Source organism: Mercenaria mercenaria, chromosome 12, assembly GCF_021730395.1.
Source record: "Mercenaria mercenaria strain notata chromosome 12, MADL_Memer_1, whole genome shotgun sequence".
NCBI lineage: Eukaryota > Metazoa > Mollusca > Bivalvia > Venerida > Veneridae > Mercenaria > Mercenaria mercenaria.
This window is the reverse complement of record NC_069372.1, coordinates 21,937,529-21,996,017: the sequence shown is the minus strand read 5'-3', so window position 1 is coordinate 21,996,017 and position 58,489 is coordinate 21,937,529. Positions and strand designations below refer to the sequence as shown.

At 34.0% G+C, this 58,489-nt stretch overlaps 5 protein-coding genes across 6 annotated transcripts; all 5 read left to right on the top strand.

Moving 5' to 3' along the window:
• Window positions 1–1,841: 1,841 nt before the first annotated feature.
• Window positions 1,842–3,630, top strand: LOC123535382 (uncharacterized). Its single transcript, XM_045318036.2, has 2 exons — window positions 1,842–1,943; window positions 2,239–3,630. Exons 1-2 carry the CDS (start codon window positions 1,890–1,892, stop codon window positions 2,788–2,790), a joined length of 606 nt encoding a protein of 201 aa, XP_045173971.2. The 5' UTR covers window positions 1,842–1,889; the 3' UTR covers window positions 2,791–3,630.
• A 23,040-nt stretch (window positions 3,631–26,670) lies between these two features.
• Window positions 26,671–27,935, top strand: LOC123533615 (uncharacterized). The gene is made up of 2 exons (XM_045315330.2): window positions 26,671–26,771; window positions 27,043–27,935. The coding sequence occupies exons 1-2, from the start codon at window positions 26,718–26,720 to the stop codon at window positions 27,592–27,594; spliced, it is 606 nt and encodes a 201-aa protein (XP_045171265.2). The 5' UTR covers window positions 26,671–26,717; the 3' UTR covers window positions 27,595–27,935.
• A 5,702-nt stretch (window positions 27,936–33,637) lies between these two features.
• On the top strand, window positions 33,638–34,177 carry LOC123535224 (interleukin-17F-like). The gene has a single exon (XM_045317794.2). It carries the CDS (start codon window positions 33,638–33,640, stop codon window positions 34,175–34,177), a length of 540 nt encoding a protein of 179 aa, XP_045173729.2.
• Window positions 34,178–39,521: 5,344 nt separating this feature from the next.
• On the top strand, window positions 39,522–41,035 carry LOC123533076 (uncharacterized). Of its 2 annotated transcripts, none has more exons than XM_045314694.2 (2): window positions 39,522–39,750; window positions 39,991–41,035. In XM_045314694.2, exons 1-2 carry the CDS (start codon window positions 39,709–39,711, stop codon window positions 40,516–40,518), a joined length of 570 nt encoding a protein of 189 aa, XP_045170629.2. In that variant the 5' UTR covers window positions 39,522–39,708; the 3' UTR covers window positions 40,519–41,035. The 2 variants fall into 2 exon arrangements, with proteins under 2 accessions (XP_045170629.2, XP_045170631.1); XM_045314696.2 differs by having other exon boundaries at window positions 39,536–39,638.
• Window positions 41,036–44,598: 3,563 nt separating this feature from the next.
• LOC123534589 (uncharacterized) lies at window positions 44,599–47,499 on the top strand. Its single transcript, XM_053520474.1, has 2 exons — window positions 44,599–44,944; window positions 46,328–47,499. The coding sequence occupies exons 1-2, from the start codon at window positions 44,599–44,601 to the stop codon at window positions 47,497–47,499; spliced, it is 1,518 nt and encodes a 505-aa protein (XP_053376449.1).
• Window positions 47,500–58,489: the final 10,990 nt, after the last annotated feature.

The window sequence follows — 58,489 nt, the reverse complement described above, 5'->3', positions numbered from 1 at the left end:
ACTCATAGCAATATTTCAAAATCTAAGAAAAATCAGTTTCAGTTACTACCACTATTACTATTGCTGCAACTTCTACTACTGATGCTGCTGTTGCTACTACTACAAATAATTATGATGATGATGATGATGATGATGATGATAATAATAATAACAATAATAAAAATAATAATAAAGAAAAAAATAATAATAATGAAATTCGTGGCAGTATTTACTATTTCAGGTAAATTTCAGCTGCTATTCTGTTGCTGCTGTTGCTCCTAATACTACTATAGATAATAATAATAATAATAATGACAAAATAACAAAAATAATACTATTAATAATAGCAATAATAATGATGATAATAATGATAATGAAATTCGTAGCAGTATTTCAAAATTTAGGATATGTCAGCTCTACTAATACTACTGCTACTTCAACTGCTACTGCTACTCTTACTGCTGCTGCTTTCGCCGCTGCTTCTTCTACTACTGCAAATAAAAATAATATTAATGAAAATAAAAATAATATTTATTATAATAATTAAATATCATTTGTTGTATATGAAAATAGTAAGGCCATGTCAGTGGTAAAACCCAACCTTGCAGATGGTACAGTCTGCTGCAAATATTGAGAGACATTGGTACAGCTCATACATATCACGTCGTCTCCATCACAGAACAAAATAACACATGCCCAACTAAGCCCCTGGTGATAGCAACGCTTAGAAGTACAGTTGTAAAAATATTGCATTGTTAATGAGAAACGTATTCTAAATTTGAGAAATCTTGAGGTAGAGGTTCTTTTTTAATATTTTGAATTTATCCCAATCCCTGGCTGTAGCTTTTCCTAGTTTTATTAGCGCTGCACTTTCATAGAAAAGCCTTTCAAATACATATTTAAAAAAAAAAGAACCCCCCCCCCCAAAAAAACAAAAAAAAAAACATTTCTTTTACATGTTTCACGTTGAATATTATAAGTTGATATTAAAGTTCTTGGTATGTGTACATAAATTTGATATTCTTATTCATATCATTATACCGACAGAAAAATATTACATTAAGTAGAATACCAATTGCTTCATCTTCCATAATATAAAAGTTTTTTTTTTAACTGTTGGTTATGCAATGCCTATTTCAGGAGATTATGATTTATTTTAATCTCAAAATGAACTCACCAACCCTAAAATAGTTCAAACGCTTGAAATATCCACATTTTTGTGATGAAACACAAAAATATGTGAAACTTGCCTCAAGTGTCCGGTATGAAAGTTGCAAAATATCAAGCGGGTTTGATTTCGTTTATGTACTACAACTTCCGGAATATAGTCCATCCTCTAAAACAAAGCAAAATTGTAATAAGGGAACTCCAAAAGTAGTTTCTCGTGCGCCGTATGCATTTTTGAAATTAACATTTTAATCTCAGTGTATAAATGTTAAATTATGACAATTTAAAAGGCGAAAAAATTGTTTCAGACAGATGAATATCCAGTATGAAAAAGAAGCCAAAACTATAATTAAATTAGATCAGCTTTCGTGTAACACTGCAAACTTACGTTGCTATTCTGATTTTTAATTCTTTGCCAAGGAAGAAAATATTTAATTTTATCAACGTAAAAAATACCCAAATGATTTAATCCTGATATTTTATATTAATTATCGTAAGAATTGATTAGCTAATTGTAATTAATTGAGACTTCCTACTTATATCTTGCGGAAACAAATATCAATAATTTTTAAATCAAAATACTCTGTTCCAATCAATTGTGTGATTTTGATCGGAGGTCAGTTCCATCCTTCTACCCCTCTATATAACTGTCTGTTTGCATCAAAGTCCATCAAATTTTAACAGCTCATCTTTTGATAAATGCTAATTATTACCTTTGCATCAAGTTAACTTCATATTGCAATATGACAGAAATGATGATAAGTTCTTATTCTGCAGAGATCATTTTCTTTTTAATGGTGAGTAAATATAATCAATGATTAAACTGATAAAGAATACATTTTTATGTTAATTATATTGTGTGTATCGACTCGTGGAGATAGTAAAATAAAATCTTTTCAAAGGATGTACTCGCTAATGATGAACATCATTATGATTTAATTGTAACAGATACACACTTTGGGTCGATGATCCTTTACTATGACTTTGTTGCAGGCTTTATTTATCTTTTCTCCGTATTTTTCAAATATTTTCATGACAAAATAAAACAGATAGACAAAATAAAACAGATAAAAATATTTTATTTTCTTTCAGTTCTTCTGTCTGGCTGCCACAAAGTCTCTTCAAAAATGCGTAGAACCAGATACATTTCCGGGCATGAGTTTTGAACAATATATCAACACCACAAAAGCGCAGTCATACAGTATCACTCCTGGATGGTACGAGAGAATGGAAATGGCAGACAAAGTTCCATCTGACTATATTAATATAACACATAGCCACTACTTAGGCAGCCGAAAGTGTAGGAATCCTAAGCGTAAAAATAGTCGAAATCAGGACAACACACTTAATAGTTTATCGCAATGTATGTGGAGGTATGTTGAAAATAAAGATCCCGAAAACAGAATACCTGGAACTATGCTAGAAGTGGAATGTGTTTGCCCTAGTCCCCTTTATTCTAAAAAGAAGAGTGGTTTAGTGTGCCAAAGTGTTATTGAATATATAAGTGTGCTCAGAAAGGTTGGCTGTTCCAATGGCGTTTTTGACTATAAACTTGTTTGGGAGCCACGTGCTGTAGCTTGTGTAGCAACATCGTTGCCAGAACCGAAAAGGTTGTACCCCATTGCCCACAAGACGCCAGAATAAAGAATCTGTATAGAGAAGTTGTCTAGTCAAAGTTTAAACGAAGCGAATTGAAGAAAAAACCTGATTAACAGTTCAATTTAAATCCCTTCACTAAAACATTTCGACCATAATTGTCATCTTCAGCGCCATCGGAACATTTTGAAAATATACTTTCGACTTCAGCGACATAGAAAAAAACATATATTACTTTATACTGTATTACAGATAACGTCAGCAGACTTTTTTTGCAAATCTTACCACTATAAAAAGCGTGTTTAAAGCATTAAAATAAAACGTTCAATGTAAACTATTGTTTTACCGTAGATAATTATGCTTGCATTGTTTTGCTATACATATAAATCTGTATGAAAAGTCAAAGTTTTCGAGAGTCTTAGTTTAGCCTTTTTGCAGTTTTCCTTTACATACTGGTTGAAAAAGCATAACTTTAGAAAAAATGTATTTAATGCTAGTCAGTCTCCTAATAAAGTTGTTTATTATTGCAAAAATGGAGGCCTTACACACATAGTTATCATATCAGACGAGAAATGGGGATGCAGAAGTATTAGATATGTCTCATTGCCTATTTACAGCACTCGTTAGCAATTAGAGGTACCAAATTGGTGATTTTTCAGATAGGATTAGTACATTATTCATATATCTAAGGGCAAAGAGTGCTGGAAAATGTCCCAGTCCCCTTTTATGATGAAATATTTTGGTTCATATTCATTGTTATAATAGCATGTATTTACATTCTATTTAAAAGCAATAAAATAAAACAAAGCAAACACATATTATATCTTTGTTGTCACAAGAGTGAGATGAACATTGACGCAGGTAAGTAATTTATTTGAACATTTAGTATTCTTTTGAAGTCCATTAGACCGAAATATTTAAATAAGTAGTCTAAGGTTAAAATAACAATAAAGATTATTTTTTCTACCTTTTCTTTTGGAAGGATTCTTTTAGATATTGTAACATTTCATGTTGAAGCATAACACATATATAGACCTAACTTTGTCATTCTTTATCGAACTCTACTTTTAACAAGTAACAGTTACGTTTGTAAATCTGTCGTGCAATATGTGAGGGTGTTCTACAAGTTGGGAAGTATTTATATTAGATACAGGGAGCCTGTTCCCGTTGCCTGTGTTACCATTGCTGTATCTAGTTTAGAAGCCACTTCAGCATCTACACGCATTTTAATTGGAGAATAAGGATTGCATGAACATATAAATTCAAAAATTTAAGTTTATATCTATGTTTTTATCGTTTTAGATTATGAAAATACGTTTTTAATTTTAAAGTTGTGTATGTATTTATACGTAGTCTAGCCTTGTGTTATGCATATATATATCGACGCCTCAGAATTAGAAGGGCGCAAGTGGAAAATCAAAGTTTTCGGCAAAACGGAAAAAACTGTATGACAGATACGCCCTTCTAATTCTACGGGCCCGCCCGCTTAGCTCAGTAGGTAAGAGCGTTGGTCTACGGATCTCGGGGTCGCGAGTTCGATCCTCGGGCGGGGCGTATGTTCTCCGTGACTATTTGATAAACGACATTGTGTCTGAAATCATTAGTCCTCCACCTCTGATTCATGTGGGGAAGTTGGCAGTTACTTGCGGAGAACAGGTTTGTACTGGTACAGAATCCAGGAATACTGGTTAGGTTAACTGCCCGCCGTTACATGACTGAAATACTGTTGAAAAACGGCGTTAAACCCAAGACAAACAAACAAACAAACAAATCTAATTCTACGGGCGTAAGTGGACGTTTATGGTACAACAATTAAGTGCAGATACGCCCTTCTATTACTGGGATTCTGAAAAACTTTCCACTTACGCCCTTTTAGTATTGGTAAATTTGGTCAACACTGCAGTTTGTGACAATTTTTTTTACAGAATTATGCCCCTTGGTGTGTAGTTTCAAAAAAATGTATGATTCATAAAAGGGCGTAACTAACACTTACACCCTTCTAATTCTGGGGCGTCGATATATATCATCATCTAAGGCCATGTGTATAATAGTGTGCGTTTTACACGAGCAAAATAAGGAATCGTTATATAATATCTACACAACAACAATTGTACCCAGTCACAGCTATAAGGGTATCTTATGAATTCAAATCGGCATTTTGAATGTACGTCGTAAAGGTTTGTTTTTATCTTTACAAATATTACATCTAATTAGTTGTTTAAGGAAGTAAAACAAGCATTTTTCCACAGGTCGTTCAGATGGCTGACATTGTCTTACGTATTTAATGAGCATATCATTACAAGTCATTGTTTAGGAGTAACAATACACCGCCGCTTTTTAAAAATAAATCTACTAGTTGAACAGATAATCGTATTTACTCTGGAACAGAAAAAAGATCAAATCGGCACATTTTAAATGAATTGTTTCATTGGTTAATCTTTAGGGGAAAACAGTCACCTTTACTCTAAACTGTTCAAGTTCCTTGAGTAGCTCTATATAAGTGGATGGTAGACATGGACTGGCATCTAGTATTCAGAGACCATTCTCTTATAAAGTAAGCACCTTAAGAACTATATGTATCAAGTTTTAATTTTGTTTATATTAGATTTCTTTTAATGAATAGTAACCGCTTGTTTCGATATACGATTTAATGTATTTTAATTATTTGTTTGAACCTAGTTTCTCAATGTTTTGAAATTATTCACTTGGGTTATTTTTTATCATGTTATGATAAAGGCTATTGTCTTAATGATTCTAAAATATTCACAAAATTAATACATTTCCTTAAACTTTTTAACTCTATTATTGATATCAGGTTATTCAATTATTTCAGATTTTGCCAATGGAAAGATATTTATATAAATCTAGGAACATGCGTAACGTGAAAATATTTGTTTACATTCAAAATGTGTTCATAGCTCTATTGCTACTCAGTGTATCATTTGCTAACCCAATTCTTCCTAGTCAAGACCAGTGCCAGGAACCAACTTCGTCCGAACTTCGAAGTCTTCTTTCAGAGGACACACATGAGACATTTGGTATGGCAAGATACCACACTATTCATTTTAGAAATAATAAAATAATACTTCCAAAACGTCACCAGAACTACAGTTCCTGGGGAGTCAACAGCTTGTAAAAGAAACCAAGATTCTTACCATATCAACACGGCATCTAACTGCCCGTGGCGATATGCTTTAAACCATGACCCTAACAGGAGACCAGAAACCATTATTGAAGCAAAGTGTAATTGTAGAAGAGGACCTTGCATTGACGAAGTGGAAAACAGTCGTTGTGAGCCTGTAAAATACAACATACGGGTTCTTAGGAAGTATGGTTGTGAGAATGGAAAATATCAATATAAACGTACTATGGAGAGAATAACTGTTGGTTGCTCATGTGTGATAGGATATTAGTATCAGGATCCTTTTTTCGAAAATATCGTCTGTGATACAAAGACTGGTATGTTTATACTAAGTCAAATTTTTAGAGATGTTTTTACTTGTTCTGTAGTCAATGCTGTTGTCATTTATTTACTATTATTTTTAAACATGTGTTCCATGCAGTTTGAATGCTACGTTTTGGCTTTAGACTGGTTCTATGAAATTTTATTCCTTTTCATATAGTGTTTCTGTAAATTAATTCTTTTCAATCGCTTCGGTTTTGAATGTATTAATTCTTATTCTCTTCAAAACATTCCATGCACATATGGAGATATATTATATTTTAAGTCGATTGTTTTTGTCCGTCCACTCCTGTTTCTTACTTGGTAAATGTGTTCCGACATATTTCAGTTATATTACTAATTATTGGGAAACTCTGATAATGTTGTTCAGCGTCTACTTCATTTTATACATGTGCTATTTATTTATACATGAACCTATTTTCACCCAAGTAAACATATATTCACTCACAGTATAATATGCTTACATGTAATGATGATTCTTTGTACGTTCCATTGATACTAAATCAAATTAAACGTAGTAGATACAAAGTGTGTTCACTATTTATTTGACATAATATGATTTACGCTGGTTTTAATTTTTATATTTTATGTATACATATATACTGAACTATTTAAAGCAGAACTATGTTTAACACTCAGTTTGATAGTTTATACGTGCAGTTAACCAGTAGGAAGCAATGTATTGTGCTATTTAATTGACCTGTCAAAACATGTTCCCGGCTTTCATGTTAATCTTATATAGGCTCGAACAGAATATAATAAAAGCCGGGTCCATTTTTTGACAGGTCAAATAAATTGGACAATATGCAAATGAAACTCTGTAACATCTCGTTTGAATGAGGCGTTAAAAATGTTTGTTTCCGGTATCCCGACCTACCCTAAATTTTTGGCCCGACCCTAAATATTTTTATGGCCTTGGAGAATATTTTTCAACTTTTTAAAAAGAAAGTTGTAAAACTTCACTTTTTATGTTTTAAACATGGTCAGTGATGTTAGAAATCAACTTACTGATACTCACTTAATAAAAACATTTTCAAAAAAAAAAAAAAAAAAAAAAAAATCCGACCTACCTTCTCTAATATTTTTTTTGAGCATGTTACCGGAAACAAAGATTTGATTTTAGGCCTGAGTGATAAATAGATTTCAATATTGTCTATATAAGAAATGGAAATATAAAAAGGTAAATGTGAGGATCAATTTAATTTCTTTATGATTGCATCAAATCCAGTTGCTTCGTATCTATTTAGATAAGAATTTCAAAGGCGTCATTTTTTCTTTAACATATTTAAGAAGTTTCAATATGTAAAATCATTCCCTTTTCACATTATCCGCTAGGATGTAGTTTACCAAGAGACTGGGAAATACATAAGAAATTCATAGTGTTTCACAACTCGTGTAATTCCAATTTAAAAAGTAAATGAATAAATTATGATAAACTTTAATAACATATAAATATAAAGGGATAAAAAACGTTCTCGATCATGATTGAAAATAAAAATAACAAATGACAATTCATAAACAAAACGTAACTAGTTTTTAAAATACAGGCTACGTGGATGGACTGCACATTCTTGTACAAGGGGTCGTCCGCACATATCACATCATATGTATTTCATTAAAAATGAAAATTAAATTGGCCCAAAATACATGTATCGTGTAAATACGGCTTAGTAACCGGGCAAAAAAAGATTATCAGGTATCTTTACTGATACCTAGTATTCAGTCAATCTTCATTACAGAATAATACTGAAATTTCTTGATTTTGTCCACTCAAACTACTTTTTCATTTTTTTAAAAAACTTTTCATTTATTTATATTCTGATACACATTGCAGACAGAAAATTATATAGTTGAGATATAATAACGGAACCCTAAATTTGTTATTGATAGATATTTAATGAATTTACCGAAAGACATTGTTTTTGAATAAAGACTCAGTAGTTTCATATCTCATAACATAACATGTTTTTCAACTGTTGTGCATGTAATGCATAGATTGTATACAATAACAATATCAATCTGAATGCACCAACCTTAAAATACTTCAAACGCTAGTTTATCCGCATTCCTGTGACGATCTGAATGACTTTTATGATGCTGATATAAAGTAATTTTGGTAAGTTATAAAGCGAGTTCTATTCCGTTATGTCACTACAACTTCTGGAATGAAGAAGCAAAGTCAATCTTACAGAATATATTTTTGTAATGACCTACTACAAATGCGGTTTGTATAAATGGTAAATCATGACTATAAAATACTAAATTTCAGATTGCGTGTAACCGCGTAAACGTTCATTGTTAATCCTTAAGACTTACATAGGAAGAACAGCCTGACATTTTATGAGCTTTGCTAACTGCAGAAATACCCTGCATATTTAAGAGTTAAATTATTATTTTTTTTGATGATGAAAACCTTTATTTTGTTTATTTACAGTAAAGCATTTATTTGATATTTTAGTTTTATCTAACAGTAGCCAAACATAACACCGAGCTGATAATAATATGTTTTCGCATGACAAACGTTGAATTACTTTTTTAGAACTCGTCCGTTTAGCTCAACAGGAATAGCAATATCTTTCGAGGGTGGAGCCGTAATATCCATCCCTAGGAGAGGCATAAGTTAACCTTGACGCTTTGATAGAGGCATACCCCAAAGTCAATAGGGTTGGTGTACTCAGTAAGTACTATCAGCACGTGAAGTTTGAAGGTCCTGGGTGAAGTGGTTCGTGAGTAAAGTGCCTTCATCCAAAAAGTTAACGTTGGCCCCTGTGACCTTGACCTTTAACTTTGTGACCCCAAAGTCAGTAGGGGTGGTGTACTCAATAAGTACTATCAGCATGTGAAGTTTGAAGGTCCTGGGTGCAATGGTTTGCGAGTAAAGTGCCTTCATGCAAAAAATTAACGTTGACCCCTGTGACCTTTACCTTTGACCTGGTGATCCCAAAGTCAGTAGGGTAGAGTACTCAATAAGTACTATCAGCATATGAAGTTTGAAGGTCCTGTGTGCAGTGTTTCGCGAGTAAAGTGTCTTCATGCAAAAAGTTAATGTTGGCACCTGTGACCTTGACCTTTGACCTGGTGATCCCAAAGTCAGTAGGGGTGATGTACTCAATAAGTACTATCAGCAAGTGAAGTTTGAAGGTTCTGGGTGCAGTGGTTCGCGAGTGAAGTGCCTTCATGCAAAAAGTTAACGTTGTGACTAACGAACGGACAGACAGTTGAAAAGTAATATGCCTCCCTTTGGGGGCATTAAAAAAGCTTTTGACACTTTAGCTTGTGTTTATCCACGAGGCCTAAAAGACTGCCCATCATGTCATGCGAAGCCACGCGAGAAAGCATGAAACTTTCTGACTGTCAGAAAAAATCATACTTCCCGACTCGTACTAGCGAGCGCTTTGTGCTTTCACTGTTCACTCCCATTTTTGTTGGCAGATGAAGTTGTAACAACGAATTTGTCCAAAACTTTGTGATATTTGTTTATGTTTCTGGTTTCTATTCGCCAAGTTATTGTGTGCAAAAATCACGCGAGATCGTGACAGGGAACCAATCAGAATGCATTGAAAGATGCTAAATTTAGACGTAGTATGGTTTTCTCAAATTGGGAGGCCGCTCGGCTGGTGAAACATCCGTTTCGTACATCAAATTCTTTTATAAACACCATAAACTTGAAGCACTGTTCAGCATTTCTAAATTATTCTTTCCTTTTTCATTTCAAACCAGAAAATTTGTGCTTTTCCACAGACAAACAGAATGTAAAAACTCACTTGTCCGCCGTTAAAAAGTCCCGAGTCGGAAAAGTCAGACATAGGAGTTCAACACCCCTGCTGCCAGTTCGAATCCTTGTGATTTATTTGGTGTTCCTCGGTTATTTACGTTCCGAAAGAAAATGTAACGAATGGCTGAACGTTATCTGTAAGCCATTTAGATACAAGTTTAAAGTGAAAGAAGAGGCTATTCTTACAGTCCCGTAGGAATAGCCTCGGAGGCTATTCTAACGGCTCTCCCATAAGAATAGTGAAAAGTCTACTATCGGATGGGCAAAAACCGTTAAACGTACATGTTTTTACTAAACAGTGATGTTTTTCTAATGTCCTTAACTTTCTTAAAACACAAATTACATCAATATTTTTTGATCAATGGAAAGGTTATTTATAAAACAAGCAATTCATTGTTTTTAATTATTATTTCGAAATAAGATGGATTAATTATGAACGCTTAACAAAACTGCCTTAATAACCACCTGCGGGCTTTTCAGTAATTGTACGGGAGAGCCGTATGTATAGACACCTGTGGACTTTTCACAGTTCTTACTGGAGAGCCATAGGAATAGCCTGTGAGGCTATTCGGGACCGCAAGAATAGCCACTCAGTGTTCCCACTACATTTTTAGCCAGGGGTGTTTTCACCTCCAGCCAAACAATTCTAGGGGTGAAACATGAAAAGTGGGGGTGACAAAATTAAAGTGATCAAATAAAAGAAATAAACAATTTTCTAAGAACATCTGTTCTTTGTGATATACTGCAGCCACTAAAATTCTGTTGCCCATTCTAATCTATATAGCAGTGGTTTTCTGGACACTTTACACCCTTAGGCAATGGGAACAGGCCGGAGGTTGTTGTCAGTTTCATGCTGTTTGGGCTGTGTTGACAAATGTTGCATATTCCCACCCGCAGTTACAAACATGTCTGAAATTGTTAGCTGTGTGGCCATTTTCATTGCAGACAAATCATGTGACGTCAAATTGTGTGATTGACTGTATACCACAAGTGAATAATTTCCGTACATTACAGATACAGCATTATCGAGTTTTAGTACCAGTCCACTACGTCACGCATCCGGGTTACCAAAATGAATTGAAAATGAAAGTAAACTGTCAATTTGCATCGGAATTGAATAAATATTTTAATTAGTGAAGGCACACGACGGCGATATTACGGAATATTGATTAAACACAATGATGTCTGTTTTATTTTTCTTTGCATGATTTCACCCTCGGGAGATTTTTTCTTTACGTGGAATGTGAAATCTGTGCGTGAAAAACGTACATATTTACGTGAATGGTAACACTGCCACTTCCTAAATGGATGAAGTCTTATTTGTTATTTCATTTTCAGCAAAATTTGAACTGTAAATGACCCTTAATCTCTAGAAACACGGTGGTCCGTACTCTTAGAAAACCCCTAACAAGCTTGTCTAGAATCTGATTCTAGAGGTACGGATTCGTACCCATAAACACTCCCCAAATGAATTTCAACTTTCAACATTTTTACAACAAGAGCAGCCATAATGTTATAAGAAAAATTATTAGAACATTTTCCTATACCTGTGAGGAAAATGACACGACATATTTTATAGAAACCGGTGGCATAATTTACCACAAGTTTGTAAACACAAATTTCCCGCGCAATTATGCGTTTCCGGTTTTCAAAATTACGCAAAAGAAGAACACAAACACCAAAAAGATGAACAGAAGGGTCCTGATATGATTTTCCTTGTTATCTCCAAGTACGTTAATATCTAGGATCTTGATATCATATGCGATACATCAGTTTTTTAATGTTATAATCAATTACTGATTTTTTTTGGACATAAAGCTTTTCAGTGCCTTTCGATAGATGAACATAGGTACGAACATAAGAAAACATTATGAACAAATGGGCTATCTGAATTAGATAGTAGTATTAAAGCAGCCACTGAAGAAAAACGGGATAATATGATCGTCAAGCACAGGAAAAAACTTGACTTTCCCCGAAATGTTAAAGACATCATCGTAATAGATGATGATAACAGTCGAAAATTTAGCCCCAAGGATCCGAAGAATGATATTTAATTCCTCCATACCTCAAAGTCAATGGCAAGAAGTTAGAAATAATTATTAAACACTCGAAGAAAACTACAAAAACCAGCGACACTTCGAAACATAAATCTACTACCAAACAAAACGGTAAGAAGCCTGTTTCACAAAACAAAAATAAAAATGTTACACCCGACGAACCTAAAAGTAACATTAAACAAAAAAAAAAAAGAACTTGAAAGCCCCGGACACCAAAATACGCGGTGTCCGTACGAAGCGAGTAAAATCAAAGCCAAACATTAACATCACTACAGAAGACGTCCTAAACATCCTGACGAAGGCCGTGAACAACTTAGTGTCGGAAGCGAGAAAAGAAACGGAACAGAAGATTCATCCGCGTCAAAGACTGGAGTACATGGAAGAAACAAAAACGATAAAAGCATTGTGACTAAACAAGCTGACAAGTCTTGTAAAATTGTGATAATGAACAGTGATGACTATAAAACGAAGTAGACAGGCACTTGGAAGATGAAAAAACTACGAAAAACTTAACTGTAATCCTGAAGAAAAAATAAAAAGTAACATTCGCAATTGTATTTATAGATGAAATTGAGGAACATTGCCGTAAAATAAGTGAAGAATTTGATTTATTCCCAAACGAGTTACTTGTTCCTCTGTTCTATATATTTCCCAAAACACATAAAACATACGATAAATCGTTGCCACCGGAATATCCTGGAAGACCAGTTGTATCTGGATACAACTCGTGCACAGACAATATTTCGAAATATGTAGACTTTTTGCTAAAACCAAAAAATGCAGAAGCTACAGTCATACGTAAAGGATACTACGGACTTTACCAACAAATTGAAGAATATACGTCTCCAGCCGAATTCTTACCTAAAGCCTGTTCCATTCCAAAGGTTTACCCCAACTTTGGAGTCATACGACAAAACTACGACACTTACTGGCAAAGTAAACATAGTTTGATAAACTAATAAAAACTCACCCTCGAGAAATTTAACGATTTTTTTCTGCTTTGCCAAATATCCAAACAAATGCCAAATTTATATTTTCAACGGCAGTCTCCCATTGTAATTTCTTGACACCATTGGAGTTTGCTCTCTAAATTTGAAGTATTACGGGAAAATTCACGTGAAATTTATCGGGAGCGACTCAAAACTCATTTCGTTTACAATTCCATACAAGTGAATGCATGAGTGAAATGAAATTTTGTGTTTAAAACATGTTATTTAGACCTAGAAGAAAAAGGTAAACTGACTCACTTTTAACTTATCAAAGTTGTAAACACTCCAAAATTCTTCCAAGTCTTCAGTAGTTATATCAAATCCTCAATGAATCAGTTGTAAACAAACAAGATCGATACTGATAATTCAGAAACGAGGCAAACGTAATAGGTGGAACAGACTTTAGTTAGTCTTGATGTTTCGTCTTTATATACAAACATACCCCATGACGATGGTATTCATGCATGTAAATATTTTTTATCGAAAGATAGCGATAATAATACGTTTATCTGTTGACGACATCACCAAACTGATCTAGGTGGTCCTGGAAAACAACCGTTTTCAATTGAATAATACAAACCACCTACAGAAGATGGGCGTAGCCATGGATAGTTCCATGGCACCGGCGTATTCCTCTTAGTTCATGGGAAAACTTGAAGAGGACTTCGTGCAGTCTGTACCAGTAAAACCAGAGATGTGGTTACGTTTTCTTGATGACATTTTCATGGTATGGAAAGACTCACTGGATATTTTAAAGGTTTTAATTGATAAAATTAACAGCTTCCATGCTTTCATTAAGTTTACGTACAGCATATCGCAAACTTCAGTTACCTTCCTGGATGTTAAAGTTTCAAAAGGTAATTCATCAGATATTGTCACAGACGTTTTCATGAAGGACACGAATGTTCATCAATACTTAGAATTTTCTTCGTCACATCCTAACTAATGTAAGCGTGGAATACCATTTAGCAAGGCTAAAAGATATAGACGTATTATTTCTAACGATACACAATTCGAAAATAGTTTGCCTGAATTACGGCAATATTTTATTGTCAGAAACTATCCTGCTGTTATTGTTGACAATGCTTTGAGTAAGTTTTCATCATTGTCACAGACTGATGTGCTAATCCAGAGTGAAAACATTAACAGTGTTTGTGTACCGTTTACTGTAAGTTACAATTCATCATTGCCTAATACAGGCGGTATTGTGCATAAGTACTGGGATCTGTTACGGTTATCGAATAGTAAAGTGTCAAACATTTGCATACTTATAAACCTACTGTTGCGTTCGAACGTCCACTGAACATAAAGGACATGTTAGTTAAATCTAAATTTTCAGAACACAGCATTGACAATTTTAGTTCCTTTAAATTTTATAGACGTAGATGTTCCCATTGTTGTAACATTGCCGAAAAATCATTGATTTCCAGTTCAGTTACCGTTATGGGAGGTAATTAGAGTCACGCATTGGAACTACAATGTATCATACTTCCAATTGTAAGTACAATATAAATGGTGGGCTCCAAAGCGGAGTGATAAAGGTCGCTGGCTTTGAATCACTTACACTTCAATGTTGAATTCTTTACGTGAGGAAGCCATCCTGCTGGCGTAAGGAAGGTTGACAGTCCCACCCAGGTGCCCATCCGCGATAAAATAATGCAACGAAGGGTACTCAGGGTCTTCCTAAGCCATAAAAAACTAGAAAGTTGCCACATGACCAACAAATGTTCCGGTGCGATGTTTACCTACCCCGATCCAACGCCATTATACAATACTGATACAGTCAACAAAGTAGATGAAAGGCCTAACTACCCAGCATATATATTGTCAGTATACAAGCTTGTAGTAGCATTGTTGGGGCCTTCGTGGCCGAGTGGTTAAGGTCGCTTACTTCAATTCACTTGCCCTTCATCAATGTGGGTTTGAGCCTCACTCGGGGTGTTGAATTCTTCATGTGAGAAAGCCATCCAGGTCGGTGGTGCCACGTTAAACCCAACAAAATAAATGTAGTAGCATTGTAGCAACCGCTATATCTTAACATCAGTGTTCTGTTGTTGAACATACGTACGACATCGCAAAAGGGAAAACAACGATATTATGACCTTGTTGTAAGTAACTTTGAAATCCATATATTTGTCATTTATCCAGTCTGTATAGAAATGTAATTCTGTATCATTTATGATGAAATGCTTTATTTTCTAGCTAAGTTCTGACTTCTGCGGGAGAAATTAAACATATGAATAATCATCACACAAAATTAGAGGACTTTTATATTGTTCTCTATACCTAGGTGACATTAACGTTCCAGTGAGGGATGAATTGACGTGTTGTAAATTGCAGTATATGCTTTTGCATCTCTGAACAAAGTTCACAAAGAGAACATAACTTTTGTAAGTATTGAACCAGAAAAGTAATGTATGGCATCATTCTAGCATCCTTCTGCTGTTTTCTAACTATGCTCATTCGGTTTTGCAGTATTCTATCCAAAGAAGTATATATTTTATAGCTCTTTGTTCTATCTTAAACCGCCAGCGTTTCGAATTCTTGTCGTATATTGAAGACATGTTGTCTAATCCAGTCCTTGAAAAGATACTAATATCGTGTCATCAGTTTCAGTAAGAGAACAAGTCGTACATGCAAAGAAATGACTACTACTATCTGTAAGTTCATTAACAAGACCAATTACTAGTATGATATTTCTTATATTTCTATTTGATTAGAAATAGTGTTTACGGACTTTTACTGCTTTGTTTGATATCTTGAATGGCAGGGTATGATATATCCTTTATAACACACTGATAAAAATAAAACATTTTTGTTTGTCTTCAGCATCAAATAAAACAAAAAGAAACGATATTGACTCAGTTGGGTACTAAGCGACATGTACTTACTTCGATTTACCTTTTTTACTGGAAATTGCATACGTGTAATTTAAAGTGGGATTATACGCATTTTCAAGTAAAAATCCAACTTAAGTAGATGTGTGTGTGTGTAAGAAGGGTTGAGGAAATTATAGCTTACAACCCAATATACCAAACTCTTCCTGTTACCAGTGCGAAATAATAAGTTTCTCTTATTTTGACTGGAGCAGTCTTTTTAAGAAAAGTCAAACTGCACGCAGGAGTTGCTTCCCTTCAACTTTCTTCAGAAATCTCTACCTATAGGTAAGGGAGATCACTGCGTAGAATATTGAAGAAAAGTACTATTATTCTATTAGTCCATTTTTTTTTCGAAATCATCAACTTACTTATGAAACATTATCATTAATTTAACACATTTAAATGCACAGCAACTGAAAATTGCTTTTATAAAATATTTATCAAAAACACACTTCGTGCAGTAAGATGCGCATAATGCGCATAATGCCACTTTAACTGCGCATATCAACTGGAGGACGAAACAACGATGAAATAATTTGTGGTGTCCTCATGTTGTCGCATTGCATCTCGCCTGGATAAAACAACAACTAAACCACAGATTGACCTTGTACTGGCGCGTACTGCTCTCGTAAGCGCGACAAAACGACTTTGCGACTTTGTTGTGTCATCGTATTGGTGCGTGTCACCCTTGTCAGCGCAATAGAACGATAAAATGCGCGCCCGCCAACACGAGGACCCGAAAAAATAAGAAACCAACGCGACAAAAAATTATGTCTTGTCTTCGTGATATCATGTACACGCCAATTCGACAAAAAGGGCACATCCTGTGAGAAAATAGGACCTGTTAATACAGCTGTAAAAGATCTGTATTTTGAAATAACAGCTATAAAGACCTGTAAGTGGAAATTATGACCAGAAAAACAGTGAAAATCTACAGGTGTAAAACATGCAGGTCTCAAGAATACAGCTGTAAAAATACAGTTGAACGTTACAGCTGTAAAATGATCATGTGTCAAAATTACAGCTGGGAGGGAAACATGAGTACTACCAGCCATCTTTAATGCATTTTGGCGGGATATAACTGAATATCACAGAGACCCCACATCATCTAAAATATTGGAATTTTAGCCGTTATGGAGAAAGTGCAATGTTTAATTACCTAATATAGTTGTAAAAGATGTTTAAGTACATATATTAATTATTTACACTATATTTGAAGCTGATAAGTTTAAAATAGAAAAAGTGGAAACTTCACAGGTCACTGAACACGAGAAATACCAAAATGTTGCAGACTCGGTTTGATAGAGCCTGTTCATGGACGGTAGTGGAAATGCATGCTACCGTTCACACCCTCTAGCCCCGGGTTGAGCAGAACTCAACATTTACACATGATAAAAGTACAAAAAGCAATTTAGAGACATCCGCAGATGTATTCAAACGGCAGTGAACATGGAACCTTCAATGATACACAGATTGTGGCGTGTAATTCTATGAAAAGAGGCGTTTGGCCCACAGATGAAGTAATCATACTGACATGATTGTCGTACGTTTTCATAAGAAAGAAAGTTTTATAAACAAGATCTGATGCATAGTTTCTACTTTGTGTCATACTCTTGAATTTGCAATTGATATATCTACTGTTAACATATTTCATATTGTTCTTTACTAGACCATTTATTTAATTACTATTTTGCCATTTTTTGTATTAATTGCTAGTCTTTCTACAGAATTACAATTCATCTTAAAATTTTTGTATCTCTTGCTTTCGTCCCTCAAAATGTTAATATGTGTGGGAATTTAGCCAGAGCAACCAGAACAGCCAGAGTAGCCAGAAACCAACCCTCACCCTAATTCTGGCTACTCTGGCTAAGTTCATGGGAATTAAAATAATGCCCTCTTTTTCAACACCCGTAATATTTCTACAGGTGTAACTTTTAGGCATATTTACAGCTGTAAGTTTTTACAGCTGTATCTCATTAGCATAATTCGAAATGAGTTTTCAGAATCTGATTCCCTAGAAAAAATGAGATTTGCTCTCAGATCGCTGCATTCACAGCTAACGTATTTTGGACTTTATCACGATGAAGTATAAAGGCACCGAAGTTTTTTATTCTTATATGCTGCCCGGAATTTTCCTTGTATAAAGTTTCTACGTCTTGCATGTTTGCAGAACAACAGCAAAGAAAATAGAAAACATATCATTCTACATATTCGGATATTAAATCAATTTACTTTTAGAAACGGTGAACAATAAAATTCAATCTGTTAAAACATTTATTTACTGCTAATCATGTATAATAAGCTGCTGATTATCAGCTGTATGAACATTTATTTGCAATATTATACCAAATGTTTAACCAAGCCAATTAAGGCATCAGTTTACCAGAACGCAATTGCTTACGTCAGAAAGAATTCTCTAACGAATATCGACGTCATCGACGTATTTTTGGCATTTTTTTAAATTTTCCTTTTTTGTGTTGATTAATTAGGGTTGCATGATTGATATGAAGAGCAATTAACACATTCAGTAACTTTCATTCAGTAATCTATGTTCCCTTACAATTAATACGTTAAGTTGTTTCAAACTAAAATGTATGAACTTACTGACAGTACGAAATATTTCCTGCTATTGACTTTAGAAAAAAAAAGCGACAAATATCCAGAAGGAAAAGCCATGTGGAAGTTACCGTTTTTAAAGCCAACAAACTGTTATTTTAAAAAAACAATTGCTCATAAATTTGATTCGATAAACGAAGGAACTGACAATAGTATCTGGTCATTTTCCCAATGACGAATAATGACAATGTCTTGTTAGCAATAGTTATTAGCTGTCATTTGCAACCTTGTAAACGTTTTTATTATTTTATAAAAGAAAATGAAACGTGACCTCTTAATTTTCAATCATGTGTTCACGGAACCGGCGGGAAGGAAAAACACCTTTCTACAGGTCATCTTTTTGAATGACATTATCTTAAAATTCATCATAATCGTGTAATTAAGAGCTATTGTTTAGGTCTGACAGTATTACACCCTTTAACAAAAGAACACATATCTGTCTAGGCTACTTTACAGCAAGATACAAAGTTCGTTATGTCATTCGCCACGGATGTGGTTTTAGTGGGGAAATGTCACTTTTCATGCACAATTTCCATGTTTCCTGTGAAGCCCTATATATATGCCGATAACAGACACTGGTTATAGCAAACCAGAATTTAATGTGTTCAGGCACAATCTGTTACAAAGAAAAGGTAAGCACTCTGAAATATTGTATGTATAAGCTAACAATTAGAACAAACTTTTCCTCGAGTGCAGTTGATATTTTTAAATTTTATAAGATAAAATGTCAGCTCCATGTCTTGATGAATGGTTATAAAATATTATGCTGATATAATTTCTGAATAAGTAATTTTACTCAGATCGACTCAAAAGCTCAAAATGACTTTACGATTCCAATTGCAATTGCTGTGCCAAAAATAAGATATACTGTTTGTGTATGTTAGGTTTACAACACCAGAACAATACGGCCTATGAGAAGATCTGTAATGCAGTAACCTTGGTAAACTGCTTAAAATCATATTTCAACCCATCTATATATTTCAGATTTCAGCGAAGAAAAGATATATATACAAAGGCAGAGAAATGTTTAAAGTGTTCAGGAAAATTCTATTCATAACTGTACTGCTCATAGGGGCAGTCATTTCTAATCCTACTCATGATGATTGCCGAGAACCCACGCCATCAGAACTAAGAAATCTTCTCGCAGACGACACACATACATCGTTTGATATGTCAAGATACGAGCATTTTCGAGTTCCAAATGATATAGATTATTTCAAAAACGCCAGGATCACCGCCATATCCGGTCCGAGAGAATGCAGACGAACACGTTATTCTCCGCACATCAACGCGGCATCAAGCTGTCCATGGCATTATGTTATGAACAATGACCCAAACAGAAAACCAGAACGCATCATCGAGGCGAAATGTAATTGCAGAAACCGCCCTTGCATCGACGGAATGGAAAGTAGTCGTTGTCATCCCGTGAAATACAACATACGGGTACTTAGAAAATATGGATGCGAAAATGGAACGTTTCTTTATCAAAAGACTATGGAGAGAATAACTGTGGGTTGCACTTGTGTTTTGGGCCAATAAATATTCAAGGACTTTATGTGAACTTCTGTCTACCTGTGATATTAATGCAATCCGTTTAAACGTTAACCTAGTCACCTTTTAAAAGTTATTTATCTCAATAAATATTAAAGCTCTTTGTCATACATTCAATATACATTTGTTCAGTTGTGTTCTATGTATTTTATTTCTTAAATATCTACATATATACATGCAATATTTAGTTTCATGTAATGAATTTATGTTGATTTTGAAATTATGTTGAAGGCTGTCATTTCAAAGTAAAATAGAAATTTCGTACTGAGAGTTTTGTTGTGCTGTTGTTTTGTCCGCCCATTGCAGTTATATGTGTCTCAAAATTATATGTAATGATAACTCTTCAGAAAATTAGTCTGTGTCGTCATTCCTATTAGACACATTGAACACATTTTGAAATAGAAAAAGTGGAAACTCCACAGGTCGCTCAACACAACAAAAACGAAAATGTTACAGGTTTGGTTTGATTGAGCCTGTTCATGGACGATAGTGGAAATGCATGCTACTGTCTAGGCCCTCTAGCCCCGGGTTGAAAAGATATCAACATTGGCACATGCTAAAAGTACAAAAACAATTAAGAGACATCTGCACATGTGTTCATACGGCACACGGAACCTTCAACACTATACTAGTATGTAATTCCATGAGAAGCGGCATATGGTCCCCAGTTAAAAATAATGGGGTATTTTCGCTTCTCGTATATTTAATTGGTAAAGAGCTAAAAGGTCCTTTACATAGAGTTAGATCCCAATAGAAATGTATGCTTTAATATTTCAGTGGCTAAAACTGAATTGTGTATTTCTGTTGATTTAAACATAGCTTGACAAATATACTACAACTGTTTTTTCTTATATCATTTCTTAGGCAAGGTATGTTTGTCAAATTTACTGTAATGCCGAAATAACTCTGCCTTGGTTGGGCAGCCTTTTTTAAAAATACCTCCAGTGAAAATCTGATATACACTAAACGCTTACAGAATATAAATATGTGTAAATGGTCATCTTTGAAGGCTTAGAACAAAGTTGTTACTTGTCCAAATCTGATAAACCACCATCAATACAATTCAAAATATGGCAGGAATATATTATGTCTTTGAAGGAGCATGCATTGAAGTTAGTTTTCATATTGTATACAAGCAGACGGTCAAAGATTACGAGGGGTGTTCAAATTTTCCCAGAATAGTGCTTTTATATAATTATTTCTGAATTTGTTTTGAAGATGTCCCCCGCCTGTGCCTCCAAAATTTGGAATTAAGAACAGAAAATATTCAATTTACAGTAACTTTGTCTATTGCATGGTCATACTGGTGATATTAAGCTGAGCCATTGTTAGCTGTTTCCATGTTGATTTCTGCATAGCTGTGTTTTATATATTTACTTTTGGTGCAAAACTTAAATGTTTCCGTAATCTATATATGAGAATGACGTATGATTAATTAAAGTTTTCAGAGACCATTCGTTTAGAAAGTAAGCTTTTAAAATATCTATATCTGTAGATATTTTTTCTTTACTTTGGGGGAAAATTGATATCTTGTAAAGAAATGAAACTTCTGTTTTGTTTTTCTCAATATATGATAGAATATATTCCATTTAAAACTGATATCAGACTATCTATATACTCTATATATTTTAGATTTAGACGAAAGAAATATATTAACTATAACCAGGAACATGCATCAAACGAAATATTTTCTATGCTCACAGCTTCATTGTTACTTGGTATTAGAATTGCTCATCCAATCCCCAAGACTACTGCAAAGTCATTAGAATTAAGAAGTCTTAAATTCTGTCAGAGTCATTTAATATACTGTGAAACCATTTAAATTCGCTGACATGAAATTTCGCGCAAACGTGAAAAAGGACTGTTTCTCGCGGGCTTTAATTCGCGCATTTTCAATTTAAGTAATGAAAATTTATAATTAAAAAATAATAATAGCGCGGTCTTAAATTCGCGCATCGGTCCTAGCGCGAAATACGCGAAAATTCGTCCTACGCGAATAAAAAGGATTTCACAGTATACAACACTAAGTATATTAGCTACTTCCAAAACATCATCACTACTACAGATTCCAGGAGAGTCGCCAGACTGCAAAGGAGCCGATACTCTTACCATATCATGGCAGTTAGCTGGCCCAGGTGCTACCAGTGTCACCAACAGGAGACAGGGAATTGTAATTCATTGCAGAAATCGACCTTGCATCGGGGAAATGGGAAACACGCGGTGTGAGCTCCTTAAACAACACACAGGGCCCGATTTCACGAAAAGCTTAAGTAATTACTTAGTGAACTTCAAGAAGTCTGTTACTTTAAAATCGTGCTGTTGCCTAAGTTATTGTTATTTAATGTTTATTTTTTATGTAACAATATATATACCATGGTTACTAGTATTTGTCTGCATACTTATTTCAATAATGGAAATATGATATTTCTATTTAAGCACGATTTAAAGAACTTAAGTATACATGTATTTCAAATTTCTGTTCTTCCTTTCCTGTAAAATTCTGGTTTGGTTTGTGAAATAGTCATATACGTTCTGATATAGATGAAAAAGTCAACACTGAAGACATATAAAGGGCAAAAACAAGCATTTGAAATAACAGACTTACCTAAGCAATTACTTAAGTTTTTGTCGTGAAATTGGCGACAGGTTATCAGGAAATATGGTTGCGACAACGCATAGTATTTATACAAACGTACTATAGGGAGAATAATTGTTGGCTGCACTTGATTGACCACACATTAGTCACTAAGACTAACGATCTGGTTCCTAAGATCTGTATATGATTTCGTATAGCTTGCCAATCAATCATCAATTTTGAGATATTTATTCAAAATTTATAGTTAATGATGTTGTCATTTACATAATGTTAATTTTAAAAATGTGTTCCACGCGGCTTTTGACTGGTTTATATCTTATTAAATGTTTCATGTATTATAAATAGTTAGTCAAATAATTTGTTATTTCACTTTGGTTTTAATAATCTTAGTTGTCGATGTCTTCGAAACGTCCCATGTGTACAAAAGCTGTTTAGACCATCCTGTGCTGATACTATTTAGGTCCCAGAAATACTTCCTGTAGAATGAACAAAGTAGATGCATGTTGTGTGTTTTTAATTACACTGACACTATATGAATTAATTCATGTTTCCTACATTTTTTTTCATTTTATTATATTGTCTAGTGTAATATTTAGTAAATCTATTAAACTAAAGCAAGTTTTATATGTTTAGACCATCATTCGTGAAAACACGGGGAGATCTGCAAAATTAAGAGTCCAAGGACAACGACTATGTTTAAAATAAATGCATTATTTATACATTGCCTTTAATAAGTTCCCGACAGTCACCATTATTAGAGATAAAAGTGCGGAAAACATGAAAAGAGCAAGTGTAGCACACAGCAAGAGCCACACGCCGCCACCAACAGAAACTGCAGTGAAAATATAAAGCAGACGGAGTGCTTCAAATGCCCACCAACGAGATGAGATACATTTGAATTATATGAATGTGTTTATGAATACTGACGGTGTAGGTAGGTATGTGAACGGGGAGGAGTAGACAGGGGAAGGGGGTGAATAACATCATTAAAATACAAGTTGTATAACGGTTCATACAAAACCCGAGTTGTAAACAGAAACACCACTTTGGAACGGTATGTAACACTTGTTGTTTTTGTTTGGTTTTAGTGGCGACTTTCCAGCTTTGATGGCGGAGGAAGACTACCAGATGCCCCTCCGTGCATAATTTCAAAACGGGTAGGCACTTGGGTTGATCCACATCGGTGATAGGAAAGCCGGCGACCTTAACAACTTGGCCACAGAGGCTGGCCAGTAACATTTCGACGTCCAAGAAATATAAGGTTGTGACTTCTACTTACGACCTTTTATGACGTATGCACTTGGAAGGGTCATAACCTGAACATAAAATCATAATTGTCCAGCCCGTTTTGTTGTTAATTATAGGTTGTATATATTACTTACGGCCCTTGTTTGGGCAGTTTTATTGATATAAATTATACTGAGGAAAAAAAAAGAATTTATCATCCGACTGCAAACTTATAAAATAGCATGTTATGTGATATTGGATATAGCAATAATATAGAAAGTAGGTGGTTGGTAGCAGGTACGACCATTCATTACAGAGGATACATACATTTTCTGAAAAAAAGATACTTCAGCTAAATACTTTGTACTGTCAATATTTAACAGATCTAGCTGTAGGGTTCAATATGGATAGGATCAATTCAATGAAAATATCTGTAAAATTACATTTGTTTATTTTTATTTCTCAAGTACGACCTTTTATTTGTGGTCATCGACAAATGCATTTTGGACACACATTTCCCTATTTTATAAGACGAACAAGTGTATATAAAATAATATCTCGCTGTGATAAGATCTAACGGTAGTGACAAAAAACATCCGCTTGTAAATAAAACATACATGATATCATCGGTACAACCAAAAATGCAACTCCTAGATGTTTTTAAGGTTGTAGTCCAGCTTAATATTCCCTATAAATGTCAGATTGATGATCCAGTAAAATTTGGACAAGTGTAAAACAGCGTTACGTGGCCTAACTATTCAAATTTTAGATCTAAAAATATGTACACTCGATGACTAGAAAATCCTCCAAACTAATTTAATAAGAAATATTCAGGTAAGAGCCTATGAGCATCAGTATCATAGAGTTAAAGACGATTGGTAAAAATAATTGTGAGGATTTAAATTTCAAAAGCAGCAAGTATCATATACAATCGGTATCAATGTTTAAGACTTTGCCAGAAATCTCGGTGTTTTAATGAAGAATAATAGACAAAAGACTACCGTCCTTCAAAAGAGCGTTTTTGTTTTATAGCATATTATCCACGAACGGAAGTAATGCGGAAGCAGAAACAGAACAATAGCCTTTACAGCATGTAGTGATCAAAAAACAATCATTAACGATAATTTGTTGGTATGTTGTATATAGATAATTACAATAATCAAATGTTCTCTTAAAATAGGCGGTATTTTACTGTATGTTCAACAGATTTAAAAGTTTCAAGTTATAAGTATGTACTTCCTCATTACGCCAGGACGTATAGTTTATCAAATGTTTGGAAACATATACGAAAAACTCATAGCAATATTTCATAATCTAAGAAAATTACCACTACTACTGTTGCTGTCACTACTACTACTGATGCTGCTGTTGCTACTACTACAAATACTTATGATGATGATAATGATGACAATAATAAAAATAATAATAATAATAATAATAATTATGATGAAATTCGTGGCAGTATTTACTATTTCATGAAATTACAGCCATTATTCTCCTGTTGCTTGCTATTTCTACAACTACTATAGATAATAATAATAATAATAATAATAATAATAATAATAATGATGATGATGATAATACTAATAATTATAGCAATAATGATGATGATAATAATGATAATGAAATTCGTAGCTACTGCTGCTGCGCCACCACTGCTACACTACAACTACAAACAAGTAATATTTATTATAATAATCAAATATCATTTGCTGTATTTGAAAAAAGTAAGGCCATGTCAGTCGTGAAACCCAACCTTGTAGATGGTTCTTTCTGCTACAAATATTAAAAGACATTCGTACAGCCCATACATATCACGTCAATTCTATCACAGAACAAAATAGCACATGCCCAACTAAGCCCCTGGTGTTAGCAACGCTTAGAAATACAATTGTGGAAATTTTGTATTGTTAATTAGAAACTAATTCTATATTTGAATAATAATAATAATAATAATAATAATGATAATACAATAATAATAATAATAATAATAATAATAATAATAATAATACAAAGTTTTTGCAACAGTTTCTGTTGGTAATGCAATGCCTATTTCAGGAGATTATAATTCATTGTAATCCCAAAATGAACTCACTAACCCTAGAGTATTTCATACCGAAATATCCAAATCACTGTGATGAACTAAAATATGTGAAACTTGCCTCAAATACTTTTAGTGAATTGTCCAGTATGAAAGTTGCAAAATATTAAGCGGGTTTTATTTCATTTATGTACTACAACTTCCTGAATATAGTCCATCCTTTAAAACAAAGCAAAATTGTAATAAGGGAACACCAAAAATAGTTGCTCGTGCACAGTATGCATTTTTGAAATGACCATTTTAATCTCAGTGTATAAATGTTAAATTCTGACAATTAAAAAGATGAGAAAAATTTTTATCAGACAGATGAAATATCCATTATGAAGAAAAAAAAGACAAAACTATAATGAAATTAGATCAGCTTGCGCGTAACGATATTCTGATTTTTAATTCTTTGCCAAGGAAGAAAATAATGCATCAACGTAAAAAATACCCAAATGATTTAATCCTGATATTTTATATTAATTAATCGTAACAATTGATTAGCTAATTGTAATTAAATGAGACTTCCTACTTATTTCTTGCGGAAACAAATATTAATAATTTTTAAATTAAAATAATCTGTTCCAATAAATTGTGTGATTTTTATCGGAGGTCAGTTCCATCCTTCTACCCCTCTATATAACTGTCCGTTTGCATCACAGTCCATCAAAGTTTTACAGCTCACCTCTTGATAAATGCTAATTATTACAATTGCATTAAGTTAACTTCATATTGCAATATGACAAAAATGATGAAAAGTTCTTATTCTGGAGAGATCATTTCCTTTTTAATGGTAAGTAAATGTAATCAATGATTTAAGTGATAAAGAATACACTTTTATGTTATTATATCGCGTGTATCGACTTGCTGAGACAGTATTTTTTGTTCAAAGGATGTACTAGTTAAAGGTGTACACCATTATGGTTTAATTCTAACAGATACATACTTTGGGTCGATGATCCTTTACTATGACTTTGTTGCAGGCTTTATTTATCTTTTCTCCGTATTTGTCAAATATTTTCATGACAAAATGAAACAGATAAAAATATTTTATTTTCTTTCAGTTCTTCTGTCTGGCCGCCACAAAGTCTCTTCAAAAATGCGTAGAACCAGATACATTTCCGCGCATGAGTTTTGAACAACATATCAACACCACAAAAGCGCAGTCATACAGTATCACTCCCGGATGGTACGAGAAAATGGAGACGGCAGACAAAGTTCCATCCGAATATATTAATATAACACATAGCCACTACTTAGGCAGCCAAAAATGTAGGAAACCTAAGCGTAAAAATAGCCGAAATCAGGACAACACACTTAATAGTTTATCGCAATGTATGTGGAGGTATGTGGAAAATAACGATACCGAAAACAGAATACCTGGAACTATTCTAGAAGTGAAATGTGTTTGCTCTAGTCCCCTTTATTCTAAAAAGAAGAGTGGTTTAGTGTGCCAAAGTGTTATTGAATATATAAGTGTGCTCAGAAAGGTTGGCTGTTCCAATGGCGTTTTTGACTATACACTTGTTTGGGAGCCACGTGCTGTAGCTTGTGTAGCAACAACGTTGCCAGAACCGAAAAGGTTGTACCCCATTGCCCACAAGACGCCAGAATAAAGAATCTGCATAGAGAAGTTGTCAAGAGAATGTTTAAACGAAGCGAATTGAAGAAAAAACCTGATTAACAGTTCAATTTAAATCCCTTCACTAAAACATTTCGACCATAATTGTCATCTTCAGCGCCATCGGAACATTTTGAAAATATATTTTCATGTTCAGCGACATAGAAAAAAGCATATTTTACTGTATACTGTATCACAGATAACGTCAGCAGACTTTTTTGCAAATCTAACCACTATAAAAGCGTGTTTAAACTACTGGCACCAGATCAGAAAGAAAATGCCTCCGTACGTGTTATACCCAACCCCTAGGTATTCTGTAAGAACGATGGTCGTGAACGAGAAAATATACTAACCCGATTCAATCGCGCATGTCATACCTAAAACACGCTGTGCGGTAAATGTGTACTATGGATATCAAACAAGTGGTAATTTATCTTCCATTGTGTACCGGTCACATTTTTTCAATACATCTTATCTTAGAAAAACTACGCGTAGTTTACAGTAATTTCAACATTACATTAAAACTTGCTTGAACTTCCCTGGTGAAGTTCCGTTCTAGATTACAAAACCATTCTGATTGGCTGTGGTGAAAATGTATGTCAATCGTCATTTTACTACACGTGTTCGCTAAAATGTGAAAATGCAGCGAAATTTGCAAAATGAATAAAATATACAGAACAGATGCTGACCAATGTATGATTTCAAATTAAAGATGAATTTCATTCATCATTTCGAGTTTTAGTGTAAAATTGTAATTTTTTAAAAATCTGTTTTTGTTTGTTTACGTTTCGCCAAACATGTGCGCACTGCCGTGACCTCTAGACCGGATGTTCATTAGGGAAGTTCAAGCAAGTTTTTTCTGTAACGTTGACGAAAGCATAAAATATGTTGATAATCTCAGCAATATGGAATATTGAGACAATGTGACTGGTGCACGATGGAAGATAAATTATCGTTTGTTCAATATACTAGGTACCCATTCACCGAACTGCGCGTTTAAGTTGAGAAATGTACGATTGAAACGGGTTAGTGCACTTTCCGTTCACGACCATGGTTCTTATAGAATACCTAGGGGTAAGGTATAATACGTACGGAGGCATTTTCTTTCTGATCTGGTGCCAGTGGTTTAAACCATTAAAATAAAACGTTCAATGTAAACTATTGTTTTGCCGTAGATTGTTATGCTTGCATTGTTTTGCTATACATAAAAATCTGTATGAAAAGTCAAAGTTTTCGGGAGTCTTAGTTTAGCCTTTTTGCAGTTTTCCTTTACATACTGGTTGAAAAAGCATAACTTTAGAAAAAAATGTATTTAATGCTAGTCAGTCTCCTAATAAAAGTTGTTTATTATTGCAAAATTGGAGGACTTACACGCATAGTTATCATATCAGACGAGAAATGGGGAGGCAGAAGTATTAGATATGTCTCATTGCCTATTTACAGCACTCGTTAGGAATTAAAGGTGCCAAATGGGCAATTTTCAGATAATATTAATATATTATTCATAAGGGTAAAGAGTGCTGGAAAATGCCCCCGGTACCATTTCATGATAAAATATTTTGGTTCATTTTCATTGTTATCATAGCATGTATTTATATTTAGTTTTATTCAAAAGCAACAAAATAAAAAAAAAATGCAAACAGATATTATATCTTTGTTGTCATGTACTAATTCAGTCTAAAGACCGTCATCGCATTATTTGTGATGGACATTGACGAAGGCTAGTGACTTATTTGTACTCTTAGTATATGTTTGAAGACCATTAGGCTGAAGTATTTAAATAAGTAGTCTACGGTTAAAATAAAAATAAAGACTGTTTCTTCTAACATTTTCGAGGGATTCTTTTAGATATGGTAACATTTCATGTTGGAATACTCATTTTTCAATAAATTCTAATCAGAGCGCGGGAACAGACGTTTAATAATGAAAATGGTGTCAGAAATATTTGACGTTTCAAAGACACACACGACATTAAGTTCTATTTTATCATATCATTTGTCTCATAATTTTATATTTACTTTCGCCCTATTCATTTCCATTAAAAATTTTAAGAACAGCAATAGGAAAGCCAAAGTTACGACAATCTCGTCCGCGTATACAAGTACTCGCAGTTGTCTGGTGAATATATTGGCCTGAAAGCTGACTTAAATGTAAAATGCAACAACGTGTGTGCAAATTAGTTATAAATTTGATTAGAAAAGGAAATATAATGTAAATATGAGAAATGACTTTTTAGTCGGAGTTCATGCGAAATGAACGACAGGATAAGATCGGCAAATAAGAAGTTTTCTTTCAATAAAAAATAAAAAAAATATGAAATTGTATACAAAAATATAGGTCCTGAAATAAATCTGCCACTGTGAAAAAGTGAACAAAAGGTTCTGTTTGACTGTAGATTCCGTCAAACCTGTATAAAATGACTTTTTTTGCAAGCAGTCTTTTATACACAAGTCGAAATACACCGCGTTTAAAACAATGATTAAAGTTTGTCTATAGTACTGTTGAATCACGTCTAATGAAAAATATTAAGACTTTCTAAAAACGTTTCGTCAGTAAATCCGTATCAAATGCATAATATTTGCTTATCAAGCTATATCTTGAACCAATGCACCGACTGATTATGCATGTAACTGATGCATCAACTATTTAAAATATCCGTTATTTCACAATTGGGATGCATTTTGAATAGATATTCAAGGCTGCATTGGTTTGAACCAATACCGACTCGATTGTTATGAAAACAATAACTACGTGATATACTGGCACGCTTGTGCAAATATGATACCATTATATTAATTGGAAAAAAATGTACACACTATATTGTTAAAATGTACTACTAGAACAAAAGTCGCTGTGAAATGTATGATGTGGGCTTAAAGACCGATGCGCTGTTGTCCATGCGGGCTTTTTGCCAGGTAGTCCAGTCGTAAACAATTTTACTTCTTTGGACAATAAATAGAAAAACTCCACAGGTAGCCAGACACGATTAACATGTAAATGTTTCAGGTTCGGTTTGACTGAGCCTGTTTTATAATAAACGTTTCGGTTTACGAAACTTAGGAAGTGTTTCGCCTATTTGTCAAGTATAAGTATGAACAGCATCTTTACTGTAGACAAAGTTATAACCAGCTATGGAACTAAATATGCGTTTTGCATGTTCAAACATCTGTATACATACATTAACGGTAAGGTATAGTGGTAAATATACACAACCACAAAGAGCTAATTTGTTTACGTATTTACCTGCGTTATTAGAGAAATAGAGCAACTCTTTTTCGGCGCAACCGTATTATGCTCGTTTTCATGACATACAATGACCTCTGCCACGTGACTTAGCAAATCAGATCGCTTGATAATGTGTCATAGGTATTTTAGCTATACGAAAGATTTATGCAACAGTCTTGCTTACTGGATACAAGTGTTCAAATTTTTTCACTCTGTGTCTTGAGCAATGCCAAATGAAATTACACAGCGTTCATCTTGTTAACAGTTTTGAATGTATGTGTCGGTCAGTATATTTAGAAAGCACATTGGTATGTCTAAATAAATATCAAGTATGTCTAATAAATGCAATAAAATATCACGTTAAAAAACTAATTTTTATAAAGAGCTGTATGGTTGTATAACTAGTGCAAACTGTATGTTCCATAACAGGTGTAGTTTTCAGGTGAATTCGATTTAAGTCAACCACGTAGAGAAGGATATCCTGTGACGTTTTATCTTTTTTCTCTTGTGTGTAATAAATGACAGCCATTTTCACCCAAGGTGGTTTTCTTGTTTTTGCCCAGCTGTGGAAAGGAACCACTTCAGATGATTTTTATCCCAAATATAGTATTCTTGGAAGAATGGTTTTGTTCATATCAGCTGTTTCCATCAAGTGACTCTGGCTTTCTTGCATTGTATTACGAATAGAATGTCGTTTCGCCATTTTGTCATTGTGAATAGATAGATCAAGTCATTCCATTCACATTGATGTATAGACACTTCATACTGACCTTCAAACTCCAATATAGACTTAACTTTGTCATTCTTTATGGATCACTTTCATAATTACAGACCTTCAAAGTCAAGTTTTTAAGGACAAACCCTCATAAAATTCATACAAAAAATATTAGCTACACTGTGCCGATCATCTTCTTTTTTAACAATATTTTGTGATATATTACTGTTCATATGATCAATTTGAAATTTGAAATTTAGCTTCACGTATTTAAAACAGCATGAACTTGCTATGGTCTTAAACATATCAAATTAGCCGAATCAAAGTTGATTTCATCTTTCTCCATTTCTCCGGGTTTTTTTAACGTTATTTTCAACTTTTCTATCCTATATACGATTTTTAGATTCTTTACCGGCTTCTGACGTTATTACTTGCTGTCGCCGACAATTGTAATGGACCACCTGCTATTAGTTTTAAAAACTATCTTGATACAGTTAATGCTAAAACAAACATTGCGAGACCTGGATGGTATAATTAAGACGAAAGCGAGAAACTGCCTGGAACAGAAACACACAATTTGTATTTATACCGAAATGGGACAAGATGTCACCACAAATGTCATTACAGACATCGCAATGATGTCAGTTCCCTAGCCAGTTGTCCGTTTACTTTTGTAAACAGCATCAACGAGAACCTTTTGCCAAGACGGCTGTCACATGCTCTCTGTTTTTGTGACCACCCGAGACTACCTTCGGACAACAGTAACAATTACGTTTGTAAATCTGTCGTACAATATGTGAGCGTGTTCTACAAGCAGGGTTGTACTTATATTAGATACTGGGAGCCTGTTCCCGTTGCCTGTGTTGTCATTGCAGTATCTAGTTTAGAAGCCACTTCAGTATCGTCTGCACGTATTGTAATTGGAGAATAAATATTGCATCTACATACAAATTTAAAAACGTTTAAGTTCATAGATTGTTATAGGTAGCTCACAACGGTAACCGTGATAGAATATTTATGGTTATTACAGATTCAAAAATGTATAAATTTATAGCAAAATAGTGTCCATTTAAGTATATATTATCTACGTTTTTATCTTTTTAGATTATAAAAACTACGTTTTTAATTCTAAAGTTGTGTATGTATATATAAGAGTCTAGCCTTGTGTTATGCTTATGCAACATTGTAATTTTTCAATTTAATATCACTTACGTTTTTATATATATCATGATCTAAGGCCTTATGTATCCTATTGTGAGTTTTACACTTACGAGCAAAGTAACAAATCGTTATATAATATCTGTACCACAACAGGGTATCTTACAAATTCAAATTGGCTAAGATTTCTCTTGTCGTAAAGGTTTGTTTTGTTTTACCTATATTACATATTACATTTAAATATTTGTTTAAGGAAGTAAATAAGCATTCTTCCGCTGGTCATACACTTGGTTGACATTGTCTTACGTATAATGAGCATATCATTATAAGCCATTGTTTAGGAGTAACAATAACTCGCCGTCTTTTAACAATAGATCTATTAATTGAACAGATAATCGACTTTACTATGTAAGAGAAAAATGTATCAAATCGGCACACTATGGCATACACAGCTAGTCTTTTTAAGAGGAAGAAAGCCATTTCAATGGTGAATCATTAGGGGAAAACAGTCACTTTTACTGCAAAATTTACAAGTTCCATGAGTAACTCTATATAAGTGGATTGCAGACATGGATTGGCTTCAAGTGTTCAGAGACAGTTCTATTATAAAGTAAGCATATTAAGAAATATTAGTACCAGTTTTTATTTTTGTTTATTTTAGATATTTTATAATGAAACATAAACGCTTGTTACGATTTAATGTATCTTAATTTTTTTAGTTTGGAGCTATTTCTGAATATTTTAAAATTATTCAGCCAGGTTATCTTCTGTTATCATGTTATGAGCTGTTAAGATTAAGGCTGCTTTTCTTTATGATTCTAAAATGTTAACAAAATTATTACAGTTCTTTAAACACCTTTAACACTATTAAAACTGATATCAGATCATCAATTTATTTCAGATTTCGACAAAGGAAAGATATTTATAAAAATCTAGGAATATGCGTGAGGTAAAAATATCTATTTACATAAAAAATGTGTTCATAGCTCTATTGCTACTCAGTGTAGCAATTGCTAACCCAATCCTTCCTAGTCAAGCTCTCTGCCAGGAACCAACGTCGTCAGAACTTAGAAGTCTCCTTTCAGAGGATACGCATGAGTCATTTGGTATGGCAAGATATCACCATATTCAATTTAGAAATGATATAAGACACTTCCAAAACGTCAGCAGAACTACAGTTCCTGGGGAGTCAACAGCGTGTAAAAGAAACCAAGATTCTTCCCATATCAACACGGCATCTAACTGCCCGTGGCGATATGTTTTAAACCATGACCCTAACAGGAGACCGGAAACCATTATTGAAGCAAAGTGTAATTGTAGAAGAGGACCTTGCATCGACGAAGTGGAAAACAGTCGTTGTGAGCCTGTAAAATACAACATACGGATTCTTAGGAAGTATGGTTGTGAGAATGGAAAATATCAATATAAACTTACTATGGAGAGAATAACTGTTGGTTGCACATGTGTGATAGGATATTAGTATCAGGGTCCTTTTTTCGAAATTTTCTTCTTTGATACAAAGACCGGTATGTTTATACTAAGTCAAATTTTTAGAGATGTTTTTACTTATTTTGTAGTCAATGCTGTTGTCATTTATTTACTATTATTTTTAAACTTGTGTTCCATGCAGTTTGAATGCTACTTTTTGGCTTTTGACTGGTTCTATCGAAATTTTATTCCGTTTTATATAATGTTTCTTTAAGTTAATTCTTTTTCATCGCTTCGGTTTTGAATGTATTAATTGTTATTCTCTTCAAAACGTTACATGTACATATAGAGATATATTATTTTTTAAATCAATTGTGTTTGTCCGTCCACTCCTGTTTCTTACTTGGTAAATGTGTTCCGACATGTCTCAGTTATAATACTAATTATTAAGAAACTCTCATTATGTTGCTCAGCGTCTACTTCATTTTATACATGTGTTATTTATTTGTACGTGAATTTATTTTCACCCAAGTAAACATATATTCACTCACAGTAGAATATGTTTACATGTAATTTGATTCTTTGTACGTTCCATTGATACTAAATCAAATTAAACGTAGCAGATATGAAGTGTGTTCATTATTTATTTGACTTAAAATGATTTACGCTCGTTTTACTTTTTATATTTTCATGTATACATATATATTGAATTATTTAAAGCAGAACTATGTTTAACACTTAGTTTAGTTTATACGTGCAGTAAACCAGTAGGTAGCAATGTATGCAAATGAAACTCTGTAGCCTCTCGTCTGAATGAGTAGTAAAAAATGTTTATTTCCGGTATCCCGACTTACCCTAAATTTTTGGCCCGACCCTAATTGATTTTATGGCCTTGGAGACTATTTTTTTCAACTTTTTAACAAAAGTTGCAAAACTTCACTTTTTATGGTTTAATCATGGGCAGTGATGTTAGAAATCAACTTACTAATGCTCTAAAGGCATAACTCCCTGATTTGTATTCATTTTTGACATAAAAATAATTTCCGAAAAGTCTCACTTAAGGTATTAGATCACTAATAGAGAACCTCCTTTTTGAAGAGTATTCAATTCCTACTATAAACCTACTTTTACTGCAATTCTTAGGGGGGCGTAGGTTCAAGCCCTACTGGGACCAAATTTTTTTTCCCTTATTTTCCTTTTTTTTTCTAGTAAGTTTTTACTTCTTTCAAGACTTATTATTGATTTCTTGTACAAAAATGGAAAAAGATGAATCTTATAAGCGATTTCTTGGTGTTCAAAGTGAATTTACTACTTAAACAGAAGGGGTAGAGTTGCACATCTTAAAAAATATTGAGTTACACGCGGTGAAAGTTCTCTATTTTGCTTTCACTCTTAGGTTATATATTGTGGAAGAAATTTAGGTAGGTTTTACGTCTGCCCTAAGGTTATTTTTAAATGGAGTAAACAAAATTCAAAACAGAAACACAGCACTCGACCTTATTTTTTTCAATTTTGAAGTATGAATTCTGTCTCATTAAATCCGTTTACTTGAGACACCATAGAAAAAAATATATTGACATTTTTATTTTGTGTTTTATAATTGTTTACCAATAGTTTGATGTTTCTTTTATTAAAATTATTGGTAAAATGAGTTCTCTGCAAACGTTTTGGATAGTGGCTTTCACTTTGAAATTTGTCTTTACTTGAGCTTGAGGAGATACCATAAGTTATACAAAATTTATAAAAAACGGCACGGTAAAAGTTGTTTAAAATTGCAAAATAGTGCAAAACATGGTTACCTTTCAGAATATACCAAGCAAAGGCCATTTTGTAAACATTACTATTAGTGATCTAATACCTTAATAAAAAAAAATTCAAAGAAAAAAGAATTCCGACCTACCTACCCTAATTTTATTGAGTATGTTACCGGAAACAAAGATTCGTTTTTAGGCCTGAGTGATAAACAGATTTCAATATTGCCTATATATGAAATGGAAATATAGAAGGGTAAATGTGAGGATCAATATGATTTCTTTATGATTGCGTCAAAGTCAGTTGCTTCGTATCATTTTAGACAAGAATTTCAAAAGCGTCATGCCTTCTTTAACAGATGTAAGAAGTTTCAATATGTATAATCATTCGCTTTTCACATTATCCGCTAGGATGTAGTTTACCACGAGACTGGAAAATACATAAGAAATTCATAGTGTTTCACAACTCGTGTAATTTCGATTTAAAAAGTAAATAAATAAATTATGATAAACATTGATAACAACAATATAAATATAAAGAGATAAAACGTTCTCGATTAGGATTGAAAATAATAAATGACAATTCAGAAACAAAACGTAACTAGTTTTTAAAAATACAGGCCACGTGGATGAACTTTACAAGGGGTCGTCCGCACATATCACATCATATGTATTTCATTAAAAATGAAAATTAAATTGTCCCAAAATACATGTATCGTGTAAATACGGCTTAGTAACCGGGGAAAAAAAAGATTATCAGGTATCTTTACTGATACCTAGTATTTAGTCAATCTTCATTACAGACTAATAACGAAATTTCTTGATTTTGTCCACTCAAGCTACTTTTTCATTAAACAAAACCTTCCATATATTTATTTTCTGATACACATTTCAGACAGAAACCCTAAATTTGTTATTGATAGATATTTAATGAATTTACCGAAAGACATTGTTTTTGAATAAAGACTCAGTAGTTTCATATCTCATAACATAACATGTTTTTCAACTGTTGTGCATGTAATGCATATGTCCAGAGATTGTATACAATGATAATATCAATCTGAAAGCATCAACCTTAAAATATTTCAAAAGCTAGATTATCCGCATTCCTATGACGATCTGAATGGTTTTTTATGATACTGATATCAAGTAATTTTGGTGAGTTCTCCATTATTATAGCTACAAAATATAAAACGAGTTATATTTCCGTTATGTCACAACTTCTGGAATGAAGAAGTAAAGTCAATCTTACAGAATATATTTTTGTAATGACCTATTGCAATTGCGGTTTGTATAAATGGTAAATCATGACTATAAAATACTAAATTTCAGATTGCGTGTAACCGCGTAAACGTTCATTGTTAATCCTTAAGACTTACACAGGAAGAACAGCCTGACATTTTATGAGCTTTGCTAACTGCAGAAGTACCCAGCATATTTAAGAGTTAAAATTACTATTTTTTATGATGAAAACTTTTATTTTGTTTAGAGTTCATTTTCAGTAAAGCATTTATTTGATATCTTAGTTTTATTTAACAGTAGCAAAACATAACACCGAGCTGATAATAATATGTTTTCGCATGACAAACGTTGAATTACTTTTTTAGAACTCATCCGTTTAGCTCAACAGTGATAGCAATATCTTTGGAGGGTGGAGTCGTAATATCCATTCCTAGGAGAGGCATATGTTAACCTTGACGCTTTGATAGAGGCATATGTTAACCTTGACGCTTTGATAGAGGCATATGTTAACCTTGACGCTTTGACAGAGGCATATGTTAACCGTGACGCTTTGACAGAGGCATTACTACTTGTAGCATGTAACCTTGACGCTTTGACAGAGGCATATGTTAACCGTGACGCTTTGACAGAGGCATATGTTAACCTTGACGCTTTGATAGAGGCATATGTTAACCTTGACGCTTTGACAGAGGCATATGTTAACCTTGACGCTTTGACAGAGGCATATGTTAACCTTGACGCTTTGATAGAGGCATATGTTAACCTTGACGCTTTGACAGAGGCATATGTTAACCGTGACGCTTTGATAGAGGCATATCCTGACCGTGACGCTTTGATAGAGGCATAAGTTAACCGTGACGCTTTGATGGAAGCATATTGTTTACCGTGACGCTTTAATAAAGGCTTTTTTAACCGTGAGGCTTTGATAGAATATATTGTATATATGATAATTCTTCTTTCAACTTAAATTCATCCGGAGAAATTGGTAATCACTTACGAAGAACAAGTTATTACTGGTATTAGTGCAGGGGCACTGGTAATGTTAATTTTCAGCCATTAAATAATTCAAATATATTTGAAAAACAGCACGTACTAAACACTTCGAAAAAAATGTGTCTAAAATATGTCTGTACATTCGTACGTTTGAATGTGATATAATATATGTATATAGATATATATTAAATTTTCTAAGGGAATGATAAGAATAATGATTGTTACCTCTGTCATTCTTGAAGGGGGAGGGGAACCTTACAGCTATAAAAGCAGTCTATGATAAAATAAATTCAATGAAAATCATAAGTATTTCGTAATTCGATAAAAATAGATAATAAGATAAGATGATGTAGATACAAAATGCAAAATGCAAAATATACGAATTTCCACAAAAATATATGTATAATAGATTAACTGAAATCAAACAATTACTCACAGGTAGTGTGCAATATTAACAACGTATTCGATATTATCTTGGTCGAAATGTTAAAGCGGTTCCAAATTGTAACCTTAGTGTTAAGCCTAAGAGGAATGAGTTTGAACACCACTAAACAGACTATTCTTTATTTCAAACAAAATCTATTTGCTTAAAACAACGTTATTTCGACATTTTCTACGATATCAGATTTGCAGATTTCCCATAAAGATCTATTTCGCTACTACGAATTTCTATAAACTATAAAGAAAAATGGCCATTTATTAAATGCAACACCCTGAATATCATCCTTTTCTGTATGTTACGCAGCCAATATTAGTACCATGCGAAAGCTATTAAAATTGAAAAATGGAGAATAATGATTAAAATTATTGACTAAACATAGCAGAACAATAGGTAACTATCAACATTTAAATTTTGGTTTCAGCCTTAAGGTTTCATAAACGAAGACTGGTCTCTTATTTAAATCAGTGCGGCATAAAGCGATCGAATAAATGACGATAGTCATAAAGTGAACAAGATACAATAGATAAGATAACTAACATTTAGTCCCGCAGCGGTTACCTCCCCTAACGGTGTCAGATACATCTACTCAGCGGTAGGTATTTACTTATATTTCACTTTTTCATTTTATCCATTAAATTTATCTAATTTTCTGCAAAATCAAATTTCATCAACATGCTTCTTACATATGTGATGTGCCCAGTGCATGGGCGGAAACATGGGAGACTCTAACTGAAATGATAAAGATAGACATCCGTGCCGGAAACTTCTTACTAAAATCTGTGAAGTACATATATATAACCAATGCAGGGACTTATTATGTAAGTAATTGCATCACTATTAAAAACCACAAACCGCAACAGGGATGAGACCCTACTAGTTAATCAAAATATAACAAGTTAAGACATGTAATAAAGCCAAGCCCTAATATTTCAACAATGACTGGAATGTACGATGTGGTCTTAAAAACCAATGTGATGCTGCTAGGAAGTCCAGTTCGGATTTTTTTTACTTCTTTGGACATTAAATATTGGTGACATTGGTTTCCGATTATGGAACGTAGGAAGTATAACGCCTATATAAAATGGGTATAAATATGAACTGCATCTTTATAAAACATTGATTGATAGATATAGTTCTTACACCTGATAACTTAAAATGTGTTTCAGATACTCCAACCTCAGTTTCCTTGTATTTATGGTAAGTTATAGTAGTGAAAAACATAAGAGATATTTTCTAAAATACTTTAATCGTACTATTTGCGGAATATAGCAGCTCGTAGTTTTATATATCTTTTCGGATCATAAATTTAGAGTCACAATTCTGATACAGGATGTATTTGATATGGTTTTTAAATTTCTAATTAAAATAACTCAAATTAGATTGCTTCATTTCTTTTAACCTTTGTTTCAACTTTTCTACCATATCTATGATTTTCAGATTCTTCACCGACTTCACATGCTGTTTATTGTCGCCGACCATTGTAATGGACCACCTGCTATAAGTTTTGAGGACTATCTTGATACAGTTTATGCTCAAACAAACAGTGCGAGACCTGGATGGTATAATTCGTTAGACGAAAGCGAGAAACGGCCTGGAACAGAAACACACAATTTGTATTTATACCGAAATGGGACAAGATGTAACCACAGACGTCATCACAGACATCACAATGATATCAGTTCTCTCGCCAGTTGCCCGTTTACATTTGTAGACCATATAGATGAAAACCGTTTCCCAAGACGGCTATTACATGCTCTCTGCTTATGTAACCATCCGAGAGTATCTCCGGACAATAGTAACAATTACATTTGTAAATCTGTTGTGCAATATGTGAGCGTGTTCTACAAGCATGGTTGTACTTATATTAGATACTGGGAGCCTGTCCCTGTTGCTTGTATTGCCATTGCTATATCTAGATTAGAGGCTACGTTCTCATCATCAACACGAATTGTACCTGGGGAATAAATATTGAAATTACATACATATTGCAAGGAATATTTTAATGCTCCGTATCAAGGCAAACGCTGTTCCAGACCGTCCACAACGTTAAAGTGTTCTTAACTTTTTTAAATGTTTTTCTCAAATGGGTAATTTTAAAGATTGTGTAGACTGCTCAACTGTATAGGACAAATATGTCAAACTATAACTATGTTACAATTTTTTTATTAGATTATCTTGATATCTTTTAAATGGTGCATATATTTATTTAAAGTCTAGCTTTTATAGTTGTACCTTTGCATTATTTAATTATTTAATTTAATATCAGTTATATTTTAATGATCTCAGACCATTCGTATTCTATTTTGAATTATATTATTTAAACTTACGTAGAAACTATCAAATTCTCATATATTTATTCACAAAAGCAGCAGTATTTACATGTGTTATTATTCATTTTTAATAAACATAATTTTAATTTCAAGACCGTGCCTTTTGTCTTTTAAACAATGATGTCTATCATCATGGAGGTAATGAGGAAAAACTGAAATAATAGCTTAAAACTATATGTATGAAAACGTTTACACTAGTTGTCCGAACTGAAACTCTTGATGTGTTGTTCGTGTGCTTTAGGGTTAAACCGTTTAGTTGCATGATCTCAGTTATATAACAAGACCCGCCACAAGTAACTGACGACCTGCCAACATGAATACGAGAACGAACACGATACTCTAGATAATTAGCTTGTTTTAGGAGAACATTGTTTGTTGAAGCGGGTATCATTAATTGCCGCTCCTTGGATACCATATTTTGTGGAAATTTAATATTATTGTTACGAAAGAAAAACTATTAAATATGTCTGATGATATTGTACTCGGCGCCAATAAACCCCTGAATATCATATATTTAACTAAAAGGTGATTATAACAGTTATCGTTTCGTCCACTGAAGAGAATATTCAAATCCCCCGCATTGCTGCTATGAAGACATACTGGTCGATACACCTCCTGTATAAATTAACATTTTAATATTCCATATAGTCAGTTGATTCTCAATTGATGACATATTTTAGAACTTATATGATTGTTGTGTTGGAGAAGCAGGAATAAGTGCTTTTAACAATAAGAAATAAGGTGCAATCTGTAAAAACAAAAGTAGATGGACGGTAACTTTTGGCCATTAATGAAATAAAGAATAAGTGATCATCTTGTAACCAAAAGGTAAGCGGAAATCAAACCACAAACAGATATAAGAATAAGAAGAACCCATGTAAGTCACGAGGAAAACAACAGTAACAATAATAGTGACGCCATAAAAAATGCTACCTGACAACGTTTAAGACAAATCTAAAACCACTCCTTAATCTTGACGATCCAATTCTGAAATACTATGAACAATCGCTTGTATGCAAAAATTTAAAATAATAACACTCCTTAAAATGCAACATTTTGAAAAAGACAAAAATAACTGTTCAAAATATTCATAAAGGGAAGGTTACTTTGCCGACATTTTTTTAAAAGTATCGTTACATTTTAGATGGTAGACACAATGGCAGTTAATAGTGACTTCCTTCTTGCCTAACTGTGATTCGTTGACTTCTTAAATAGAACTGTAGCCACTTTCCCGTAAATGCCACGTAAAAGACGAAAGGGTATCTTAATTGATCATTATCTGGCTAGATGAGTTCCCTTACATATTGGCTGCTTTAACTTCAAATAAATTGTTAGCTCCATTAGCGTGCGTAAACTTTTATGTTTACTTTATACAGTCGGGTATTCTGTTACCATGTAGTAGTCCAATTCAGCGAGGAGAACATTTTACCTTGTCAAGTTCTGCTGCAAATTTCGCCTTGCACCCCACATAGTTACCTATATTTCCTGCTAAATGTCTGTTCCAGTGCGGTTTCTCTACTTTTTAACCACGCATTAGGGGTCCTTTTAAAATTTATGTAATTAAAATTATCTGATATCGTTTTCTATTTACTATTTAAGAAATAATTTATAGCAAAAAGTTGTTTTAACACTTATTTATGTACGATGGTCGCAGCCCTCATGAAATTGTTTGTACGACGCATTACCACCCGAGTGTATAAATAGTGTTAAAATAGGTTTTGATATAAATCATTTCGAATCTAATATACTCCTAGTCTAAAGCAGTAGATAAAATATAGTAGCGCTCTTTCTTGGCCGCAACAAAATCATTGACGTCACCGCACGTTAAGGTGACGTCATTCTAGCGTAAGAATGTTTTGACAGAGAAAAGCATATTAGAACAGTTATTACAACCTATCTTGTTGATGGGTCTGCTATATCTTTCCAATGCTGTTTCTAATCTATATACTTGTGGATAGCCGGCGTGTGACACGTGCTTCTCTGGTTACACTTTCTATGCTCAATACTAAGACGTCTGTTTTTTGCGTTACATTTATGTGATGTGGTAAAGATAAAAAGGTAAAAATAAGCTTTATTTAACGTCGTATGCAATCAACAGACAACATGAGCTAGAAAGATCATGTGTGGTCAGCTATGTACCTGATAACTGATACCAGGGCGGTTTAATATGTTAGTGATTCGTTAAATAATACTTTAAGAAATGCTTTAATACTTTAAACAAATGACTATAACGTGAGGCGTGAAGAGTTCAACAAGAAGGCAAGTTAAGTGGTCCTCAATGTGAATTTGTCCTGTTCTGTTTCATGTGTTAGTGTTGTAGGTCAGATTTCCACTATACAACAGTAATTTTGCTAATTGTTAATGCTATAAAACCTTGAATTGTGACGGATATTAGAAAAAATATCATATTTATATAGTATACCAGAAGCGTATCAGTGTTAAAAGGTTTTCATCATAGAACTTTTTCTTCGCGCATGTATGCCGCCAAATGGTAGGTTGACACGCTCATTTGTTTTTACATGCCTGGACCGGAAGTGGTAACACGTCTTACGGAACAATTCCATTGGAGCGCCATTTTGAGCATAACCTTGTATCTTTCGCCTTCTCGGAAGAACACCTTTTGAGCATTTTGAACACACCCTCTTTCAGGGAACGAGGCACCGCTTACTTTCCAACATTTTAAAGATAAAATGATCTTTTCTTTCAGATGAATTGACTTACAAGTTTCTATCTTGGGAATGCATTTGTTATATTACTTAATCTTTACCTTAAGCATTTTGGGAGAAACGCAGTTTTGAACAACTTCAACAGCCCACAGACTCTTTTTCAGGAAATTTGATACCACTAGCAATACATCCTTTTAAGGGTAATAATATTGGCATTTTAAACAGTCCAAAAACTCTCTTTTAAGGCATGTGACACCACTTCCTACACATCATTTTTCAAGGTATCACTAGTATCTCTATTGTCTTGCAAATGAACAGAAGCCCAAGTTCCTATCTTGGGGTTGAAATGGTATATTAATGTCCCATTTTCCCGTGGTCGTAACAAATAGCGCTACAGCTGAAGTAGTGAATAATAACTTCAAAATATAGATATTAATAATCGAAACAGTTTACCTGGAGTAAAAGCGTGACCAACGCTTTCCGATTTTCATCGTAAAAAGTAGTAAAAACAGCAGATTCTCATGTGTCTCATTCTCATAACATAAAGTTTGTCAGTAATTAAGTTTTAAAGCCTTCTTAAGAAATATAGCATTTATTTCAAGATATCTAAAAAAGAATATTTTTTTTTGTCGAACGATCTGGAGGCATGCCGCTTTTATTAATGCTGTATTCGCGAGGCCCTTCATCTCGCGAAAATTTACCCTCACGTAAATATTCACCATACGTATATTTCGAATTTAAGTAGGATACTATTTTTCCAATTTCGCGAATATCCAACCTCGCGAACATACTCTAAATTCCAAATTCGCAAAATTTTGACCCAGCGAAAATATATGCTTTTACAGTAACTTTTTAAATAGGATCTTGATCAATATTTCACGATTCAAATATTAAATGGTTTGTTTATTTGGTAACTTAGTGCATTGCATTGTTTGGTCTTACTACCGAATATATGCGTGATAAACTCAGTACCATAATATATTTGTAACCAAATGAAAACATAACTTAAAAAAGAATTATTACTTTGGATCTTATACATTACTTTCCAAATGGCGGCAGGTGGCAGTTTTTCCAGAACGATGGAGTTTGGACATGAACCTATATATGATTTTCCGTGTTCTTTATGTGAGGAAGAAGGAAAACAGATGGAAGCTGCTAGATATTGTGAGGAATGTTTTGTTTTCCTTTGCGACTCGTGTGTCAAGAATCATAACAAATTTCCGCTGCACAGGAGACATCAATTGTTAGACCAAAGCCAGTTTACGGCAGTGACCCAATCTAACCTTGTGTCATTTCCAACAAAGCGATGTTTGAAACATCCTGGAGAAATCGTAAACATTTACTGTGGGGACATGATATCATCTGCTGTAGCTCGTGCAAGGTTCTCGGGCACAGGTATGTTTCCGGTCTAGATTACTTTACATTTATGAGGAAACTTGAGTTTAAACTATTTAAGGTAACAAATTATATCCACAAAAAATAACATTTCGAATCAAATTCATACACAAAATCCAACGTTTATGTATGTATTAAATCCAGTAAAGGATAATTACACAACGGTAAGGGAATGGACACCAGATATAGCCAAGACGGTGATAAATATATACACGTTTTTTTTTGAACACGATAAGTATCTAATATGTTTTGTACTTCATCAAAAAGAGTAACATATAACTCGATGCTATGCAATATAAGACAATGATGGAAATGTGTCTATCCTCTTATATACTGGCACAATTGTTATTGAACATTGCACGATTACTCACAAATGTTCAATAACAGGAAAACGAGATATTAACTAGCACGGCATTGACACAAGTACGTAAAAGAAATATTTTGAAATACTGAAATAAATGAAACGTCTCAGTATAGACATACATTGTACATAAAACAGTGTAAATGTCAATCAGAATACTGGATTTTGGCTAGTCCCACATGCTATCCTCATTACACATGTATCAACTTGGAAACTATCCTCAGTACATAATACGGCTATCCTAAATGCAGAAAGATGAACATATCTAAGAGTATATATATCTTTAACAGTTTAAAAGTTGAATAACTAGTTTTTAAACAAAAATATTTTGGCCACAGCGCTCGCGAAATTGTACGATTCAGAATTTCAAATTTTAAAACTGTGGTGTATATAATAAAACACAATATTTGTCGAAATTCTGTGAAATTTGAGATGTTCATCTTCGAGTAAAAGTAACATTTTAGGTGCTCTACTTACTCGTAGGCATTATACAATACACCAATTTTAGCATTCAGCTATAAGTTCAAACACTGGTTTTATTTGTAGATAAGTAAATAAGCATAATAAGTTAATACAGCATTAAACCCCAGGTAAAGAATAATGACTGTATATCTGTTTGTTTACTTAATACTTTCAAGGCTATATCTGGTGCCCATTTCCTCACCGTGTTTGAAGCAATAAATAACATTTTTGTGTTAATGTTTCATATTAAATTTAAACCCTACCATGTCTCATTTTATAATTCAAACGATTGATAATGTAACCGTATCGTCATATTTTAGATCTACTTGACTTAACTACATTTAATTCAACTTTGCAGGAACATTTTTGAACAAGAATGCGGAAAATAGATTTTTAATTTTGTCTTTAACAACAGATAAATTTGAATAAGTTAATAATAGAGGGATTCTGCAAATACATATAAATTTAAAACCATCTACTAAATAATTCATTTAATCATTACGTGTTATCATCGACCCGTTTAAATTGCAACAACTGTGCTAACACCAAGCATTTGATAGATGCGGCAAAGGGTATAAAGAAAAGCAAAGAATACCAAAATATCACACAAGAAATCCATGCTCTCCTCAACGATGCCGGTAGTGTTCTTGCCAACCGAAGAGCTGATATTTCTCGTATCGAGACTGAAAAACAAAATGTTAAGCACATTATTGCTGATCTTAAAAGGAATGTCAATGCGCACTTTGATGACCTAGAGCAAAAATGCCTCCAAGAGTTAAACAATAAAGCGGACAATATCGTTAGTGGTTGCAAACAAGACGCAAAAGATCTAACTGTCATGAAATCAAAAGCTGAGGACATTCGGAAGGAGCTCGATTTATTCAAGGGAGATAATGAATGTGATCTCTTCGCACAAGTCAAAATGGGCAAGCAGTTCATAAGTAATGCTAAGCAGAAAGTTCTTAATATCTCGACGACAGTACAGAAAAATGGTATTAACTTTAGAATAAACCCGAAAATCGAGCGACTCATTTGCTCAGTTGAATTGTTGGGCACTATTACAGATATTCCCATGGACGCAAGACAACTTTCCACAGTAGACAAAGACACGGATGTGAGTCAGCCACGTCCATCTAGGATACACTCACAAACGTCTCTGGAGAATCGTTATCCTCTCCCTAAATACAAAACACCGCCATATGGTCAAGTTGTTGTAAAGGAAAAAACAGACTCTAATGTCTGTGATATAACAGGCATCTGTCAGTTACCAGACGGAATTATTCTTATTGTTGATTGTAACAACACAAAACTGAAGAGGCTAGATGATACATATAAACTGGTCGATTCCCTACGACTGACCAATAATCCAGATAGTATCTGTAATGCTGGTCCTAATGAGGTAGCTGTATCTCTGTTTGAGGCTAAAGAAGTTCAGTACATATCTGTAAAGGCAGAACTGACAGTGACGAAGTCGTTTCGTAAAGGTAACTACTGTAGAGGAATGGTCTATGCTGATGATAAATTTTATGTCTGTTGTGGCAGTACACGTGATTCATCTTCCTGGTGTATTGAAGTGTATGACAAAGCTGGTCAGCTACAATTTTCTATAAGAGAACTATTATCCATTCCACTGTGTATTACAGTCACTGAGGATGGTCAGCATCTTCTTGTTACTAGCTGGCGCAGTGATGACGTATCTTTGATGGATCTGACTGGTAATGCAGTGAATTGAAACTACCAAAAGGAATATGTACTGATAGTAAATATCGGACCTTTATCTGTAGGTACGGCAGTAACACGATTGTTCAGTTGTCACCGAGGCGTCGGGGTACAGACGTAATCCTAACAGAAAAAGATGGCATCAACAGCCCATACGCAGTTTGCTATGATAGTAAGCGTTCGACACTACTGGTCTTCTGTGATGGATCAAGTCATTTGTTAGCATTCAGTTTTAAATAGTCCGTAAAAGTCAGAAGACTGAAACCGCTGAAAACAAATCGGTAGCATTTGACGATGTACTTCGATTTATGAATACCATTATCATCATTTATTGATTATTGTGTTCAAAGAATTGCTTCTGTGTGGTTTTTATCATGAAGTATTATCTCGAAACTTCGACCATCTTCAGTAATAAATTGACCTGGCATTTTTTAGTTTAAGTTTTATTAAATATTTCGATACACACTCGGACGGTATGTCATATGATGTGTTGTGCTAGCGGAACTGTAAATAAAGCAAATATACGTTGTTAAGATACAGTTTAAATACTCGGTATCTCCAACGAGCTTGTTTCGAAATTCCAATCGTCTCGAGAAAAAAAAACAAGTCTACTCGAACCTACTTTATAAATGCACGTTTAAATCAAATCTAATGTAATGAGACAAAAACTTGTATATGATGAAAATGAATGACATGATAAGAACAGATAAATATTGCTATAGTAGAACAAAAATAAATAAACGTCAGTTTTAAATTACACAGTAGCATATTGTGTTGGCTGCCCACTTTAAATTATTCTAATATCCTACATGAAATAGTTCATAATCTAAACTTTTAATACAGCTAGTGTTTTAAAAGCTGACTAACAAACGTCTTGACTGCTATCATTTAGACTAAGGTCTATCTCACCTATTTTTGGACTGGTATGAAGAAATGGAACGGGATCAAAAGTCAAAAAGCATGTTTTTGTGAACTAAAAAAATCACCCTTGAGAATTTTAAGGATATTTGTAGAAATCGCCTGGTTTTCCCGTGCGACAAATATGCACAGGATGACAACAAGATATTAAATATACTAAACAATCTGGAAAAAGAAATAAAAAAACTTCCTAAGGATGATTTTGCACTTAAAATCATGCGTTTTGATATGTAAATGAAACAGATCTAATTGACAGTGCCAGAACCAATTTTTGTGAGTTTACAGCAATTAATCTGTTGAGGTCATTGATTGGTTTAATTTTCTGTCGCGTGCTCTCGAGTTTTTATCGTTGGAAATATCTTATTTTTTGTTATTATGTCTCCCCCAGGAGACATATTGTTTTTACCCTGTCCGTCCGTCCTTCCGTCCTTCCGTCCGTCCGTCTTTCCGTCCGTCCGTACGTCATACTTCATTTCCGAGCAATAACTGGAGAACCATTTGACCTAGAACCTTCAAACTTCATAGGGTTGTAGGGCTGCTGGAGTAGACGACCCCTATTGTTTTTGGGGTCACTCCATCAAAGGTCAAAGTCACAGGGGCCTGAAAATTGAAAACCATTTCCGATCAATAACTAGAGAACCACTTGATCCAGAATGTTGAAACTTCATAGAATGATTGGTCATGAAGAGTAGATGACCTCTATTGATTTTGGGGTCACTCCATCAAAGGTCAAGGCCACAGGGGCCTGAACATTGAAAACCATTTCTGATCAATAACTAGAGAACCACTTGACCCAGAATATTGAAACTTCATAGGATGATTGGTTATGAAGAGTAGATGATTCTTATTGATTTTGGGGTCATTCCGTCAAAGGTCAAGGTCACAGGGGCCTGAACATTGAAAACCATTTCCAATCAATAACTAGAGAACCACCTGACCCAAAATGTTGAAACTTGATAGGATGATTGGTCATAAAGAGTAGATGACCCTTATTGATTATGGGATCACTCCGTCAAAGGTCAAGGTCACAGGGGCCTGAACATTGAAAACCATTTCTGATCAATAACTAGAGAACCACTTGATCCAGAATGTTGAAACTTCATAGGATGATTGTACATGCAAAGTAGATGACCCCTATCGATTTTGGGGTCACTCCATTAAAGGTCAAGGTCACAGGGGCCTGAACATTGAAAACCATTTCCGGTCAGTAACTTGAGAACCACTTGACCCAGAATGTTGAAACTTAATAGGATGATTGGTCATTAGGAGTATATGAACTCTAACGATTTTAAGGTCACTCTGTTAAAGATCAAGGCCACAGGGGCCTGAACATGGAAAACCATTTCCAATCAATAACTTGAGAACCTCTCGACCCAGAATGTTGAAACTTCACAGAATGATTGTTCATGCAGAGTAAATGACCCTTATTGTTTTTGGGGTCACTCCGTTAAAGGTCAAGGTCACAGGGGCCTGAACATTGATACCCAGTTCCGATCAATAACTTAAAAACCACTTGACCCAGAATGTTGAAACTGTATAGGATGATTGAACATGCAGAGTAGATGACCCCTATTGATTATAGGTCAGTCTATTAAAGGTCAAGGTCACAGTGGCCTGTTCATATAAAATCATTTTTTGGAAATAACTTGAGAACCACTTGACCTACAATGTTGAAACTTAATAGGATGATTGGACATGCAGAGTAGATGACCCCTATTTATTTTGAGGTCACTTGATCAAAGGTCAAGGTCACAGGAGCCTGAACAGTGACTTGAGAACCACTAGGCCACGAATGTTAAAATTTAGCGGGATGACTGGACATGCCAAGTAAATGATCCCTATTGCAGCCAACCATCAGTGTCTCTTTGACTTTCGCTCCTGACCCCTATTGACTTCTTGCCTATAGGACTTTGCATTGGGGGAGACATGCGCTTTTTTACAAAAGCATTTTCTAGTTTTGTATTTAAAGTGAGCCTGTTGTATCTATGACTGTTTCGTATACGAAATTTCCTGAAGATGCACATTATAGGGGATAATATAATGCGTGCAGCATTAAGTTAATATAAAGGTACATAAAGTGTTATTTGTGTTATTTGTGGATTTAATGATGAACTAGATTTTGGACTTAGACTGAATTAATCATACTGTTGTATTTCTTATCATTTATTTTCATTTACGCATCGTCATAGCTGAATTTGCATAAAAGGTACCTATTGACTCTAGTATGTTTGTTTATCTTGCCTCCTACAAGTTTCTTGCATTTTTATCGGTCAATAGACGTCACGTGGAGACAGGATATATTCCATATCCTGCTAGTACATCATTTCAGATATGAATTTTGATTTAAAAAAATGACTGCCGCTTTGTTAATTTACAAAATATTAGATTATATCATGTAAATAAAGGGTAGTCGGCAAGATAAAATCGTTACACAGCTTGTTGGTGACAGGATACGGGATATACGCTGTCTCGAAAATCCATATCAGGTTCGAGCTTCGCTCTCGCCTAATATGGATTTCCTCGACAGCGTATATCCCGTATCCTGTCACCAACAAGCAGTGTAACTAATAATATTTGAAAGAAAAAATACCGAAATACTTGTTTTGTAAACTTTGAAGAAAAGATGCATCTATCACTTCTGTGAATTGCATCGTCATGAAATTATGAGTATGACCTTTTAGGACGCGTTACTTACATAAAGAATCGGAATGAGGTAAGATTAATTTTGTAAAAAGTAGCGAGATTGAATAGACACTTATAAACATCTCATTTTAGTACCCACATTGTAATATCGGAGTTTACTCCAAAAATCAATCTTTCTGTAACGCCAGATAACTCACATCCATATATAGCAAAATTGGTTTGATTACTTTACTAGATGAATCAATTTGTAAGTCAAATGTCAAATTTAGTACTCTGATTTCTTTTTAAATAAGGAACATATTGCTTTATTTGCTTGTTCTGCGATATATTTTTTAGTTTTAACAAAGCTTTATGTTCGTGATAGACATAATCCAAGATATTTGTATTCAGTTGTATTTTCTAAACGTTCACCTTTATATTTAAATTAATTTTCATACTTATTACCCCTTGAGCCAAAAATTAACACTTTTTAAAATATTTACTTCTAATTTCTATTGATAGCAGTATTCTTCAAACAGTTCTAGACTTTTCTGAAGGTCTTTACTACTTTCACTTAGAACAACTGTATCATCTGCATATAATATTACAAATAGCTTAAAATACATACCAATATATCCTTTTTGTTATTACTCTCTGAGCCAGTTTGCCTTTATCCTGAAACTTTTCAAAACCTGACTGAAACAAAAAGTTTTCAGCAGAGATACACATGTAAGCGTTTATTTCACGTTTATTACATTTAATGATATTTGAAATAACCTGGAGATAATTTAGTCCCAGACATGATATCTCCTTATTAACAAATCAGAAAATTATTAAATGCTTAGAACTGGGTATACTGGATGTATTTGCTATTATCTTTAATTTCGAAATAAATATCTCTGTAGTTTCAAATTATTTATGCAGTTATGTTCCTCGAATAAAATTGATATAAAATACTAAAATTTCTTTCAGTTAAGCTTTTAATTTGTCTGATGAGATTACTTTCAATGATCATGTAATGCTATGATTTCTAATTTTATATTAACAACATGTTAAGCTATCTTTTTCTATCATCATAAATTCATGTTTAAATGATACAGATACAACAGTTACATGATTCCCCTGAAATAACTAGGAAATCTCCTGTATTTCCTGCGACTTTAGGTGTCAATTCATTCAAAGATGATTAAAGGTGTTGTATATTAATCAAAGCGCCGAAAGCACTGAAAGACGGTTGTCCTGGAAAGTGGCAAACCAAACCGAGCAAAAATGAACATTTGCGTTATATATTACACTAGAGCTCACTTTAACAATTAGATAAATGACAGTAGGAGGCCTAGGTTTCTACTGTTCCTAGTGGGGCAAAAGTGACAGATACAGGCTTCATCACTAGACACCATTGCCACAAAGAAGGTTAAGGGAAAGACTGTACAGTTGTACTCTGTAATAAAGGTTTCACTAGCTTGTATATATACTCTTTATTAGTTAAATTAACCACTTCTACAGCAAACTCGTTTCAAACGTGGTTATAAGAGAAAAGAAAGGACATTGTACATTCTATAAACTTTAATTTAGTAATAAAACAACGTTAGACTAGTTTAAAGTGTTCTAAAATAAAATAGGATTTTCAGTATGAAATCAATTACAAAAAATAGTTTTATGCACTACACATCTGGGCTTAAAGCATCTTTGTTTTTTAATTAATTGTTTTCCTAACTTTGTTTCCTTTCAATTAAGAGAAACTTTAATCACCTGACACCTGTTTAATAGAGTAATATACATGTTTTACATGCTGTTCAATTTTTAGTTGAAACAATTCTTTCTTTCTATGATTTTTTTTGGTGTTGTTTGATTTTTTTTCTCAAAACGGAAAGCTAATAATTGTATATCCTGAGGACACCGAAGACATTTTTATGCAATCTCGTATATGGCACGCCAATTGTCCAATAATAACGTGAACCAGGTTCACGGTCGAAAAACTAGGATGAACAATCGGTAAACTAGGTTTTTCGAACATAAAACCAGGTTTTTCGAATACTAACCTATATTTTCGAACGAAAACATAAGATAAAGGGCGTAAACCATAGTTTATGACCGTGAACCCAGGTTAATGTTCGATGAACTTAATTCGATTGAACTATGATATTCGGTCGTTATTCTAAGTTCACTAGCTGTAACGACAGATACGTATTAGACCTTCCTGCTCATAGTAAGGAGGCAGTAGGACCCCTCTGACAAAATACACTTGATCCGCGCATGTCTAAAGCGTAACATATATGTTTTTCATAAAAGGGCCGGACAACGAGTAAAACCTACATTTTGCATTTTTAAGGTCACTGTTTTTTCGGCGTTAGCTGAATAACATGGATATTGACCTAGATTCTGTAGAAATCGGGACACGGAACAGGTGCGCGCTGAGAAGATAAACCATTTATTAAGTCTTACATGACATTGATTATCAGAAGGCACATACTAAATGGAACATATCTAGTAGTTTTGTTACCCTAAACTAAAATGATTTATTCTAATTTACAGTTTTTAGTAATTTATCACCGTTAGAGAAATCGAAAGTAAACTTCTGCCCCCGTTGCGTACCCCGTTTATAGATGAATGAGTGGTGGCTGGTTGTAACTGTAGGGTCAGTGTACCAGGTGTCGGACTGTACGCGGTTTCGCACACACGGCAAATGCATGCTCTCTGTGAAAATAAAGCAGAAAATTTAACAATTCTATGTTATTATTTCATGAAAGTGAGTTATTCCCTACATAATTTGACACCAGGAGTCTTTCCCCACTGGAGCCTCGCTCTGGCATGTGCAGAAAACAAAAACAAAAAACAATAACAACACCAATGGAGGCCAGTAGGTCAGCTGAAAATTTTTAAATATCATGAAAATAATGACTATGCAAACAACAACAATGTGCAAATTAAATTTAAAAATCACTATTTCATCATATATTATATAAGTATTTACCTATTACTTTACCCAAATAAAAAAGATTTCAACATTAATTGAATGTATTCCAATCTGCGAATGTTTGATTTTTTGCTTTAAGTTTTTTTTTTTAAAATGAGAACTTAATCAAGTAATTAGAGTTATGGGGTCACTAGTGATTCAAAAGCTAAAGTTTTATTTTCATGTCAACTGCTTTAAATAACCTTTTCCAGTCCAACTAATTGTACGCTGGTCGACATATTGTGCTAGTGGGTTACTTATGGGGGATTCTGACCCAACACGAAATTATTTCAGAATCAACCCAGGACGTCAAATCATTTTAACCATCTATCACTGAAAAGATTCCTCGTGATCATTTAAATTTGCTGCTTAGTTGAAATCTTTGCAAATGAATAATCTGTTCGTGTACGCATATCCAAATATTTTCTGTCTGTACATTCTGTTTAATTCTGATTTTTTCATGCGCCACTATACAATAACATCTCTGATAGACGGTGGATTGGAGATTAGCACTGGTCTTTCCCATGTATGATGTTTCGGTAAACCGTCTTTCTGTGAAAATAGCCGAAATATTGTTGAAATCTAAATGTAATCCAAAAGAACACAATAAAACTAGAAAATATGTTGCAAGCTATCGCTGATTAATCTGGGAACATGATAGATCCATCATCGATCTCGTGTAAAGTCGTGAAAATTCCAAATGTAATAGTATTTAGTGCCTTTTAAGTTTAATACAGATAAAATGTAGCTGAAACTTGGACCAAAAACTTGAGCAATATTCAAGATGACGTATTTTTGTGTAAGTTAGTTGTTATATAACCTGTATAATGCGCACATTTCTGTTTTGTACTTGCACTGGGATAGCGCAGATCTACGGAGAGTTCGATCCTCGGGCGGGACGTATGTTCTCCGTGACGATTTGATGAAAGACATTGCATCTGAAATCATTCGTCCTCCACCTCTTATTCATGTGGGGAAGTTGACAGTTTCAGAATCCATGAACACTGGTTTATTCTAAAGTTAGGTTAACTGTCCGCCGATACATAACTGAAATATGGTTGAAAAACGGCGTTAAACCCAAGACAAACAAACACTTTTTTAGACATACAGTGCAAGAACAATACAATTTCAGCTTTAGAGAGTTTTTGTACGGATACTTATCTCGCTAAAGTTATCAGATGCGACCATCAAACAATAAAAATAACGTCTGACCAACTTTGCTAACTAGAGCTAGATACTCCTGTGAAGAAAATCTAAACAAGAACTTTTAAAAAAAGTTACTAATAAGAGATTTACACAGAGAAAAACACTGAACATAGAAATTCTCAAATCCTATGTTTAATTTTCCAAACTGCTAACAGTCTAGATCTAGGGCTTTTATGCCCCCCTTCGAAGAAGGAGGGGTATATTGTTTTGCAGATGTCGGTCGGTCTGTCGGTCGGTCGTTTGGTCGGTCGGAATGTAGACCAATCCGTTCCCTGATGATAACTCAAGAACGCTTGGGCATAGGATCATGAAAGTTGATAGGAGGTTGGTCATCACCAGTAGATAACCCCTATTGATTTTAAGGTCTGTATGTCAAAGGTCAAGGTCACAGTGACCCTGAAGAGTAAAACGGTTTCCGGATGATAACTCAGGAACAATTGGGCCTAGGATCATGAATGTTGACATGGAGGTTGGTAATGACCAGCAGATGACCCCTATTGATTTTGAAGTCAGTATGTTAAAGGTCAAGGTCACAGTGACCAGGAACAGTAAAATGGTTTCCAGGCAATAACTCAAGAACGCTTGGGCCTAGTGTCAGGAAAATTGATAGTTAGGTTGGCCATGGCCAGCAGATGGTCCCTGTTGATGTTGAGGTCATTAGGTCAAAGGTCAAGGTCACATTGGCCAGGAACAATTAAACGGTTTCTGATCTTCTTGTCCAAAACCATAGGGCCTAGGGCTTTGATATTTAGTGTGTAGCAAAATCTAGTTGTCCTCTACCAAGATTGTTCAGATTATTTTTCCTGGGGTCAAATATGGCCCCACCCCGGGGGTCACATGGTTTGTATAGACTTATATAGGATAAAACTTTGAAAAACCTTTTGTCCAAAACCACAGGGCCTAGGGCTTTGATATTTTGTATATGACATCATCTAGTGGTCCTCTACTAAGATTTTTCAAATTATTCCCCTAGGGTCAAATATGGCTCCGCTCTTGGGGTCACATGGTTTACATAGACTTATATAGGGAAAAACTTTGAAAATCTTCTTGTCCAAACCACAAAGACTATGGCTTTGATGTTTTATAATGTAGCATCTTTTAGTGGTTCTCTACCAAGTTTGTTCAAATTATCCCTCTAGGGTCAAATATGGCCTCGCCCCAGGTGTCATATGGTTCATATAGACTTATATAGGGAAAAACTTAGAATCTTCATGTCCATAACTTAAACCATTCAAATTTGGACCACATGTATAGTTTTGAGTGGCAAGATGAACCTTGACATGAGTTGACCTTGATCTTGACCTAGTGACCTACTTTTACATTTCTGTAGCTACAGCCTTCAAATTTGGACCACATGCATAGGTTTGTGTACCGAAAAAAAACGTTGACCTTGTTATTGACCTAGTGACCTACTTTCACATTTTTGAAGGTACAGGCTTGAAATATGAACCACAAGCATAGTTTTGTGTACTGAAATGAACTTTGATCTTGAGATTGACCTAGTGAACTACTTTCACATTTCTGAAGGTACAGGCTTCAAATTTGGACCACTTGCATAGTTTTGTGTTCCGAAATAAAGTTTGACTTGATTTTGACCTAGTGACCTACTTTCACATTTCTCAAGCTACAGTCTTCAAATTTGAGCCACATGCATAGTTTTGTTTACCGAAATGAACTTTCATCTTGAGATTGACCTAGTGACCTACTTTCATATTTCTGAAGCTACAGGCTTCAAATTTGGACCGCATGCATATTTTTGTGTTCTGAATTGAAATTTGACATTGATTTTTACCTATTAACTTCTTTCACATTTCTCAAGCTACATCCTCCAAATCTGAAGCACATGCATAGTTCTGTCAACCGAAATGAACTTTGACCTTGAAATTGATCTAGTGACCTGTTTCACATTTCTCAAGCCACAGCTTTCAAATTTGGACCACATACACACTGTTTTGTACCGAAATGAAATTTGACCTTGACTTTGACAACATTTGGAACATTAAAAAATAGCTCAGTTGATGGCGCCAAGACCACTCTGTAATCTCTTGTTAGGTTAATAGGTTAAAGGCCAAGGTCAGATTAAACCAGAATGGTAGAACTTCTGTTAACAGTGAGCATATAATTTCTGTTCCTTGTGCAATTACTGAATGCATCAAGGGGGGCATTTCGTGTTCGACGAGCTCTTGTTAAAGGTTTATACTCTTATCATCTCTTTAGAGTAGGGGTGGAATATAAGTTCTCGTTTGTACAGCAACATATTTTTTTCCTCAATGTAAAACACTGGTCAGTGATTTGAAATCGGACACCAAAACAAAACCGTTAACGAAACAAGATTATTGTGACAATATTTGCAAAATTCATGTTAAATTCATTAGAAAAAAATAAATAAAACTGGTGAAAATAAAAAAAATTAATATGTTTTCAGTCGGGTTCGATCTTCAAACCTTTGGCGCTACCACCAAGCTACAGCCCTGCACGATTATGACAGTGAATAAATATGTATATTTCTATACATAACTGATTTCAGTTTCGGCAGCATACGTTGAAAATCAAGATAAATCGAAGAAATATAAAATAAATTATTTTATAGCTCTTTGTGTAAGCATATCTGGCACTGTTTTTTTAATTATCAAACACTCATTTACATTGTCATTCACAGTTCAAAAGAATAAGCGGGTCGCTATTATCATCCGTAATTGGCGTAAACTGCAAGCGTCTATTGACTCCGATTCAAACAAACATAATACTGTTAAAGTATAGAACTAGTTTATTTCAACGGGTTTTCAAAATCACAGGTGTAATAAAAACAATCGAAAGATTTTCCCCGTATGTATATTATTGGAGGGGGAAGAAGCATTTGTACAGGCCGGTATGTCTTCGACAACAATATGGCGTCTTCCTCGGCAATGAAGCGAAGAAGGGGGTCATGTGACTCGTCATGTGGTCAGTTTGGGTGCGACCTTTTAGCATTAGAGCAATACTGGGCTATTGGCCTTTGGAAATTTATATAGATACACCATTTCGATATCTAACGTTTTCTTGGAGAATACGGAAATGCATCACTTTGCATATTCCTACGACCAAAATCAATAAATAAAAGGACAACTTTTAATACAACTGTTTCCTTACAATATTTTGGTAGCTCTATTTCACTCTTGATACTAGATCTAATTTTGCAGACTCGCATTTTTTCAAGGCGACTCATGAAGGGAACTATTCTATTTCAACGGAGTTTTACTAGATCTTGAAGTGATTAAAATGGATTAAGGGAAAATATCGTCTATGTAATTTTTTGTGCAGG

Bases quoted from the DNA above. Each gene is read 5' to 3' on its own strand.
- LOC123535382 (XM_045318036.2), top strand. From the start codon at position 1,890: ATGACAGAAATGATGATAAGTTCTTATTCTGCAGAGATCATTTTCTTT. The intron at 1,944-2,238 runs GTGAGTAAATAT...ATTTTCTTTCAG, and splicing joins AGATCATTTTCTTTTTAATG to TTCTTCTGTCTGGCTGCCAC.
- LOC123533615 (XM_045315330.2), top strand. From the start codon at position 26,718: ATGACAAAAATGATGAAAAGTTCTTATTCTGGAGAGATCATTTCCTTT. The intron at 26,772-27,042 runs GTAAGTAAATGT...ATTTTCTTTCAG, and splicing joins AGATCATTTCCTTTTTAATG to TTCTTCTGTCTGGCCGCCAC.
- LOC123535224 (XM_045317794.2), top strand. From the start codon at position 33,638: ATGCGTGAGGTAAAAATATCTATTTACATAAAAAATGTGTTCATAGCT.
- LOC123533076 (XM_045314694.2), top strand. From the start codon at position 39,709: ATGTGTTTCAGATACTCCAACCTCAGTTTCCTTGTATTTATG. The intron at 39,751-39,990 runs GTAAGTTATAGT...TATGATTTTCAG, and splicing joins TCAGTTTCCTTGTATTTATG to ATTCTTCACCGACTTCACAT.
- LOC123534589 (XM_053520474.1), top strand. From the start codon at position 44,599: ATGGCGGCAGGTGGCAGTTTTTCCAGAACGATGGAGTTTGGACATGAA. The intron at 44,945-46,327 runs GTATGTTTCCGG...AGCATTTGATAG, and splicing joins TGCAAGGTTCTCGGGCACAG to ATGCGGCAAAGGGTATAAAG.